At 35.9% G+C, this 72,089-nt stretch overlaps 3 protein-coding genes across 4 annotated transcripts; 1 reads left to right on the top strand and 2 right to left on the bottom strand.

Annotated features, from left to right (window-relative positions):
* Nucleotides 1–19,451: 19,451 nt before the first annotated feature.
* On the top strand, nucleotides 19,452–31,472 carry LOC112003120 (protein SUPPRESSOR OF PHYA-105 1). The gene is made up of 8 exons (XM_024035297.2): nucleotides 19,452–19,982; nucleotides 20,764–22,312; nucleotides 23,034–23,191; nucleotides 24,271–25,123; nucleotides 28,170–28,316; nucleotides 28,890–29,207; nucleotides 29,683–29,742; nucleotides 30,368–31,472. Exons 2-8 carry the CDS (start codon nucleotides 20,798–20,800, stop codon nucleotides 30,557–30,559), a joined length of 3,243 nt encoding a protein of 1,080 aa, XP_023891065.1. The 5' UTR covers nucleotides 19,452–19,982; nucleotides 20,764–20,797; the 3' UTR covers nucleotides 30,560–31,472.
* Nucleotides 31,473–31,553: 81 nt separating this feature from the next.
* On the bottom strand, nucleotides 31,554–36,312 carry LOC112003111 (uncharacterized). Of its 2 annotated transcripts, none has more exons than XM_024035284.2 (3): nucleotides 35,962–36,312; nucleotides 33,875–35,792; nucleotides 31,554–31,969 (listed from the first exon to the last, which is right to left on the bottom strand). In XM_024035284.2, the coding sequence occupies exons 2-3, from the start codon at nucleotides 35,778–35,780 to the stop codon at nucleotides 31,812–31,814; spliced, it is 2,064 nt and encodes a 687-aa protein (XP_023891052.1). In that variant the 5' UTR covers nucleotides 35,781–35,792; nucleotides 35,962–36,312; the 3' UTR covers nucleotides 31,554–31,811. The 2 variants fall into 2 exon arrangements, with proteins under 2 accessions (XP_023891052.1, XP_065624568.1); XM_065768496.1 differs by having other exon boundaries at nucleotides 33,875–35,783.
* A 24,801-nt stretch (nucleotides 36,313–61,113) lies between these two features.
* Nucleotides 61,114–61,879, bottom strand: LOC136065380 (ATP synthase subunit a). Its single transcript, XM_065768498.1, is given in 3 exon segments — nucleotides 61,114–61,382; nucleotides 61,385–61,468; nucleotides 61,471–61,879. Coding segments are annotated over 3 exon segments (762 nt in total).
* Between the last annotated feature and the right edge of the window lie 10,210 nt (nucleotides 61,880–72,089).

The raw sequence follows: 72,089 nt of genomic DNA, 5'->3' as shown, positions 1-72,089 counted from the left end.
TATAAATTTAGGGTTAAAACAAAAATTTATAATATACTCCATTTGCCTACTACCTCACATTTGGCTCCCCAAAATCTGTAATGACCCATGTGCCCAGAGGTATCGGATTTTTTTTGTAATTCTATTTTTATTAATTTGTTTACTTTCCCTTTTCCTACTTAAAAATGAAAAAGTGATTTTTTTTTTCATCAAAAAAAAAAAGTGATTTAACAATGGTTCATTAAGAGGATGTTTTTAAGTCATTTGTTAATAGGTCATTTTAAAAAAAAAATTAATATCACTTTTATGAAAAAATATAAAAAGTTGTCATAAAATCAATTACTTTTTTTTTTCTAATAAAAAATTTCTAAATTTTTTTTTTCTAAATTAATACTCTTAGAGCATCAGTTAATTTATCCCTTTAACAATTAAAGACATCCAATAAAACAAGACGAGAAGTTTTATTGTTTATTGTTAATCCTAGGTCATATGCTATTATATTTATAAAATACATCTTATTTAAACCTCAAAATCTTGGTCTAGTGATTTACAAGACTCATATATGAGGTCTTGAGTTCATCTCCTATTGAGCCTTAAGAGCCTTATAACTCAACAAGTTGGCAATTCTTGATGTCTCCAATGGAGACATTTAGGGTTGTGGTAGCGTTTTTTTTTTGTTCACCAATATGATATTCGGGAAGTCAAGATTGAGACTTGACTTTGGGCTTAAAATATGGCCCAAAGGCTATTGGTAAAGTGTGAAAGACCCATTTTGCTCAAGGTACGAGTTGCATCCAACAAAGATTATAATAAAGCCCCAAAAATCCCCTCTGCAAAGATAAGTTAGCACAAAGGATGACCCACCACAATAAATGCTTAAATAATAGTTTAGCAGTAAACAGGAGAAACTTCCAGCGATAGATGTTTGAAAAATTGACAAATGTATCCACATGGTAAAAAATTATGCATTTCTTCCATAGTCGGTTAATATAAAAGTGGGCCCATTCAAGTAGGAAATGATCTAGCAGTGAATATGACAGACCTCTAGTTGTAACGTTTGATTAGTTAATAAATATGTTTACATGATAAAAATCATATATTCCTCTTTTTCCCTTTTCTTTTAAGTTTTATTTATTTGCTTACTTCTTTGTAGTTTAGGTTTATTGATTTAGTAGTTTAGTAGCATGCTAAGTTAGTTTAGATGCAGTTTATTTGCTTGTTTCATGTTGGATTCTAGGTTGGGTTGTGTACATAAGTTCTCCCTTGCATACATGGCTCCACGAGCCTATGTACGCATGCTTTTGTATGCACACACAAGCTTAACCCAAAACCCAGATTTGTTTTCTTTTTGCTTTCTTGATTTTTAATTGGTATAGAATGCATGTTTTAGTTTCTGTTTGTGTTAGCTAACATATGCCTAGGTCATTGGTTAGTAGATAGCATGTTTAGATGTTTGATTTTTTTAGATTTAGTGATTAGGGTTTAAATGCCTTCGAACAAGAACACGTTCATCACATGATCATGCATATGTGGATAGATGTGGGCATGTATGGATGTATCATGTATGAGATTTATGTTAGGTTGAGATCACATATTGAGTGTGTAGGGGCCTTTTTGTTATGCGTTGGGCTGGGCTGCCTCCCACGATAGTAGGCCCAAGTATCTGAGTAAGGGAGTTGAGACCAGTCCAACTGCAACTCAATTTAGTCCGGCTTGTGCGCAAACTTTGAGTCTAAGTCCAAGGGAAAATGTAGCAAAGTGGGCTTATCCTCTGTTTCTACCGCAGGATTGACTTTTCTGCTGTGCAGCAAGACTTTTTGCCTTGTAGTAAAACCGTTTGCCGTGCAATAAAACTTTCTGCTATGCAGTGAAGCTGTCTACTGTGAAATAAAGCTTTTTGCTATGCAGTAAAGCTTCCTGCCGTAAAGCCTTCTGCTGTGCAATAAAGCTGTCTACTGTGCATTAAAGTTTTTTGCTGTGCTTTAAAGCTGCCTACTGTGCTTTAAAAGCCTTTTGCCCTGTGAATGACTACTCTTTATTTTTACTGCAGAAATACTTTTCCACTTCCTGCACATAAACAAATCTAAAACCCAAAGAAAATGTCCATCAAACAAATGTTAGTTTAAATGGGTTAGCATATTCTCAAACATGTACACATATTCATAAATAAAGATATATGTATATATATATATACTTATGGCAGGATAATGATTAGTTTGTGTCAAAAGTAAAATACGTAATAACAAATAAAGAAGAAAGCTTCGACAGAAAAGGTTTAGCTAGTAAAATAGCTAACATGGTAAATATGATGAAAAGGTGCTCAGTAGAATAACTAGTACAACAAGAAAAGACACCACAACAGGACAACTAATACGACAGACGTGATAAAAACGTGCTACAGCAGGATGACTAAATACAACAGTCATAAGTTATAATGAGAGAAATCAAATATATTTATAATCAAAATTAAGTATTGAATCTGCCTATGCAATAAGTAAACCAAGAACGAACACAAACTCCAACTTAAACAACCTTATCATAGGCTCTTACCATAAAAGTTGTACATTTTAGAAAATAAGTCTAAATGGCTACTAGCTATTACTTTTGGAGACTTCAAAGAGTGGGTTTTCTAAGAGGGAGGGAAAATATGGTCTATTGATGCATGCCCCTATTCCTACCACGTTTTCTCTCTTCTTTTTACCACTTTCTTTCTCCCCATTCTTTTTACTCTTAGTTTCTTACTACTCTCTCGCCGTGGGTTGTTTTTCTCACTTGGGTCTTTTCCCTTTTTCTGGGTTCCTCTCTTTGGGTATTTACTACTCTCTTACCATGGGTTTCCTTCCTTAGGTGTTTTTCCCATTCGGTCTCCCCACAGATCCCCTTTCATCCATGGCTAGCTCCTCCTTTTATAGTGAGATAATTCAATGGGATTTCTCCCTTTTACCCCTAGGGCTTCACCAACTGTTTTTGGTTTGTTGTGGAGATCCTTTCAAGACTACCCACCAACCCATTGGTTGCCCCGACCACTGCCATTGCTTCAGTACCTGTTTGCCGCACATTACTCATTTCATGAAAAATTTTCCTTTTGTTTGTTCTTGTTATATACCTCTAACTTTGGGCTATCTTACTACCTAGCTCTATGGCATCCATCAGATGGTCTCAATCATCTATTACTTCTTTTGGGTAAAATACCATCCCAGCAGGATATATTCCCAAAAAAAGTTATGGCAGGAAACCAAATATAAACCCCCTTTTCCCCCCACCACCAAACCACGCCCTCTGAATCCTTTTGACCATGGGCCCACCTCCCTTGTATTGGTTGGGTACAGGTTGGTGATGCTTCGGCCTTTTTGTTTTTGTCTTCTTTCATTCTTACACTGTGTCTGTCGTAGCAAATTAGTTCTGTTTTGTTCTGCTGCATGTCTTTGTCTTATATCTTCATGCATTTCCTGCTGTGTTTGTCATTTCCTTTAATTTTGCTTTTCTTTCCTTCACGTGTTTCCTGCTACTGACACTTCTTGCCATTCCTTGTTTCTTTTTATCGTGCTTCTTCATATCAGTTTTCACGCCTATCTTTTTTATACAAAAGGATTTGGACCTTTGTGAGCCAAATAATGTTGATTGGATCAAAAGGGTCTTGGGCCCAATTTATCTTCATCTACCGAAGTCATTCTGCCAGTGAACTGTATTCTGTGGTAAAGTTGTATTCTGTGGTAGATTAGTATTCTGCTGCAGATTTGCGTTTTGCTATAGATGGCTTGCACTTGCACTTCTTTCTTTGGACCTTTCTTACTCTTCGGTCTTCTTGGTGGGTCTTTAGGCCTTCCTTCTCATTGGGCTTTCTTTGTCATGGGCCTTTGGGTACAGATTTGCAAAAATGGGCATCAACAGAGTGTAATATAATCAAAGTGTGTGTGTGTGTGTGTGTGTGTGTGTGTGTAGCCTATTAAAGGACTCCTTAACATAATTAGGATATGGAACATAATGAGTGAAGGTCGACTCACACGTTGGACATAGTTAGATTTCTAACACCTTCCTATTCTTGTAACTCAACTCAAGGCCTAGAGTATGGATATAAAGGCTCTCTACAAGGGGCCCAAAGTTGGTTTTTGGACCTAAACCAGATGGCAATTCTCAAACTCTCTGCCTTTGATCAATTTAGCTAAGGCACACTCCCTAAAGCACGCAATATGCAAAGCAAAAGGATGATCCACAACCAAGCCATGCACTCATAGTGTGTTTTGTTGCTTGTTTAGGATAGCCCATTAGGGGATTCATTAATACACTTAGGCTATGGAACACAATGAGTGGAGCTTGCCCCATAAGCCGAGCAATTCTGGGTGTCTAACACCTTCCTAAGTTATACTCTAACTTTGGATCTAGAATCTAGTGCATAGGCCTCTCTGCAAGAGATTGGAGTTGGTTCTTGGACCTAAACTAGATGGTGATTCCCAACCCCCCACCTTTTGGCCCACTCGATGTGGTGTACTCCTAATGGCAACACCCATGTCTAAGGCGATGAGCCCACAATAGTGAAAACCCAAAAATAATATCTAAGCCAACTTTCTTACCTCAAAAAGAAGAAACAAAATATGTAACTAAGTCAAAATAAAAGTGTTCTTTGAAGGGTCAAATTTCATTATAATAAAAAGATATTGCGACTTTTGGGTAGCCTCCCTTTCATGAATTTCATTATGGATTTATTCCAAAGCTCATAACAACAACCAAGAGATATTTTTCTATGAAATATAATTTATGCCAATCAAAAGTCACCATTTTTAAAATAGTTATCTATTTAATAAAAATTTTATTTTGGAAAATGTTGTACACCCTAAAATTTTACCTAGCTTAGGCAATTAATATTGTGAATTATTGTGATCCTAGTTAAATGACATTACTTAAATTTGAAGCTACCTAACAAAATAAATTCTCATGCTACCAAAAATTGTACCTCTTAAAATACACTTATTTGAGCAAAAATATTTTAATTATGAATCAATTTGCAGACTAATTTATATATTTTAAAATTTTTATGGTCTGTAAATTATATAAGGGTATTTGGGTTTAAGTTCAAATTATTGCTCTAAATTTAACTTCTAAATAAGACTATTTCTTGAAAGGAAGAAATTTAATGGCTAGAAAATTTATGAGAAACATTCTAGTTGTAATTATAGATTTGGTTATCCTTTTATATATATATATATATATACACATAAAACCAAAGCCTCTGAAACTCCACAATTTTCCACGTCAACATTTAATTTTTCTTTTCTATTTTTTAAATTTGATTTAAAAATAAATCTCATTTTTTCCCCACCAAATACACGTTACAAAGCCCGATACCTCTTTAAAACCAAAAAACCAAAAAATCTCTTTTCTCTTCTCACACGCTAACATCTCCTTCCCCTAAACCTAAAACTCACCATTTCCTTCCTCCAAAATCAAAACCCAAAACTCAAATTCTCCCACCGTCGCCGCCACTGCCACAAATTGCCGCCACCACGGATCACCGCCATTGCATCTTTTGGTTTTCCTCTCTATATTATGTGACTCATTCTCTGTCTATTATTATTTTCAATTGAAAATCAAACTCCATACCCAAAGCCTAGGTACACTTGCTTTCCTCTTTCTCTTTTTTCTGAATTTAAGTTTTTCAATTGGAACCAAACGGAGGAAAGGCAGCCTACTGAATGATGCAAATAGAGGAAATGTTTCTCTCTCTCTCTCTCTCTCTCTCTCTCCTATTTTATTTTATTTTTTAAATTTAGAAATATGATATAGGCTTTGGTATTGTAGTCAGATTTGTTTTGATTTAGGAAGAATATGTGCTTGACATTGATTTGTAAAGCCTTTGCTTTTTTTAATTAGGTTTATTTTAGGTAGGGTACCAATGGTCGTTTTTCTTTGATTATTTAAATTCCTTAGTTTAAAATAGGTGAAAAACACCTTTTAGTCTCTACATTTTCAGGTGATTCTCATTTTAGTCCCTACATTTTATTTTTACTGCTTTTAGTCCCTATCCTGAAAAATGCTTCTTATTTTGGTCCTTGCCGTTACATCAGAAGCAGAGAAAGTTGACGTGGCAAATGGTTGGAATAAATAATACTAAATTAATATCCACATGGCCTAAATTAATAATAAAAAAATGTTTTTTGGCATTAAAAAATGCCACATCAGCATCTAAATTAAAAAAAAATTAATTTATTAATTTTAACTAAATAAAAAAAAATTAAAAATAGAATTAAAAACTAAAAATCATATGAATTGAGATCTAAGTGTGTCTTGAACAAGAATACAAACTCAAATCCAAGAACACAAACCCAAAAATTAAAAAAAAAAAAAAAAAAAAAAAAAAAATAAAAAAAAAAAGAACTCAAAGCATTAGTTCAAACCCACTCCGATCTCCGCCGATCCAAACCGATGCACACATCACAGCACACACGCAACTTCAGTCACGCTTAGATCAACCCAGAAACCCACCACCCAAAAAATACCAAATTAGAACAATCACTTACCCAAACCACAACTTACCGATTTGTTTTTCGTTTCACTCAATGGTGATATCTCACAATCCACACTGATCTAAGCTTCATGCCGATCTAAGAGTGAGGACCAGTTGGTTCTCCAAAAAAAAAAAATCTAAGCTCTGATCTGAGAATGAGGAAGGATAGAGAGACTGAGATCTACGAATTCGATGATCCAAACCCATAAATTGATGCATTAGCTATGGGTTCCAAAGGGTTTTTCAGTTTGGGTTTTTGTTTTACGCTAATGAGTGTTTTTTCAAGAGTGTTAGGGGAGATGATTTTTGGGGACTAACATTTTTGAGAGATGAGTTTTTGGGGAAGGAGAGTTTTTTTATTATCTGATTCTAGTTTTAGTTAATAGAAGAAGTGTCAGGTGGATAAATAGTGAAAAATACCTTCTTCTTTTTTTCTTTTTTTTCTTTTTTCTTTTTAATATCTAGGTTTGTGTTCTTGGATTTGAGTTTGTGTTTTTGTTGTTCTTATTCAAAACACACTTAGATCTCAATTAATATGATTTTTAGTTTTTAATTATGTTTTTAATTTTTTTTTATTTAGTTAAAATTAATAATTTTTTTTTTAATTTAGATGTTGACGTGGCATTTTTAATGCCAATTTTTTTTTATTATTAATTTAGGCTACATGGATATTAATTTAGTATTATTTATTCCTGTCGTTTGCCACGTCAACTTTCTCCGTTTCTAATGTAACGACAGAGACCAAAACAAGAAGTGTTTTTCAGGATAGAGACTAAAAGCGGTAAAAATAAAATGTAGGGACTAAAATGGGAATCACCTAAAAATGTAAGGACAAAAAGGTGCTTTTCGCCTTTAAATTATTTAACAAATTTACCATCTTTGGCTCATATATTTGTTTCACGTTGACCTATGGTTCTTTGTAGTTCAATTCTCAGTTGCTTATTTTGGATTCTCAATTGTTATTTAGGTTTTTTGCATTAGAATCAGTAAGTAGAAGTATTTCTTTGGTGTGTTTGTAAACTTGTAATGTAAGCCTACTGTGAGAATTTGATTGGGCTTTTGATTTTGTTGGGTTCATTTGATTGATAATATTGGTGGATATATGCCAATATTTTGCATCATATTTCTACTTTTTAGTGGGAAAAATATTATCTTCAGGTGCTTTTAAGATTTATATTATGTTGGTTGCTATATTAAGTTGGTCTGATTTTTTATAATAAATCATATTGACAGTGGTAGTTACATGTGTTTTATGCAGTTTAGCTTCTCGAAAGTATGTTTTTGTAGTTGCAATTTCAACAAAATTATTAATTTTTAGTTCCAATTTTGTTTCAGGCCTTTTGTTCTATTATAGTTTTCAACGATTTAATTCTGATTTATTTATTTTGTATGTGTAATGAATATGTGTTGTGTAGAGAGAGTTGGAGAGAGAGATCTACGGGAGGCCCTTCACTACTATCAAACTGGTCCCCTCTAATACTAATGAAGAGATTACTATATTAATTGCTAATCTGATACAACCGGATGAAGCATGGAGTCAAATATTATGTATATGAGATTGTTATGATAGTGGACAGATTCTTTTTCTTCTCTTTTAATTTTATACTCTTGCACAGATTGTTTGTTCATCTCTTTTTCATTTTGACTATTTTTTTTTATCTGAATGCAACCAAATGACCAATCTTTGGAACTCTGGCATATTTTTTTATATATGTTTTATTTAATTATTAGGTGTCTATGCGTTGGCAGGAATTGGAGCATGACTATGAGAAGAAGAATGAAAGCCACTTTAATTTGCATATTTTATCATTTTAATAAGAACCAAAAAGTCACAATGAATCTAAGAGGAGATATGCAAAACTTGAAATCTTTGACTTTCAATTCTTTTATTTGTTTGTATATTATATTACTAAACATGTACCAAACATTGATTTTGTTATCATGCGATTGTTCATAATTGTTTGCTTATTCTATTGAACTCTTTTTTTTGTAAAAAAAAAAAAAAAAGGCATTTGGTATTAGATGCCGACTAGTAAAAATAAGCTGAGTGGATGTGTTTTGTTTGATTAAATGATGGAGATTGCTAACAAATTGTTTCTTATGATTTAGTGTTTATTTGTGGCTTACACATTACAATTAGGTGTTGAATTTTGAAAATTTGATTGGTTTTAATAGTTGAAGGACGGGAGAGAGGAAAGTGCTAAACAAATACTACTCACTTGTCTTCAACCCAAAGGCTTTTGAGGGGTCAAGCACACATGATGCTCCCCATAATTAAATGTTATTGGTGAAAATTATTTAGGTGTTCGAAGGTTCTGATTCTACTTCAAATGTATAGATGTTTTGCTAAGCTTTACTATCAAGACTAATCCACAAAATTTCAAATGTATTGTTAAGTTTGGTGCTACCAGAATTTTTGAACCTGTGTGAAAAGGATGAGGTAAAATAAAATAAATAAAAATAAAAGTCTTGCAACCTTTTGTACATATAACATGGTTTTTGACTAAATATTTTGATTATTCTTTTCATTCATTAGGCAGCAGAGACAATAACCATAAAAGAGAAGTTGTAGAGATTGGAAGATGCAATGAAATCTTTAGACAACAAAAACCTTGGATTTGAAAAGAAAAATGGACATCATTACTACACTGGATGGAATGAAATCTATGAAGGTATTATTTGCTTTACCAATTCTATTTTTATTTATTAGGGTAGGCTATCCTCTCACAGTGCCACAAATGGAATCTTTAAGTCCCAAATAGCCTCTATAAATTTTAAGATCACATGATGATAGATCAAAGTAAAAGGCCATGAAGGTTGTCTCTGACCTTTCGGGTAAGGTTTTTATTTTTTGGGATGCTCTTCAAAGCATATACTAGGTTATGTGATAGCAATGTTGCTTTTAAAATTTCCTTCTGTTAAGGACATATTTTGTATAATTGGCTAATCCTTTGACAAAATGCACTTTACTTGTAATTGGGTAGATCTAAGTTGTGTTTAATACTTGAAGAAACATGTTGTTCAAGTCTAGTATTAAAGCTATGAAGATTGGACCAAGAAACAAGTGAAGAAAAGGTGTTCATTAAAGCTGGACAGATAGCTCGACACCTGCGAACAGATAGCTCGACACCTCCCGACAACTGGCTATCTATCGAGCTTTTTAAGGTGTTTTCTTATCGCAATCTCGACACCTTCTCGACAGCTGGTGGATCGATCGAGAAATCTTCTGTCTTCTCGATAGCTCCTCGATAGCTTCTCGGTAGATAGCTATCTATCGAGGTTTAAAGCTCGACACCTCCTCTACACCTCCCGATCGATCGATCGAGGTTACGGGAAATCAGAGTTTTTAGATTTGATTTTTGGGTCAGGCTTTTGTATTTGTGTAGGGTTTCTTTTCTCACAACCCTAGACCTATATAAGGCTTATTTTAAAGACCATCACATAAGAAAATACAAAGAGAACATATGCAAAAGGTGACCGATGCCTTATTCTCTCTAAAAGAAACTACTGCGTCTTTGCGCCTTAGGGTTTTGTAACCAAGTGCTTCTTGATCTTCATTGTTGATGAAGTGAAGAACTTTGCAGCCAACATTTTTCTTCCTTAAGTTGGTGAGTAAGTCACGTATTAGGACTCGTGCAAAGGAGTTAGTCACGTATTAGGATTCGTGCAACATTAAAGGGTGGCATTCATATATTGAAGAGTTCAGAGGTTTTGAAGCGGTAGAAGGTTTTTATTGTGAGTTCATCCACGAGGATTGTAGAGTTTAGGGATAAAGGTTTTGTACTAGATCTGAAACTTCTCTTTACTATAATGGATTGCTTTTCGGGAAAGTTTCCCCCTGGTTTTTTACTGTAAAACTGGTTGGTTTCATTGGTTTTCCTGGGTCATCATATCTTGTCTTATTTATTATTTCCGCTGCATGATTTTGACATGATATTGATGTTTGTTTGCTTTAACAAATTTGATTCATAATAAATCTAATTAACAATTTGGGTTTAAAACTTGTTAATTCTATCAACCAGGGTCTAAATTTCCTAACAAGTAGTATTAGAGTGGGTTCACTCTAATTGGATTAATTTCCTGAGTGTGATCATTGACCCCCGTTGTCATGGATCATGGACAGTCTCTTTTGATTCCTCCTTTATTTGATGAAACTAATTATGCGGACTAGAAAGTTCGTATAAAAGTATTTTTGCAGGCTCTAGGTGAAAAGGTATGGCAAGCTGTTGAAGTCGGCTGGATTAAGCCAAAGGAAGCGTCAGTGGATTGGGATGATGCAACAATCATAGCGGCAAATTTCGTCAATAGGGTCTTGAATGCTTTGTTTTGTGGGGTGACCAATGAGGAATTCAAGAAAATATCATCCACAGAAGTTGCCAAGGAAGCTTGGACTATTCTTGAGACCATCTATGAAGGTACCAAGGCAGTAAAGACTGTGAAGTTTCAACAACTCATTAGTAGTTTTGAAGAAATAAGGATGGAGGAGGATGAGACCTTTGATGAGTTTTATGCTAAACTCAAGGATATTGTGAATTCTGCTTTCAACCTTAGAGAATGTATTGCAGAATCCAAAATTTTTAAGAAAATGTTTAGGTCCTTACTTGAAAGATTCTATGCCAAGATCACTGTCATTGAAAAAGCAAAAGACATTGATCAAATTCCTTTGACTGAACTTGTAGGGAACTTTCAAACCAATGAGATGGGATTAGGTTTACTGAGAAAAGGTGGAAAGAGTAAAAACTTGGCTCTCAAGGGTATAGAGGAAGAGACTGAGGACTCTGAAGATGAAGATCAAAGTGAAGATGAGGATGATGATCTAACCTTCATAACTGATGAGATTATCAAGCTCCTTCAGTTTAGGAAAAAGGATAAGGGCAAACCTCCTAGGAAACCTAAATCCTCTAGGAAGGGCAAGAATGAGAAACCCCTCATCAAATGCCATGAGTGCAAAGGTTTTGGTCATATAAGGATAGAGTGTCCAAACTACCTCATGAAGGAAAAGACCAAAGAGTCAGAAGATAAAGGGTTGGTTGCAACTTGGAGTGACATTGAGGATGACTCTTCTGATGAATTTGTGGATGAATGTCTTCACGTTATAGCCTTTGCTGCCACAACCGATAAGGTGATTGTGGAGAGTGCTAGTGACAGTGAGGATTCTTCTGATGATGAAGTACCTAAGAAGATGACCCTTCAAGAAGCTTATGATAAGCTATGCACTAAATTCATAAAATCTGAAAAGACTTCTCATCTTTGTAGAAAAGAGCTGAATGAGGTAAAAACTGAAAAAGCTGATCTGTCAGTCAAACTGGATGAGACTACAAGATTAGTTGAGACTCTTATTGTGGAGAACGCCTCATTAGAAGAGAAGGTCAAGAATCTTGAGGTTGAGCTTAGTCAAGCTAGAACTCAAATAGAAAGGATGTCTAGTGCAAAGCTTGATGAGGTATTAAGTGCTCAAAAACCTAGTTCTGACAAGACTGGCTTAGGATATGCTGTTTCCTCTAACCCCTCCTCTTCCACGGCTTCTAGATCAAGGACTGTCTTTGTGCCACAATCTGAGAAAGGTAATAAAGGTATGAAATTTAAAACTGATTTGTCTAATTCTAAATCCTTTGTTAGACCTCATGTTTGTCACCATTATGGTGTTTTTGGACACATTCTTCCTAATTACTTTAAGTTGTATCTTCATAAGCAATTGTCCAAACGGTCACAAGTTTCCTCTTAAGGACCTACACCTTTGTTTGGAGAGTTATTAAAAGTCTTGAACTTTTTAACTCAACTTTAGGAGAATTTTAATTCTTCTATGTCCTTTAGTCGACATACTAGGACACGTGCTTTTTCATCTTCACGGCCAAAAACTCGTGCTGTGTGGGTGGTAAAGGAGCCTAAGACTTAATTGTCTTTTCTATTTATCATTTACTTTAATTCTTTCTATCTAAAGTAGGACTCTCTTTATTTGATTTCTTATCTATTTTTGGAATCATGCTTTCATGCATCTGCACCCTTCTATCATGTCTTCATGCATTTGCATCTTTCTTTCTGCTTTCATGTTATTTGTCTATTTTTGTTTGGTTGTTTAGTTTTATTTTATTTTGTTTTCAAAATAAAAATAAAAAGGAAAAATCAGAAAAATACAAAAACAGTGTGTGTTTTGTGTACTTTGGTACTTGTGTACCTTGGATGGCCATTAAAATAGAGTTTTCTAAACTTTGTATCTCTTGTAGTTTAGAAGAGCATCTCTATGCACAATTAAGCAAGTGAGCTTTGTGGATCTTGTTTGTGATGAGTAAGATTAAGTTATCTCTTAAACTTAACACTCATATCACTCTTTTTGACGGGTAGGACTAGAAAATCCTAAGAGAAAGACATAAATAACCATCTCACCACTATTACCCACCAATCATAATATGACACCTGCATGCTTCGGCATAACAAAAGTGCAGTGTCAAAGACATTCGTATGCTTTGACATAGCAAAAGTGCGATGTCAAATGCTTAATATCTTGGGTATTTCTTTTCTCTCTTTGTAAGCCCATGCATGATATGTTAAAATAAAAGAAAATATGCAAAGAAAAATAAAAAGCAAAAAGATCAAAAGTGCTTTAAATATGGTTGCAAGCGTGTATTCTAGGAGATGTGGGAGTTATAGGATGTACCTCGAAGGTGATAGTCCCCATCAAATAGTTATGATTGTATGTGAGTTAAAGTTGTTTTCTCATATCTCTGATCGTCATAACATGTATATACTATGCAATCTTGCGATATTTTTCACATACAACACGCAATATTCTTTGCTACTCTTGATACATGTGCAGGTACAATGTGATTTGGCCATCAAAAGGGTTTACATGTGCTAATGTATGCTCACTAAACTGTCTTAACTTGTTTTTGAAATATAAAATTGGTTAGACTTGTTTAGTGTGTGTGTTTTGCATATTTCTATTATTTTGTCATCCATAGCATCTTGTTTTATTACATTCATGCATTTTTATGGATTCCTTGTGCCCCTTTGATCATCCTTGATCATCTTTATGTTTCTCGGGTGAAGCCTTCTAGTTTCTTGTACCCTTTGTCAATCATGACAAAAAGGGGGAGAAATTGTGATGTGATTTTTTTTTTAAGATTCTACATGTTAGGGAGAGAAATACATTCATTTGTAAGGGGGATATATGTTTCATCTTGTTAGGGGGAGTGCTTACTTCCTTGTTCTTGTACCTTGGGTCTTGTGACTATTGTTTACATATATTGTACTTATTTTTGTTATATGATATGATGATGTATGTTCTTCTTCACCTATCTCTACATGTGTTGTTTCTTTTCTAACTCCATACATATGTTTCTTTACTTGTATGCAATCTATTATTTCTATTTTACACAAAGATACCCTTAATGAGTTTTGTTTAAAGTGTTTTAGAAATACAGGTTGTCAAAGTCTACTTGCCATAAACTCTCTTTTTGCAAAGTTTTTCAAGAGTTTGTGTTAAGATAGATTTTATTGTATTTAACAAGTGAATATGAGTTGAGTGATTTATGACTTCTCTCATATGTTCATTTGTTTGTTGTGGTTTTGTCACGGATTGCCAAATGGGGAGATTGTGAAGGATATATTTTGTATAATTGGCTAATCCTTTAACAAAACACACTTTACTTGTAATTGGATAGATCTAGGTTGTGTTTAATACTTGAAGAAACATGTTGTTCAAGTCTAGTATTAAAGTTATGAAGATTGGACCAAGAAACAAGTGAAGAAAAGGTGTTCATTAAACCTGGACAGATAGCTCGACACCTGCGGACAGATAGCTCGACAGCTGCTCGACACCTCCCGACAGCTGGCTATCTATCGAGCTTTTTAAGGTGTTTTCTTATCACAATCTCGACACCTTCTTGATAGCTGGTGGATCGATCGAGAAATCTTTTGTCTTCTCGATAGCTCCTCGAAAGCTTCTCGACAAATAGCTATCTATCGAGGTTTAAAGCTCGACACCTCCCGATCGATCGAGGTTACGAGAAATCAGAATTTTCAAATTTGATTTTTGGGCCAGGCTTTTGTATTTGTGTAGGATTTCTTTTCTCACAACCCTAGACCTATATAAGGCATATTTTAAAGGTCGTCATATAAGAAAATGCAAGGAGAACATATACAAAAGGTGACCGATGGCTTATTCTCTCTAAAAGAAGCTACTGTGTCTTTACGCATTAGGGTTTTGTAACCAAGTGCTTCTTGATCTTCATTGTTGATAAAGTGAAGAACTTTGCAGCCAACATTCTTCTTCCTTAAATTGGTGAGTGAGTCACGTATTGGGATACGTGCAAAGAAGTTAGTCACGTATTGGGATCCATGCAACATTGAAAGGTGGCGTTCATATATTGAAGAGTTCAAAGGTTCTGAAGCGGTAGAAAGTTTCTACTGTGAGTTCATCTATGGGGATTGTAGAGTCTAGGGATAAAGGTTTTGTATTAGATCTAAAACTTCTCTTTACTATAGTGAATTGCTTTTCGAGAAGGTTTCCCCCCTGGTTTTTTACTGTGAAACTGGTTGGTTTCATTGGTTTTCCTGGGTCATCATATCTTGTCTTATTTATTATTTTCGCTGCATGATTTTGACATGATATTGATGTTTGTTTGTTTTAACAAATTTGATTCATAATAAATTTAATTAACAACTTGGGTTTAAAACTTATTAATTCTATCAACCGGGGTCTAAATTTCCCAACACTTTCAAATTCACTCACTTTCTTAAAGTAATTTCTATTTTCTTCAGTTTATAATATCTGGGTCTTTATTTTTTGTTCAGCTTTTATGTGTGCAGTTCTTTTTCTTGTATTTCATGGACTTAATTGGCAGAAAAGGTACCCCACATGGTACTATTCTTTCTTATCAATTTTCAGCTTCAATCTTCTTGCGTTTAATCCTTATTCAAATATGTTAAAACTTTTAAGATTTTTTTTAAAAAAATTAGTGGTAGTTGAGACTTGAGTGAGGATCTTGCAAAATATGCAAAAGTGTTAGTAATAGAGGCTGATGGATTGTTAGGTTTCTAAATTCTCAAAGTTTTTTTTTTTTTTAATCATCACACCCACATCATATGTAATTTAGAAGATATTACCTTATAATAATAATAGAAAATTAAAAAAAAAAAAAAGTTATTTGGAAGATGTTGAAGCACTTGGGCAAAGTAGGTAAATGAGATCTATTAAGTATTTTATCTTCCTAATTCCTATTTAATGATTAATTGTAAGCATATAAAACAGGCAGTCATGAAGTTTTCAATTGCAATAGTGAAACTTGGGATAGTATTTAACATTTTATGGCTTTTACAGAAATTATGTACTTGAAGTAGGGGAATGAATTTTGTTGCCAATTTGTGATGGGTGTGATCCCTCATCCCTCAATTTTTAGCAAAGACAACATTTCTGGTGGCTGGGATGTAAAAGTTTAATTCATGCCTTTTCCTTTCATTTTTTACAATTTTGTGGAAATTTAAAAGGTTGTTTGGGTGTTACAATGAAGAAGAAAGTTCTTGGGAATGATGAGTTTTTGTTGAAATTTGATGAGACGAAGGGTAGAGGGAGTTTTAACAGATTGGAGAGTTTGATGGAGTAAGAGGATGGTAGTTTAGGTAGTGCCTCTGAGATTGAATGGGAGAGTAATGGAATTGAAGTTGAATAGAACGAAGGAGAATCTTTTTTATGGTATGGCAGTGGTATCTTTGCATCATCACAATTTGGCATGTTCCAACTTCTATGATTGGTGAAAGCATGTATTAGTGACTATTTCTTCACTGTATTGGCATGCTTGACACAGCAATACGTGATGGAAATGTATGGTGCTAAGGACAACCCCAGAGCCATGCTTCCTATTTTGAACTCATGATAGATGCTTCCAAGACACCTGTACCAATTAGGCTTGAGCTTGGTGGAGGAATGCATTTATTGTGTATGAAGATATGTATGTGGATCATGTATGATTACTTCTGAAATTTGATGTTTAGCTGGCTTTAAGTCTGTTTGTCGTGTTTTCTCTTATATCTATCAGTTGTTCGCAGAAACGAATAGCATGGTAGAAACATAATTAGTGTGCTTTTGTTTAGCTTATAAAGAAATACAAGTAGGTTTTTTTTTTTTTTTTTTTTTTTTCTCAAGATATGTATATTTTCGTTAAAAATGACCTGCCTTTTTAATTTAAATCAAAATAGTGCCAACGATAATCTTAATTACCTAAAAACCAGCTTATCCCTTCCCCCATGTATGTCTCCCCTCTATTCTCTCAATCATTCTAACTCCTTCACGGGTTCTCTTTTCTCTTCAGCTGCTTCTGCGTTGTTTGCCATCATCGTTGTCGATTTCACTTGCCAAGTCATTCTCTGTTACCCTTTTACTGACTTTGTGTTATAAATTTGGGCTTTTTGCATGGTGGGTTACACATTATTAGAAATCTAAATTTTAGAACTTATTTTGACTGAAGGATTTGTTGCTGCTACTGTTTATGTTTCTGGGTTGTGGATTTATTTGGGTTTTTGGCTACTTTTGAGACATGTCCATTTGGGTTTTGGTTATTATTGCTTTATATCTGTAGACACAGATATCATTGGAATCAGANCAAGTTCATACCCATAGGTTAAAACTATCTCATAAAAAAAATGGAGGTGTCTATTCTTGTGATTCACAAAGTAGAAAAACTAATCCTCTCATATTGGCAACAATGGTTGAGAATTTTCGGACTCTGTTGATGTTTTGGCCCATAGTTCATCATGGTTGAAGAAGACAAAAAGACAAGTGGTCCATCAACCACATTTGCATTGATATTTGTAATCCATGAATGTAATTGGGATTTGAATAAATTCCACATGATTGATTTTGATTCTAAGGGTTTTCTTTGTGAATGACTTCATCTCATGAGAGTTCAGGGTTTTATTAGGTAAGAATCTTAAAAACTTGAACAACTGGTGTTCATTAATCTCATATGTATAACTTGCTTTTAATTGGTGCAGCTAGAAGTGTTTTAATTTAGAGCCCATTTGGATAGGCTATTCACAAAGCCTTAACGCATGTTTTAGTCAAAATGTGATTTTGTAAACCGTTTTGTTCCAAAAATTTAGCATGTTCGCGTTTTTAAAACCTAAATTTTTCATGTTTTAGAAACACTACTTCTCTTTACTTTTTCAGAAATGCATTCTAAGTTACCGCTAATTTTTTCCTCTGAAAATCAAAATAGTGCCAACGATAATCTTAATTACCTAAAAACCAGCTTATCCCTTCCCCCATGTATGTCTCCCCCTCTATTCTCTCAATCATTCTAACTCCTTCACGGGTTCTCTTTTCTCTTCAGCTGCTTCTGCGTTGTTTGCCATCATCGTTGTCGATTTCACTTGCCAAGTCATTCTCTGTTACCCTTTTACTGACTTTGTGTTATAAATTTGGGCTTTTTGCATGGTGGGTTACACATTATTAGAAATCTAAATTTTAGAACTTATTTTGACTGAAGGATTTGTTGCTGCTACTGTTTATGTTTCTGGGTTGTGGATTTATTTGGGTTTTTGGCTACTTTTGAGACATGTCCATTTGGGTTTTGGTTATTATTGCTTTATATCTGTAGACACAGATATCATTGGAATCAGAACCCTTTTTTTTTTTTTTTTTTTGGTGGGATTGGGAATAAATGGATAAAGGATTTATTTTACCAAATGCTTATTTGTGGTTTCTAAAATCGTGTTTTCAAAACGTTGTATTTCAAAACACACTTTTTAAAACACCCTATCCAAATGGACTCTTAATTTTTAATGCATCTTGGAGAAGAAATTAGAGTTCCATTATGGGTTGGATTCAATACCCAATAAATAAATAAATAAATAATTCAGCACTCGAGCACATAAAAAAGAGGTTGAATAACTGGAACTCGGATTTTTTTCTTCTTCTATAATTCATGGTGTCAATTGACAGATTTATTCTTGGTGGAAGTGTCAATCTAAGCATTCTAATTTTCAATCTACTAATTTAGGCAGTATAACTGTATGTTGATACAAAATTTTTCATATATCTTTGGGCCATCAAATAAGGCCCAACGTCAAGCAAACTAAGCCCTAAATGAGACGGCACCTGGACCTATGTCCTAGTTGGAATGACCAAATAGAGAAAAAAGCTTAAGGAAGGATTTTACTTTCTTGCTTTGCCCAGTGGTTTCTTGCAGTGCATAATGAGCTTGGTATGAGAATAAATGGGCCCATGGATGGGCGAAAACCCCTCTATGAGGGAATGATAAAAAATAGGCCCAAACCCTTTGTAAAGGAAACTAGAACCTTCCATGGGCACTACCGAGAGAGAGAGACAGAGACAGAGACAGAGACAGAGAGAGAGAGAGATCCAAGAAACCATTGGGCAAAGCAGGAAAAGGCATGAGTCTTGCTCACCCACATCCCAGAAGTGCAAAGGGAGCAAGACTTGTTGCTATTGAAACTCGGGAGGTGCGGTTTGATGGAAGGAACAAAAACCCTAATTTACGTTGGTTTGATGCTATGCTTGCTCTTATTTGTGTTGGTAATATACTAATTACTCAATATAAAACAAATAAAAGTCCAACATGTGGGTCCAACCTTATTTAAGTGGGTTGGATCGGGTTAGATTTTTTTCAACCAAACCATGGTAGGTCAAATTGAAAAAATCCTTCAACCTGACCCATACACTCCCTTACTTCTTTTTCACTAGAGGAAAAAAAAGTACAACAATACAAACATCTTCATATGAATAACGAAAAGAATAAAGTTATGTCTACGTTATTTTCACAATATAAAGTCGATAATAATTAAAGGTAGGTTAAAAAATATAATGTTATTGATAAATCGAAAGAAAAATCAACAACTTATTATCCAAAATTTATTGTAAAATAATTATGAAAATATCAAAGGTGAAGCAGCATGAGATGCCATATAAAAAATGCGTCTGTCTAGTTGATATAAAAGCGGAACTCGCCTTGAAAAGGCCCTATCACGGGAAGTATTATTGTCCGGGGAGGAAAGATTAAGAAGCAATGGCATAAACAGTAAATAAAGGGCCGACTGAGTGCTATTTAATAAATCGCTACCACCCATTAACAGTAAACTTGTTATCCAACGTGTGGACTGTAAGGCGAAGACGAATTAGCTGAGAAAAAACATATATGGGGTCTTTCATTTGTAGCCTCAGAATCAGATCCAACACAAGTCTCTCTGGGCATAGCTGTTCTAATTTACTTTTAACTTACTATAATAAAAAAATGGTACGAAGTAATATTTGTTCAAAATATATGGACCATACGTAAATCCCTTGTCCTTTGTTTGTTTTTTTATTTTTTATTTTTTAAGTATCACACAAAAAATAAAAATCTAAAGATACCGATAAGACTCTTTTTACTTTTGTTGCAACAAACAACATTCTTTCACTTGTTTATGTGTTGGAAGATATTTTTCTATTTCAGGCAAGTTTGTCTTTGGTTCCCTCACTCTCTCTCAGCTGCTGCTTTCTTTAATGGTATTGCATTTACTTTTTTGAATTTCATTGAGTTTAATTCATTGGTCTATGTGTGCTTTTTTTTTTTTTTTTTCAAATGTTGTTCTTTTACACTTTTTGGTTACAGAAAATGGAAGTAAGGATTCATTTTCTGCACTTAAAATTGAAGCATTCATGTTGGATGGATGCTCTTTTATAGTAATGATGATGTTGGTTATGTGGTTTGTATTTTTTTCTAATTTGAAGTTCAAGGAATGGTTGTAGTGGAATTTAAAAAAAAAAAAAAAAAAATAAGGATATGTAGTTGAATTGCTTTCTCTCATGCTTTGAAGAGCAAATTCAAAGTGGGGTTTAATTGGGTTGCTTAATATCAAAAAGAAATGTTTGTTCTTTAAGAGGAGTGTGATTACTAATTCATGTATTATCAGTTATGGACATTTCTATGCCATTCCAAAAGCATAATGTGCTTTTGATGTAATGGGTCTGCTTAAATTGGAAAAATTCCACTTTCACGGTAAATAAATACAACTTATGCTTCTCTCTCTCTCCATTAGTTGAAAATTTTTAATTCTTTATTTCATTTTGTGTTGATATTGATTCAACTGATTTAGAATTCAGCCCTCTTCCCTTTTAGGTTATTCTTTTTTGGAGCTGATGTTATTGTTGTTTTTGTTCTTTTTTTGGATGTCATCCTAAATTCCAGCCACGAATTCATCTTTTCCCCCCCTTTTTCTAATTCTTGTATTTCAGCCATGAATTCATCTTTCCCCCCCTTTTTCTAATGTAATTTTCATTTGAGTAGGTCATTTGCACAATAAATCATTCATATTGATTAAATGGTGTGTTCCGACGGTATGAAACGAGCTGCAGAGGAAATGGCTGTAAATGATGCAGTAGGAAATGAAGAACTTAAAAGAAAAGATTTTGATCCTTCCCTGAAACCAGAGGGTCAAAATTTCTCGAGATCACCAGTGACCTGCTTATCTGTGAGGGGTGAATGGCTGGAGAGATCAGAAAATGATTGTTTGGCTGCCATGGAGGGGAAGGATTTAAATAGATGCATAGCTTCTTTAGATGGTTCTGAGCCTCTGACTACTAGTTCTGCAATTGATACAGGGCTTGTTGTGGAAGAGTTAACAGTGGGAAATTATAGGAACCAAAATTTAGATTTAGTTAGTAGCCCCAACAAAGCTAAGCAGGGCCAGTGGCAATATCTATATCAGTTAGCGAGTGGGTCTAGAAGTAAGGGTTCACAGGGCAATTTGGCTTCTACTGGCAAGGATCAAATATTGTTGAGAGTCAGAGAAGAGTTAGTAACTATGAATTCTGACCCGAGGAGTCTGAAGCTTTTGTCAAGCAAGTTACTTGATCCTGCACCAAAGGGAGTTTTTGCATATATGAGGGCTAGTGAAGACAAGATTATCTCAAGCAATTCACTATCTACTACTCCTGCTCGATTGAAAACCTTGTCAACATCTAGCTTTTCTCAGCTATTTGTGAAGAAATCCTTGGCAGGAAAGGGATCTATCTGTGGAGCCCAAGAGGCTTGCAGTGGGTTTGGTGGTGCAATTGGGGACCAGAATGATGAAAAGCTGCACGATGTAACTAAGGTAGCTTCTAGTGCTTTATTAAAATTAAGTGCCAATAATGGTCAGTCTTCCACACATAGAATTGATAGGTCTGGTCCTGAACTGTTCAATGATGGGATCAGCCTAAGGGAATGGCTTAAACCTGGGCATAGTAAACTAAACAAAGCTGAAAGTGTGCTTATATTCAGGCAGATTGTGGAGTTAGTGGATTTCGCACACTCTCAAGGAGTTGTCTTAAATGACTTACGGCCATCTTGTTTCTTTTTACTGCAATCAAGTAGAGTTAAATACACTGGTTCCTCAACAGCCGTGAGAGAATTAGAGGGTGTGATGTGTCAAGAATCATTTCGGAAAAGGCCATTGGGACAAGATGAGCATGCCTACCTTAGTTTGGGTGCAAAGCAGCGAAGAATATGTGAGGAAATGAATTCTATTAAACAACAGCCTTACTTCATGACTAATGGTGGCTTAAGTACTAAATCAATGAAAGAGACTGAAATTTCAATCACTGGTCCAGAAGATTCAGGACACACTGAACTTCAGTCTCAAAACAATTCCAGCTGCCAAAATAAATCACTGGCTACACAGCAGACTATTCCTGTAACTGTTCACAGGTGCCAAAATAAATCACTGGCAGCACAACAGTACGTTTCTGCAACTGTTCAGTCAGAAGAGAAGTGGTATACTAGTCCAGAGGATCTCAATGAGAGAGGTTGCACATTTTCATCAAACATCTATGGTCTTGGTGTTCTTTTTTTTGAGGTGAGAATTTTATTTTTTTAATTGGTTTTTGTAGTTATGTGTTTGTTGAAAGACAAGATTAAAATCCTAGAGTATTCTTATTGCTTCTTTGTTAAGTTATTTTTACATCAAACCTGATGCTTAAGCCAAGTATGTTAAATATAAACTCGCTTTGCTGTGTATGAAAACCATTATATAAATTAAAATTGATATGAGATTTTGGTTATGAGGACCTTTTAAGACTGAATTTTTCTGGTATATGGCATCTGTACAGTGATATTATTATGTACCCCTACCAAGATATACCTATTTGTATCTTGGTATGGTGTAAGACATATTCATTCATGGGGCCTGTGGAAGGGGTGGATTGGGAGCACCTGCTGAATATTTGAAGCCACATTTCATCTGCAGTAGCAGTGATATCAGTCAAATGTAAATGAGTTAAATCTTGAAGTAGCCCGATGAAGTAAAATATCTCATCGATATGATTGATTAGTGCACTTGGGGAGAGGCATTTCTAGCTTGAGTATGAATGCAATATAAATTTCTATGAATAGATTTGGCACAAGAAATGAAAATGCATCAATCTTCATTCACTCAGTTGCTTCATATTCCTATTGATTAGTTCTTTATTTTTCTTTTTGGTACTTGGTTCTCTTAAATTTTAATTTTTCTCTTAAGATTCCATCCTAAAAATTGAATTGAAATACTATTTTAATACTAATGCAGCTTTTTATATCAGTTGCTCTGCATTTTTGAATCATGCGAGGCACATTCTGCAGTGATGTTGGATTTGCGCCATCGGATTCTTCCACCAAATTTTCTCTCAGAAAATCCAAAGGAGGCGGGCTTTTGTCTTTGGCTTCTTCATCCTGAACCTTCATCTCGTCCACCAACTAGGTATCATTATATGCAGCATTTCAGTTATTTTACCTTCTACCATTACATTTCAAACTTCTCTAAACATTTTGTTAAATGTAGAGGTTGTAATCATTGAAGTATGAATATTTCAATACATTGGTACCACATTAAATATCAGAGATATGCACCAGAAGTTACAATTTTTGCTAAACACCCCCCCTCCCCTCACAGTTGGTGCCCCCCATTTTTTTGTGTTTGTCTTTGAGGTGTGTTTAGCAACCTATCCTAATTCTAGATTAAAAGTATCTAGGTCTTGCTAGTCATTAATATTTTAGTAACTCAAGCTACCAGTATGCAGTTTAATTGCACTTCTGCCAACTAATGATGAAGCCGAAGCATCTTGAGTCCTTAACCTCTTATGTTCATATGCAGTTCAGATATATTGTGTTAATTTTACATTTAGCTTCATTTAATATTATGAACAGCAACGATCCTCTAATGGGAGACCTTCAAATGCTCAGCGAAAGTGGTTGAGGGGTTCAACTTGTAATCCAAATAGTTATTCATATTCTTAAATGCAGAATATTCCTACTCAAACCTATATAGTGTATATGACTGAAAATATCAGAGCTGTTGTGTCGGGTTACAGCATGATGAAGAACAAATGCCCTGAATTTGTAGACAAGTGCTAGGTCCCACCTGGAAAATCTTCATGATAATAGATGTAGAATGGATTCAAGAAAAATAGCTCAGGGGTAGGATAATGTTCAGTGGCTGTTCTAGCCAGGTGAATCTATAGACCCTTATGAGGAAATGTTTATCAGTCGCTGAACCTTCCATTGAAGGCTTCTGACATTTTTTGACTGGAAAACATGTTATTTGACCATTTATCTGTTAATTTTACTTTCCCCTGCACTTCTTGAAAATATAATATTACAAGCTGTAACTGTGTTTGATTAATTTTGTTAAATTTTGGATATCAACTGCTGCAATGTATTTGATTTGATGATAAATCCTGCTATTTCTTGGTCCATTACATAGTTTTAATGTGGCGGATTTAGAAGTTTTTTTTTTTTTTTTTAATTTTTAATTTTTAATTTTTATTTTCTGTGCCACAGGGAAATACTCCAGTCTGAACTGTTATTTGGATCCCAAGAATTGCATTCTGGGGATGATTTCTCAGTATCTGGTTCTGTTGATGATGGTGAATCAGAGCCATTACTTCATTTCCTAATTTCATTGAAAGAACAGAAACAGAATCATGCCTCCAAGTTAGCTGAAGATATAGAATGCTTAGAAGAAGATATTAAATTGGCTGAGAGAAGGCACTTAATAGGGACATCCACAGCTTTTTCTTGGGGACAGGAAGAAATTCCTAATGTAGGGAAATCGGGTTTCCATCTTCTAGATTCTATAAATTCAGATGCCTCACCAAGATCATTTTCAGCTTCAAAATTAAATGAAGAAAGATTGATGAGAAATATTGGTCAGCTAGAGAATGCTTACTTCTCCATGAGATCCCAAATCCAGCTTAGAGAAAATGCCATTGCAGAACGCTCTGATAAAGAGGTGCTAAATAACCGAGAAAGATGGACACATGTAAAAAATGAACATGAAAAACCAAGCAGAAATCAGAAAAGCGTTGATCGGCTTGGAGCCTTTTTTGAAGGTTTATGCAAGTTTTGTCACTATAGCAAGTTTGAAGTCTGTGGGACATTAAGAAATGGAGATCTTCTCAACACTGCAAATGTGACTTGCTCTTTAAGTTTTGACCGCGATGAGGACTACCTTGCAGCAGCCGGAGTATCAAAGAAAATCAAAATTTTTGAGTTTTCTGCTCTTTTAGATGACTCTGTAGATATCCATTATCCCATTGTTGAGATGTCAAATAAATCAAAGCTTAGCTGTGTTTGCTGGAACAACTACATCAAGAACTATCTGGCTTCAACAGATTATGATGGTGTGGTTCAGGTGTGTATTCCTTACACATAATGTTTTTACTTGTTATATATGTTTATTCTGTTTTCACTTTTCACCTGTGAGATAGGTGTTATATAATAATTATAAAATGGAAGTGTTTGACTTTTTGTATAGGTCTTCATATTCTGCCATATAGGCTTTTGATAGTTTAAATTTTTTCACATCGACATTGCACTATATATTATTTTTATTTGGTTGTTAATTGTCAGAGTTATAAAGTGTTTTAAATTATTATATTTCGTTAAAAAAAAAAAGAAAAAAAAAAGAAAAAAAAAAAACTGAATTATAACCCATTGTTCTGTTGGACAAAGAACCCAAACACTAAATGAATTCTAATTAAATTATATTTGGTCTTCTCAAATAAATTCTAATTAAATTACATCTGATCTTTATATTAGGCTCTCTATCCTAACTAGTGTAGTACATTACACAAGCCCTAAACCTAGTGTATTCCGGAAACCTAAACTTAGTGTAGTACAATAGTGAATTGGGCTTGAGCCCAATTGGGATTTAAACCTAATATTCTAAGTCTCTCCTTAAACTCTAAAATGGATTTCAAGGGACTAGCTTGAGTTTGGATACTATATCCCAAAACCATCCCAGTGGATGAGATTTGGTGAAGATTCATCCAGTTGATTATGATAAGCAATGGAGCGAAACTTTAAGATATCCTAAAGTAGATGATGATGGACAAAATCTGTGGGGTGGTTGGCACACAAAATCTATGTCGGGAGCTTATGGTGTGTGTTTGTGGAAGTGCATTAGAAGTGGCTGGTTGATTTTTTCCGAGTGCCTTCGATATGATGTGGGTGATAGTACTCGTGTGAAGTTTTGGGATGATGTGTGGTGTAGGGATCGTCCTCTTAAGGAGGAGTTCCTAGACTTATATAATATTAGTAGGACAAGGGAGGCGTTGGTCTCTGAGGTTATGTGCTTCGCAAATGGGAGAGTTTCTTGGGACATTCAGTTCCATCACATAGTGAACGATCAAGAGTCACTTTCTTTGGATTCGTTTTTGGTCTTGATTTATTCCGCAAAGGTCCGGGGTGTTGGTCCTGACAAACTTTGTTGGAAGCCTGCCTGCAACCAAGGTTTCAAGGTGAGTGGATATTATCATTTTCTACCCCCCATCTACGGTATTTCCCTTTCCTTGGAAAATGGTGTGGCAATCAAAGGTTTCTCCTCGGGTTGCCTTTTTCTCTTGGACTGCGGCTTTAGGCAAGATTTTAACTATTGATAATCTATGGAAGAGACACTTTGTTGTTCTTGATTGGTGCTTTATGTGCAAAGGGTGTGGGGAATCTGTAGATCATCTCCTCCTTCACTGTCCTTTTTCTTTTGAAATGTGGAGTATGATTTTCTGCTTGTTTGGTATTTGTTGGGTGATGCCGCAAAGGGTAGCGGATTTGTTGGATTGCTGGTCTTGCAACTTCAAGCAACATCGTAATTTAGTTATTTGGAGGATTATGCCGCACTGTTTGATGTGGTGTATCTGGTGGGAACGAAATTCGAGAAGCTTTGAGGATCGTGAGCGGTCCATTCTTGAGTTTAAGTCTTTTTTGTTTTCTACTCTTCTCGAATGGTGTTTGGTTTTATCTTCTTTTTCTTGTATTTCCCTTTCTGGGTTGCTTGATCATTGTACTTTGTTTTCTTGATGTTCTTGCCTCTTTCGTACATTTCCTATGTACGGGGCTGTGTTTTTTCAATATATTTTTAAGTTACTTATCAAAAAAAAAGAGAGGCAATGTAGTGAAGCTGTAATGTTAGACAATGACAAATGAAGTAGTAGTCAATCTAAATATGTTTGGTTCACTCATGGAAGAATATCATTGGCGCTATATGTATTGCATTACTGTTACCATAGTTGGTAGGAGTGGGAGAAGATGAACAGACACTTCTATCTTGTAGAAGCCAGTATAACCATAGAAGTTCAGATGTAGTATCAAAAAAATGCCCTATATTCTGCTTCAGTGCTAGACTAAGCGACCATAATCCGCTTTTTTGCTATACCATGAGATAATAGAATCACCAAGTAGGAAGCCAGAAAGACCATAGAAGAGTGCCTGTTTGTAAAGTCTCCTACCCATTCTGCCTCAGTGTAAGTGTGAATCATGAGAGGTGACTGGGAGGAGAAGTAAGTTAATGGAATATAATGACCTTGAGATATTGGAGAATGTGAAGAACTGTTGCATAGTGAGCGGATCAAGGTGCCATCATAAATTGGTTGACTATATGAACTGCATGTGAGTTATCAGGATGTGTCACTTTAAGCTACAAAAGACTCCTGACCATCAGCAGAAGGTAACATCTTCAAGCGGTTCACCATCACGAGTAGAGTCGTTTGTTATGCTTTAGAAGTGTGTTATCATTTTTCTATGAATGGTGATCTGATTGTGGAAGTATGTATGAAGCCTCAAGTCAAAATAATGAGAAAACTGTACATTGAACTGTGTAAAACAACTGTCCAATAGTAGTCATTGTATAGGCTCTCAATCCTTATAAGGATACTGTTGAAAGAAAACTTAAACCAAGTGTAGTAAAGAAACCTTGGAGCCCTGTAATAGAGTAGCCATATTAAAGAAGATCACCTTATCATAATTTCCCTGATGCTTTTTGTGACTACCTGCAGTCAGAGAATGTCTCTAAAAGTGTACCTAAGTTCAATATGATGTTGGAGCAGGTCTGTATCCATAACTTTACTGAGTGACGCACTGCATTAGTACGTTTGATTAAAATGGGTACTAGCCTACTGGCATTTGGCTGTAGTTCTTTTATATTAGGAAATATATGCATGATGATTGATGAGGAACTCAATTCCAAAACTATTTATTGCCATCTGTTTCCTTTTGAAAGATGCTTCACTTAGGGAAATATTGATTCTTGTCTTTTATTTCGTGTCATTGAGTTTTTATTTTTTATTTTTTATTTTTTATCAGTTTTATTTTTATCCTTGACCTTTTATTTGAGTTTAATAATATTCTTTAACAACTACTATTGGTGATTTTCTTCTAATCTAATGGGCATGGATGGAATCCAGATGTGGGATGCAGGCACTGGTCAAGGATTCTCTCAATACATGGAACACCAAAAGAGGGCTTGGTCTGTTGACTTTTCTCAATCCGACCCCACAAAGTTTGCAAGTGGAAGTGATGACTGTTCTGTGAAACTGTGGAGCATTAATGAGGCACGCTCTCTCGTGTCATCTAATAATGGCTTAGCTTGCTTGATATTAGTATTTCCATGAATTAAAATTTACAATTGCTGATTATTTATCCTTCTTGAGAATACTCAAAAGTGAAAGAGGGTAGGGGGGAAAGAGAACCCCAAGCACCATGCATAGGAGTTGTGTTACACACAGAAACACACATACATCCATAGCCACCTATTTATGTATGATTGGGCAAGAAATAAGTTTTTTCTCTCCTCATTGCCTTCTACAAGCATTTTTACATATGGGGCTATTCATCACAATTTGTTAGACCCACATAGGATATATATTTTTGGTCTAATTTGTCAACTGGAGTAACCACTCAATGGAACCTTTTTTGATGATTATGTACTTCCTTTCAAATCAGTGTTGATCATAGGTATCAAGTATGATTAAGTGCCAAATTTGAGGTTCGCTTACTGACCTCAAGGTCCTAGTTATTCTATCATTTGAACTCATACTATTGCTTAAAAGTACTGTAATAATCTTTATGAGAGAATTTGTTATACAAAGTTAGGGGGAGTGGTTCTAATGTGATTATTTGTGCAGAAAGATTCTATTGTCACCATTTGGAACCCGGCCAACGTCTGCTGCGTTCAGTTCTCGGCTTACTCTACTCATCTATTGGCTTTTGGATCTGCTGATTACAAGATTTACTGCTATGATCTTCGGCATACAAGAATCCCTTGGTGCACATTAGCTGATCATGGGAAAGCTGTCAGCTATGTTAAATTTTTAGATTCAGAAACCCTTGTTTCTGCATCTACTGACAATACTTTGAAGCTTTGGGATCTAAGTAAAACTAGCTCAACTGGGTTGTCCTCCACTGCTTGTAGCTTAACCTTTGTTGGTCATACTAATGAGAAGGTTGGTTTCTCTATATGATAATATTGTAATCTCTGTGTGTGTGTGTATAAAATAAAACTTAAAGGTGTGCATCTTCCATATTATTCATGAATTAATTGAGTAGTCTTTCTTTATACTTGAAAGAGGAATTGAAGTACTTGTTTTGGCCAAAAAGTACATTTCGTTTTTGACAAGTAAGTAATTGATTCATACTTTTCACCTTGTCTCTTATGTAAAAGGCCCTTGATAAATTAAATGGCCCAAATATTGTAGTGACTCGCCCTTTTATGTGAAAATGAGTGAGGCCTTATCAATCTGGATGGGATGGCACCATCATAGATTATTTATTAGACACAATCACACACACAAGTGCGCACACATGAACACGAATGTGTATGTATCTGTATCAGTATAGGTGGTCTGTGTATGTTATATCTCTTTTTGAGCATTCACTATATAATTATTATTTCTAACTCCTTGTCTACTGCTTGCTCAGAATTTTGTCGGTTTGTCTGTTTTGGATGGATACATAGTATGTGGCTCAGAAACTAATGAGGTAAAATTGTTTGATGTCAAAATTCACTTTGATAATGTTAATTTTATTATGGGACTTTATGTGGCGTAAGCACTCTTATATTGGAATGATTATAAAAAAGTGGTAGAGCATGTTGCCTCATTGCAGAAAATTCTGATCTTGTATTCATCATAAACTAAGAACTATCGAAATCCCTCGTCTTTTGGGAGTTTGGCATTCTAACATCTTAAATTATTACTTGTGAGAATGGATGCATTTATTACCATTAAAATTGCAGCACTTGATTGCAGTTTTTTTTTTTTTTAAATAGAAATCTAAAAATCTGTTTGGTTTGACAGGCTACCTCTTTCCTAGGATCCTTTCTCTTAAGGGAATTATGAAACTGCTTCTATGATGTGGGCTAGGTGCCAGCATTTAATTTATTAAATATTATCCAAGTATAACATCTAGAATACTGATCACAAGCAGATGATACACGCCCCATCAAGCAACACTAATGGGCTTTCCTATTAGAGATGTCATTCCTTTGTGAATAGCCAGAAGATACATAGATCCTTCATTACCTTTTTTGTTTTTATTTTCTTTTGCAAGAATCAAGGCCTTATGTTCAACTTCTAACTGCAATTATTTCCCCTTTGTTTTTCAGGTATACAGCTATTATAGATCTCTGCCAATGCCAATCAATTCTTACAAATTTGGATCAACTGATCCTGTTTCTGGAAATGATACTGGTGATGATAAGGGACAGTTTGTTTCTAGTGTCTGTTGGGGGAAAAAGTCCAACGTGGTTGTTGCTGCTAACTCAAGTGGAAGCATGAAACTATTGCAGATGGTGTGAGAAACATTGTTCTCTCTATGTTTGTAATAGCAATCAGCTCTGTTCCTCAAACATATCACCTTAGCTTGCTAGTGACAACAATTAATCTATAGTCCTCTCTGGTTGGAAATGAGTTGGACCAGAAATTTGCTCTGGTTGAAGGCTAAGAGAGGGAACACAGTTGTTACGGAGCCTTCTAAGTTGCTTTTTGTAGTTGTCTTGCATCCACATGGCATTGCACAGGACAGAGAAATCCATTAACCTGCTGATTCTGGCTGTTGCCCTTTGATGAGAACTCCACGTTACACCCTTACTGTTGAGATCAGAGATTAGCGGAAGTTGACAAGATATGGGCATAGCTGGTACAAAACCAGGGTTTGAGTTGCACTACCTCAAAAAATTAGAAGCTAAGTGAATAAAGATCATAGTACTCTTCAATGAATGATTCCAATCATTTTTACCAGAGATCTTTTAGACAAGTTAACAAGGTTCGCTGGAGTTGGAGAAGATTCATGAGCTGTGGTATCAATAATTTTTTGAGTGGCGTATATCCTGCACAAGCAGCTACCTTGCGAACAAACCAGTAGCAGAAAAGGAATGTAAATTAACTTTAATTATTAAGAAGGGTTTAGGTTATACCATGATTGCTACTCAGAACTGTATATTTATGTGGCTATGCAGTCTTCCGATTAAAATTTTCAAGGAGTGAGATATGTTTTACCAGGGTGGCCTCTCCTGATAAAGGAAGTTTTTTATACCATATCCATTTTAATTAGCTCCGCATTAACTTGTGATTTAGCCAAGTATTGTATGATATGATACATGCTTACCAAAAATGTGACATCTATTTACATGTCAATGCAGATATGTTCAGATGTAACTTTGCTCATTCTTTTGGGCATGTTTTCTGCTTAACAGCAGTTCAATGACTTAATCCCCACATTGTAGTTTCTTTTACTTTTTGTGTCGGACTCTCTCTCTCTCTCTCTCTCTCCAATGAATAAAAAAACCGAAATAAAAATAAAATCCTTTTCACACAACATAAAGAATAATACAGATGAAATGAGTTGCTGCAGGGCATACTGAACTGTACATCTTTTCAAAATCTAATATTATAATCTGAGCAAAAATGCCCTACTCTATGGCCAAACATTTCTGATCTAACAATTCGCTATTTTATTTTTTTGGCTGAGAATCAAACAATTAACGTGATGTCTAGAAGTTAAAAGAGTGAAGCTGTTTGCTGAGGCAAATGGTTTGGTAAGATTTAAGACTATGGGAGTTCGGAATCTGAGGCGGCATGACCAGATGATGATCTACGCATTCTTGGACTCATCATTGTTGGACTAATCACCATCAGATGGCCCTCTGAACTCATTCTCATACTAGGGGAAAGTTGTGGAGGCCTTACTGATCGTCCTTTTGGTGTTCCTGTATAACAAAATCCACATGAAAATGGATTAGAGCATCTTTATCAGTTGTGGCATAATTTATGCCATTTTACCACATTAAAGACTTACTTTATTATTTTACCACATCATTTTACAATATACCATTTATCAGATGTTCTATACTTCAATTCTATACATTAAAATAATATTTACTACACATTAAAATAATATAAACTACACAATAAAATAATATATTTAACACAATAAAAAACATCTACAACACTACTACTGCCGCTGCTGCCACTGCCACCGCTGCCGCCACTGCCACCGTGGCAGCCACAATCCATTGTAAAACCACCACTAGAACCACCGTCATCAACAATCCACCCCAAAACCCATTAAAAACAGAGCAACACCCACTAGCACAGCAACTCAAACCCAGAAAACACAATCAAAACCCAGGCAACCCAAACACACGAAACTCAGGCAACCCAAACCCAAGCAACCCAGGCAACCCAAACCTACTAACACCGGCAACCCACAATCAAGATCTCACCTCACCTCAACGTCGATGCCCACGATCGTGACGAACTCTCCGATCTCACCTCAACGTTGATGCCCACGTCGATTTCGATTGGCGATGACGATGACGATGCCCGGAGAGATCGGCGATGACGATGCAAAATGAAACCGGTGAGACGACGATGATGGATCGGCGATGATGATCGGCGATGACGGCGATGACGATCGACGATGACAGATCAAGATCAACAAAACAGAGGTGAGAGGGAATGGTGAGAGAGAACGGTGAGAGAGAATAGAGGTGAGAGGGAACGGTGAGAGTGAAGAGAAAAGAATAATCTGAGGAGAGAGGAGAGAGAGAAAACAGAATAAAAAAACAATAAAAATTATGCCACATGTGAACAGTACCGTTGCAAATTTGCAACGGTACTGTTCACATGTGGCAAATTTTATGGGATTTAGCACATCTGATAAAAGGAGATTTTGGTGTTTGGTGTGGTAAATGTGCCAAATATTTGGCATTTGGCACATTTACCACATCTGATGGTGATGCTCTAATGTTTTCAAAAGAATGTATCCAGTGCCAGAATAAGTTAATGTCTGAAGCATCTGAAACTCAATCTCAGATTGCAAAAACTACTGGAATGTGATTGATTAGTGTCATAGCAAAGTAATAAACAGGACCAAGAACACTGAAACAGTAAAATAGTTTAAGCATGTGAGTAAATTTTGACTGCCACATAAACTTCAGTATACATTCTATGCATAATTCTAGAATATCTTTGATAGAATTGCATTCTTTGAATCTTTCTCCTTCTTTTCTTTGTGTTCAATAAAGTGATGATAGGAGAACATGTAAACAAAGTGACTCCTCTGATCAAAAGTCTTTCTGTACCAGTATGCTAGAGAGCAGAACATTTTATTTTTATTTTTTAAATTACATAGACTATTATGTTCGTACTTCCCAGACCTTTTACAAGGAAAATCTATCACAAAACCAATTTAGAAGCAGTACAAGTTGTTTCCACTTTTTCTTTTTCTTTTTTTTGCAAATGTAGTTGTTGCAGAGTTTTGAACGATTCTAGCTCTTCACAACTGGCATCTGATATGTTGTAATGAAAAACATTTACATGATATTTTCTTACTCAGCTGCAGGATAAAGTCGATAGCCAGCATATTTATTGTCTGTCTAAATTAGTTGGCACTGTTTTGCATTTTCTCCTATTGTCAAATTCCATATTACATAGATGAAGAACTTGAAATGATGGGCTTAAAAGGTGTATTATTTAAAGAAATAACTGTTCAGAGATTGTTAAATCTGTTGTGATTCCTGGCATTATAAGCATTATACTCTTCCAAATAATTAATATTATTCTAAATTATTCTAGAGAAATAGTTATGAATGAATAAACAAGAAGAGCACCTGCTTGTTTGTTTGCCTTCAAATCTAAAGATTTCCTTGACATTAAGGTTTTCTTGTTATCAGGTGAAGCTAAAGCCTTCCTGTCATTTGCTGGCAAGAATATTGGATCATCCATTATGGTCACATTTTCATCCCCACAAGCTGATGCTCCATCACTTCCTGATTCTGAATTATCTTTTAGGCTTGTATTTGTTTTCTTTTTCTCCTCAATTCTATAAACAAACATCTGAAATGGGATCTGTGTTATAGGCAATGGATCAGAACTCTCCCAGAAAGAGAGTTTCCTCGAAAGCCCTGACTCAATGTCACAGTAATCTACCAATGGCATTGGTGGGTCAGGCTGGCTATTGTAATCTGGATTCAAAGCTAGGAACCGTTTTGTGTAGCGAAGAATCCTACAAATGGATGAGAAGCTTGGCCTTTGATTTGGATCAGTATGCCAACATCTCTTTGTCAAATTGGTCAGATATTTTGGTGCATAGAATGGAAAAAGTGGCCTCTCCCCTGCCCTAATGTTTCGACTCATTTTGTCTCCTTGAAGATGGCTATCCTCAAAAGGAACTTTCCCAGTTAAAAGTTCAAAGCAAACCATTCCAAAACTGTATACATCAGACTTTTCTGTGTACTTGGAATTCTCAGCACTTCCTGTCTGTTCTTGCTCTTCCAGAACTTCAGGCGCGTACCAAATGAATGGGAGAGTTCCAGTTCCACATTGATTTGAAGAGCTCTTTTGGATGCCATTTTTAATATAGGATAGTCCAAACCCTGAAAGCTTAGCATGAAAGAAACCTTCTGTTGAGGTGGCTCTTGCTTTGACAAGAATGTTAGAAGGATTCAAATCTCCATGGTAAATTTTCTTTGAGTGAAGATATTCCATTCCTCTTGCAATTTGAAGCATAAGATCAAGTGCAACAGCAAGAGAAAATGGATTCCGCTTTCTTGGGCCAGATATCTCTTTGATGTAATTGGAGAGGTCTTTGTTCATGAGTTCCATAACCAAAAAACATTCTTTCTTTTCCTCGTCGGTAAAGCCACAAAAATAGTTCATTATATTTGGGTGGGAAAGAGACAATAATGAAGAAATCTCTGGAATATGAGGTTCAATATTCCCGAAAAAGTGTCTTATGGCAAAGCTTTCTCCCAACCATAGGATCTCCTTGTACTGACTGCCACCCCCTAACCGCCGCCTCACCATGTAATCCTTAGACCCTACAAGGATTGAAGTTGGCAAGAGTTTTCCGTTCTGAGGCTCAGATCCATCTAAGTTTCTGAAAAGGAGATTAATGAGTTGCCTGTCATACTTTGTTGCACCCAAAGCTTTCTTTTCCTGGATTTTGTTTAGAAGCATCCATCTATCTTCCTTCCAAACTGTGTCAATTCGATTGCAAAAATCATGAGCAATGAGGTATTGCTTTCCGAATTTCCATTGGAAAAGTTTCAAATCTTTATATTCTCCTTTGTACTTGTTCGAGTGCACAAGTTTCTTCCTTTGAATATCATCCTGATCCCAGCCAGACAACTCTCCTGCAATCTCAATTGCTTCGATGACAATTGGAAAACAGCTAAGCAAGTTGTGGATGTGAAACTCGATGCAGTCAGTGTTCTGATAGAGGGTAATGGCTTTAGCCCACCAATCCTTGGTTTCCAAGCACTGCCTAATATAGGCTTCTCCTTCCTTGAATATCTTTTGGAGTTCCCTCAAAGGCCGCTCAAGGACTTTCCATTTCATGTGCTTTTCTTCAAACCTCAAGTTCTGTCTCATCTCCTCTGCTATTGATTCATATGCGAAACTGAAGATATCAAGCAACAAACTGCACTGCCTCGAGTTGATTTGGATATTGTCTCTGAAAACCATTAGAGTTTTCAAGCTGCCTAGTACCTCCCCAATCTGTCGAAATTGCTCCATCCCCTGATCAAACTACAAAGATTTGATAAAGGGTTTCAAAGTTAACAAAGATTGATCATATATACTCATCAGAAATCCCATGATTTATTCGCACAAGAGAGACCAAAGCAACCAATGAATGTGGAAAAAAAAAAAAAATGAAACCGGACAGAAACGATAATTAAATGGTAATACTACTAACCAGTTTGTATCGTAATGTGCAATGGTAATGGAGATGACAACAATCAAATGTGCAAAATTCTTTCTCGGTGGCAAGCCGAGAAATTTGAGTTCCTTCTAAGAAAAAGTGTAGCTGCGAAGGTATCACCGCCAAAAATGGTTAATCGATGATGACAAAATTCCTCTAAATCCTCAAAAAATTCGAACATAAGTTGGCAAATTCCGTAGAAACTAGAAAGAAATCACCTCGCTGTAATCAAAAAAGAGATTTTGATGAACAAGATTAGGCAAAATCTGAACTGTAGCTATGAAAATTTTCTTAAAACTTATTTCATTGTTAGGAAGTAATGGATGCAATAACACGTGGTGGTGGATAGTCCTATGTTTGTTCCGCGAGATTCGATGTTCTAGTTTGAATATGGTAAAGTGTCGGTCAACTGACCAACCGTTCCAACGGATATTTAATAATTATCTACGCGCCTTTTTTTTTTGTTGAGATAAACGATAGAAATTCTTTCATGTTTAACTGACTGCGCGTTTGGTAAATGTATCTTATCTAATTTCCCACTAAAAACAAAGTTTTCCTCTAGACCGATTTCAAATGTTAGGTAACAATTTCAGAAGTTAGAAAAACTTTCCTCCAAATCAATCTATAGAACTGAAAATATTTATCGGACAACGGTTGAGAAAATATTAAATAACTCTCCCTGGGCTAGCCAATATTAGCACTGAAAGGGTTGACTTACTCTTTAATGTGCTAAACCCTTGTTTACACAAAATGGGTCTTCAAACGTCAAAAATTTCATCCAAAAGACTAAAATGGTCCATTCAACTAACTAGGATTAAAAAGCCCATGTCAAGATCTTAAATTCAAGCAAGAGGGAAGAAAGCCCAAATGACCAAACCCAACCCTCCAAGAAGCCCCCACCCACCCCCCAAAACACAATCAAAGGCAAAAACACCATTTTGGGGTCAGTCAAAATTATTATTATTTTTTTTAATGAACTTTTGAAATTTTATTAACGTAAATGAGTTACATCCAAATGTAAAAATGGAGCAATATGAGATGAAGCATCATCCATCCATACTTAAAAATCTGGTATGCATATAGCATGTTTGGCTAGATTATGTGCTACACTATTACAATTTCTCTTAAAATGAGAATACAACAATCTTCTAAACTTAGTTCCATACACTTTCACATCTTCTATCAGCAGACCCCACGGCAATAGATTCTGTTCATGTGACTTCAACACCTGAATTAAGCTCAAAGCATCACCTTCAAGAACAACATCTTGGAAACCCAAATCATGTGCGAAAATCAAAGCCTTCAGTGTAACCAAGGCTTCCGTGTCTTCAGCCTTATATGCTTGATCAATTTTTTCTGCACAAGAAGCTAAAACAGCACTGTCTGAGTCTCTTATCACTACTCCTACACCAGACAGCCTTGAGACATTGGAATTTGCTCCATCAAAGTTCGCTTTCACGAATCCTATTGGCGGAGCTCTCCACCTATTTCCCCCACTGCCGTTACTCCCCACCTGTACCTCTGAAATGTGTATATTAGCATGGATAGCTCCAGTCTAGTCCATGATTATGCAGCAACCTAATAAAGCAGGCTGGCTTGCACATTCAGACGTGCTTTATTCCTTTGATTCCAAACACTCCATGTCATGAAAGCTAAAAGCTCCAGGGATTTACCTTCCTCTACCATCCATAGCAGCAACTCCTTAACACTTATGAAGTCCACTTCACACCGAAATCCCCATATTCCTTGATCTAACCACACTTCGTCCAGTTCCGGGCACAACCATAATGCGTGTATCGGATCCTTCACTGCGACACTGCCTATTTACATCTCTCACACGTTGGATCCTCTACGATCTTTCTGTGCATCAATGCTTGTTTGGTTGGCAGAGCATTATGGCAGGCCCTCCAAAGAAAACTTTTAATATTTAGAGGGGCATGCATCTGCCATATTTCCTTCCAAAGTTGCTTCTCATAGATTGGGGGGGCTTGCGGATTTGATTCCAGCTCCGCCTCCTCTTTAAGAAATCTGCAACCAAATTTACATGAGTAATTTCCAGATGGAGTATAAGGCCAATATATATTGTCCTCTACTGCATTACGGCTAAGTAGGATTTTCTTAATTAAATCAGCATCCTCGGTCACAAATAACCCATCCACCAACTCTTCATTCCATCTTCTTGTGATTGGATCAAAGATGGTGGCTACAATATGATTTTCAAAGCTCTCCAAGGGGCAAGTTGGCAGTTGAGTTGGGTGTTTTCTTGGCAGCCAACGTTGCAAATGTTTATTTTTCCTCCATTCCCTATCCTTCATAAAGCCCCTCTTTGAATGATGTCTCTACCTCTAAGGATACTCTTCCAAGCATATGACCCCATCCTTGAATCAACAGCCTCCATAATTATTGAATATGGGAAGAAACGAGCTTTAAATACTTTGTAGAAGAGTGAGGTTTTATCATGCAAGAGCTGCCAAGCTTGCTTTGCCAAGAGGGAATCATTGAACATAGCAAGATCTTGAAAGCCCATACCTCCAATAGTCATAGAAAATGTTATTTCCTCCCATTTAACCCAATGGATTTTCCTTCAATCACCCTTTTGGCCCTACCAAAATTTCTTGATTAGAGTCTTAATCTCATTGCACAAACCCAATGGCAATTTAAAACACCCCATTGTGTAAGTAGGGATGGCTTGTATGACTACCTTTAAGAGCACTTCTCTTCCCGCTTGCGAAAGCAATTTAGCTTCCCACCCTTGAAGTTTCCACCATACCTTCTCCTTTATGTATTTAAAACTTTCTTGTTTACCTTTGCCAACTAAAGAGGGCAGCCCAAGGTATTTTTCATAGTGCAAGATTTCGTTGACTCCAATGGCCACCTTGATTCCATGCTTCTCCTCCTCCGGTATAGACTTGCTAAAGAACCTTGGCCCCTACATTTTGGTAGTTGTTAATTTGGTACCTACTATTTTCAACTTACAGTTAATTTAATCCCTGCAATTAACTCACTAACAGAAAATACCTCCATGGCAAACGGTTTGCACAATTGACATGTTTAATTTTAAAAAATTAAATGATATTTGATGTGTCTAAATTTTAATGGTCACATAGTACTTAGGGTCCATTTGGATACAGCTGAAAGCTGAAAACTGAAAACTGAAAATTGAAAACACTGTAGTAAAATAACTTTTAAATGTGTGAATGTACCGTGGGACTCATTTTTAATGAAAAAGTTGCTGAAAAGTGAGATTTGTGGGTCCCGTGAACAGTGCACGAGACCCACTGATATGCTGAAAAGTGGCTGAAAAGTCAAATATTATGGCTGTTGTTCACGAACAATGCATGAACAGTAGCCGTAACAATGAAATTTGTCTCCTGAAATGCGTGCCCAAAAAAAAAAAAAAGAGTAAAACGCTAGAAATGCAGACGTGGGTAGAAATAATTTCTACCCAAACGCACACTTAGATGTCAAAATAAGTCACATCAGTTTTTAAAAATATTTTTATTTTCTTTACTTTCTTTATTTTTTCTTTTAATTTTCTTACAATTCCTAATGCTTTAGAATTTCATTTTATTTTATGTTCTTCATTGTTCTTCTTCCCCAAACCTAGAATTTGCAGTTTGTGCGAATCCTTGTGGGAAACCTTGGTGTGAAGTTTCCCATAGCATCCAAATTCTCCTTCTTTGGAGTCCACTCCTTCACATCTCCATGTTTCTACAAGATTAGTCTCAAGAACTTCCCCACCCAATTCAATACTCAAGAAAACCAAACCCACTTGTAGACACTTCATTTCGTACCTGATTAGCAAACTTTAGTCCCTAGTCCCAATGATGAGCTTGACATGTCTACAAAAGGTAATTGAAGTTATTTCAATAGATTGAAAGTAATCACAATTCAAAAGTGATCAAATAGCTTTGAAAACAATGCTGAAAATGACATTTTCCCACAGTTTTCACCATAACTTTTGATTCAAGTGTGCGTGCACACACCCGAAAGATGCATATACACACTCGTTTTCTAGGTTTTAGAGCTTCAATTTTAGGGGCCCAAAACATCATCCTTGATGTAGGCCAGCCCCTAGACCCTTGAGAATGTCCAAAGACACCTAAAAGGCCCTGAAAACCATAGTTTTAACATAAAAATACAACCTTAAGCCTCCAAACTAAAATCCTGGCTAGAGATAGAGGATTTTTCACCTAAACTCTTCCAAGACTCTTTCTTTCTCTTAACCTTCTGCACATCAAGCATTAAGCACATTTTTTGGTTTTTCAAAAACTTTCTCTACTACTCATTAGGGAAGAAATTACTTTCTAATAAAAATCAAAAATCTTTGTCAAACAATCTTTTCAAGAACATCTTTTTATTTTGAGCTGTGATTACCTATGAACTATTGAATCCTTTGATTTTCTTGATATCTCATTGAATCTTGTTGTGTAGACACTGAAGGGCTGGTTAAATATCAACCAAGTTGTGTTCTATAAGTAAGGTGAGTCTCTCTTCATGGCTCTTCCTTAATTTGGATCCTTTATAACTTGTGTTCTTATTGTTCTTGATTGATTTATATGTTATGCATGCTTGATTTTTATTTGTTGTGTCTCACCTTGTTTTGAATGAAAAGTTGAATAAATTCATTAGAGGTATGTTAGGTTTTGTTTGATTGTTGTTTTGTTGCTTGATTTAAAATTGCATTTCTAGGCGTGTATGCGTGCGCATGATTTATGTATACATACGCATACTTCGTGTATGCACGCACTCATGCTCGTGCCTTGAAATGCAAATTTAGCATTCTTCTTGATTTCGTTTGTTTTTCTTTGTTTTAATCCTTTATTTAGGTCTCATTGAGTCTAGTTTTCACATGTCTAGCATTAGGGTTAGTAGAATAATGTGTTTCACATGCTTGGATTGATAAATTTATAATTAGGGTTTATGTCTTGGTTGAATCACATGAACATTCACGAGAACTTGAACATGCATTGATGTATAGGTATTGAACTGTTATGGTGCAATGAGGTAAGTAAGGTAAGTCATGCATAATTACATGAACATGCATTTGATTTGGATGATGAGCATGATATGGTTGATGAACATGATGCTATGCTTGGATTTTTGGGATATGCTTGATCTTAATGCCTTGTTGATGTATACCATGTGATATACTTGCTGCCCTTACGTATATTTTGCTAGATGAATGGTAGGGTTTTTATGCTATGGACGAGTGTGAGACATTTGCCATGTTTGGATGTTAAATACATGTTAGTGTGTGTGAGTTTAGAATAATATATTAGAGGACCCTTTGATGGGATTAGGATTTAGATCACAATGAGATTGTAATGCCCTAATTTGATTGACTGTGTGATGTGTGTAGGTGTGTGATAAGTCCTACATTGGGTATTTACTAGGAAGATCTGGGTTTTATTAACAACTACAAAGAGCCTCAATTGTGACTAGTCCTTCTGAGGTATAGCGCAAATGTGATTAGCTTTTTTCCTCGGATTGTTACATATGGTACCAGAGCCAGCCCGGTAACTCCGTGTGGGCTCGGAGACACTACCCCACAAAAATGGTCCCTAACGAGGACGTTAGGGATTTAAGTGGGGGAGATTGTGATGCCCCAATTTGATTGATTGTGTGATGTGTGTGGGATGTATGATGAGTCCCACATCGGGTATTTACTGGGTAGATCTGGGCTTTATTAACAACTACAAGGAGCCTCAATTGTGACTAGTCCTTTTGAGGTATAGCGCAGATATAGCTAGCACTTTTCATTGGGTCGTTACATGTAGTATCAGAGCCGGCCTAGTAACCCCGTGTGGACTCGGAGACACTACCCCACAAAAGTGGGCCCTAATAAGGAAGTTAGGGATTTAAGTGGGGGAGATTATGATGCCCCAATTTAATTGATTGTGTGATGTGTGTGGTGTATGATAAGTCCCACATCGGGTATTTACAGGGTAGATCTAGGCTTATTAACAACTACAAGGAGTCTCAATTGTGACTAATTCTTTTGAGGTATAGCACAGATGTAGCTAGCACTTTTCCTTGGGTCATTACATATGGTATCGAGCCAGCCTAGTAACCCCGTGTGGGCTCGGAGACACTACTTCACAAAATAGGCCCTAACGAGGACATTAGGGATTTAAGTGGGGGAGATTGTGATACCCCAATTTGATTGATTGTGTAATGTGTGTAGGTGTGTGATGAATCTCACATCAGGTATTTATTGGGTAGATCTAGACTTTATTAACAACTATAAAGAGCCTCAATTATAACTAGTCCTTTTGAGATATAACACAGATATGGCTAGCACTTTTCCTTGGGTCGTTACATATGAGTGGAGGCTGACCTATGAGTCGGGTGGGGTTGGGTGCCAAACACCTTCCTACTCTATATCTGAACTCTGGACACGTGATCTGGTAAAGATCAGTCATTCCACAAGGGTGCTACATTTATGGTTCCTAGACCTAATCTAGTTGGCAACTCCATTTACATCCTCCGCGATGGTCCACCCTAGGCCAAGGTGTATGATAGGCCAAAAACGTATTGACCACTTGTGATGAATTAATTGATTAATTGGCCAAGTTTAATTAATTAATCAAATTAACATGCAAACACGTGGTGGCACAAACAAATCACCAATTAAACTAAGTATACAATGGAAAATAAATTGATATGGTGATTTGTTTACGAATGGGAAAAACCTACACAGCAAAAATCACACTAGGTGATTTTAAGGTCATCACTCCCAAGAATCCACTATTATCACAACAAGCAATTATAAGTAAAGGAATCACAGTACCTTATACCAACCTACAGTTAAACCCTTATCCCAATACCCAATTGGACTTGTTCTGTAGTGACAATCTCTCCTTGTAATGCACGACTTCTAGTACATGACTAACCAATTGTGTGAATTTCAATATGCAACTTCAATCACCAACTAGAGAAAGTTGTTGGCTACAAAGTTTTTCAGTTCATCACACAATGAAGATCCAGAAGATGCTTGGTCACAAAACCCTACAGTGTACAAACACAACAACTTCTTCACAAGAAAGATGAACTAGGGCAAATTTTGTCTCTGGTCACAATTTGCTTGAACAAACTTTGCTCAACACTTGTGCAACTTGTGTCCACTTTGACGGCCCTTAAAATAATCCTTTTATAAGTATAGGGTTGTGAGAAAATAAAGCTCAAACACATAATCACGAATTGGAATCAAAACAAAACTGAAATTCTATTTTTCATAAAGCTCGACATATACCCTATCTGTCAAGCTGCTGTCAAGCCACGGGGCTAGACAGCTCTTCAAGCTCGATAGATAGCTAGCTGTTGAGCTTGAATGACAGGCACTTTTCAGACTTGAATCTTGGATAGACTTGCATGGCTTCAACACTTGATTTTGAAATAAGGTTTCTTGAAGTATTAAATACATCCTAGATCTACCCAATTATAAGTAAAGTGCCATTTTGTCAAAGAATTAGCCAATTACATAAAATAGTGACATATGTTTCTAACAAGTGAATCACATATGTCCTAATAGTGTACTTCCCACTGATTTGGAGAAACCCAAAGCCCGTCGCAGGTGCTTGCACCCATGGTGGCAACTCCGCTGGGGATAGAGAAGCTTGACTCCAATGTGTTCCATTTTCTAATCTTAACAAAGCCTTTTTCAATATTATTTTGTGCACACTTTCACTTGGTTCTTTTGAACATTTACCATGGTTGGTGATGAGTGTGAAAGTTGAGGCTCTATTTAGGGCCAAGACTTTCCGAAGTTCATCCCACAAACTCCTAATTCGTGCAATTGCTTATGATGAGCTTTGAGTATGTGGGCGCAAAGGAGTAAGCCTTGGCCGAGTGGACCGTGGTGGAGAAAAAATTAGAGTTGCCACCTAGATTAGGTCTAGGAACCATATTGGGTCTTTTGTGCCAATCTCTTACGCACATGGACCTGCATACCAAATTATGGGTTCGGAGTTTGGGTATGGCTTAGGAAGGTGTTGGGCACCCAAGACTACTCAGCTTATGGGTTGGGTGCCATAAGAGAAAACAAATAAAACACGATCAAACATATTATATTAAAAAAGAAAAAGATAATAATTAAATAAAACACACAAGGAAAAAATATCAAATAAACCAAATAAGGAAAAAATACTAAAACAAACATAGAAAATAATTAAACACAATATATTAACCTAAATAGAGTAAAACAGAATCAAAGAACATGTGAAAAATGATTAAATAAATAAAAACAAGATTTTTGCCCTAATCTGCATTCGAGGTGCGTACGCATACTCAACAATGTGTACACATGGTTAAACCACACGCACACATCCTCTAGCATAGATTTGAAAAATCACATTTTTATTGATTTAATTAAACAAAGATATAAACATAGAAACCAAACAATCATTTTAGAAACCCTAAAGATTAAACTAACATAAACGAAACAAAAGCAAAGCAATATAAACAACTAACCATGAACAAACCAAATAAATATGCTAGACTAACATAAAACAAACATTCATGTTAAACTTACATAGAAACTAAAATAATAAAACAAGAACAACAAAACAGATTATAAACAACCTAAAATCATATTAACACATATTGGACATAATTAAAATCAACAAATAAATCAAATAACACAAATAGAAACAAAATCAAGAATTCATGTGAATCATGTTGAACAAAGGAAGAGTTCATGGAAAGAACACTCACCTTGCTTGAGATTATGAGTTTGAGATTATTTAACTGATCCCTCAATGCCTGCAACACAAAGATTATATTGAGGGAATAAGAATAATTGAAGAACACAATAGTTTTTAAGATAATCACAACTCAAGAACAAATTTATAATTGAAAAGGTTTTAGAAAATGATTTGGGAAGATAGTTTCTGCCTAAGAACTAACTAAATAAGGTTTCTAATTTGTAAAAAAAAAAACGTGCTAAGGGGTTGTCCTAGGGTTTTGAAAAGAGAAAATAGGGTTTTAGAGAAGACAGAGGCCAAAAAATAACTCTCTTTAGCTAAGGTTTTGATTAGAGACATAAGATGAGTATTTATAAGTTAAAATTAGGGTTTCGGAGCTTTTTAATGGTCTTGGACATTCCCAAGAGTCTAGGGGCTGGCCCACATCAAAACATGATGTTTTGGGCCTTTAAAATGAAGTCTTAAAACCCAGAACATTGGACTGCTCAGTTGGCCCAACTTCAAATGGCCATAACTTACTTGATATAAGTCCAAAGTAGGCAAAAGTTGTGTTCAAATTGAAACCTAGGATACCTAATTTCCAAAGAAACAAACCTTACTAAAAAAATTTAGGCGGATAAAACGTTATGGTTAAAATAGTGAGCAAATGTCATTTTTCAATATCTATTTTAAAGTGATTTGAGCACTTTTGAGTTGTGATTACTTCCAAACTATTGTGAATTCTTTAACTACCCTTGGTTAACTTATGTCAACCTTATCATTGGGGCCAAGGACCAAAATCTTTTAACAAGTACAAAGTGCAGTGTCTGATATGCATGAAATATATATATAATAAAATACTCTCATATTTGCATTTTTGGCCATACGTTTATGCTATCTTGGGATTAATTATATATTATCTTTATTTAATAGGTGATAAGGGTTTTACATGCAAAGTGGGGCTAAGTCAATTGCTAACCCAACTTGAAGGACTAGGAGGGCATGAAGTAAAGAAAAGAAAAGCAAGACAAAGAAAGAAAAAAGAAGTAGAGCTATGCCAAAAGAAAAGAAATAAATGAAAAAGGAAGTTTGCTTTGGTAGAGACATCTATTTGTGGGCTTAAGGTCTTGAATATCTTTTAGTGGGCTTTCTTCTTACTTAGCAGAAATACAAATTAGAGAAGAAGAGAGACTTTTGGGCCATTCAGGTTTTGCTTGTGAAATCTTGAAGTTAGCATGTAAAGCAAGGCCACTGAGTCCCTTACATGTGCGTGGCTTTTGAATTCCTAATTCTAATTCTATTAGGATTATAGCATAGTCTGTAAGGCGGCTATTTTCATATATAAGCCTCTAGGTCAGTTTGAGAAAGCTAGTGCTAGGGCTGGGATGCAAAACAGAAAATTGGAGCAAGAGGCAGTGCCGCATGTGGCTTCTCTGTAACTTTTTTTCATGATAACATTATGACTATTTCTTTCTCTATTTTATTTGTCTAGTTTAATGTTTAGTATTTTATTCTTGTGTTTTATTTCAATTACCATGAGTAGCTAAATTTATAATTAGAGTTGAGGATGAAACCTTATTAAGGATTATCAGTAATATTTATGTGATTTGATTTTTCCCATAATAGTTGTTCTTTAATGATTTAAATTGTTCTTACTTCATATCAATTGACTAAGATGAGATTCTAGATATGAGCTCAATCATATTTTTTTTTCATGATTTATGATTTATCTTAATTGATTGAATGCTTGGTTTATTTACTTATTTTTTTTAAATTGGATATCTTTTGTGATTTGTTTGTCAATGGATACAATTGATGAATTGATTTTATACTTAAGCAGCAAAGAAGTACATGCTTCAGATATTTAAATAGAAGTTTTGATTATTTGCTTAGTATATTTAATTGCAAACAACCAATTTTTATTAAACTAGATTAGGATCAACTTGGTTAAGATTTGATTAATTTTCCTACGTTCATTCAAGTCCTTGTGGGTTTGACCTCATTTTTGTCAAACTATACTTTGGTACGATTTGTACACTTGCGAGTACTTTAAAATTTCACAACAGTGTCTATAGATGCCCTCTTTTAACTTTGCTTGGACTGTAAGTATATTTAAAAACCTGAAGAGACAACATTTTGCAAGTTAATAAACTTTATGTCCACACACAAACTACAGACAAACATGCAAGCAAACATGCAAACAGGAAATGTACCATAAAAAAATCTGAGATATTTTTGAGTTTTAAGGACTCTACCTAAAGTTAGGGAGACCACTCCAAGGGAGCAATTTACATCCAAAAACAAATAGGCCACCCAAGAATGAGAAATTTGCACCAAAGGGGACCACTCGACCGAGCAATTTATGTCTAAACACAAATAGGCCACTCAAGAATAAGAAATTTATGCCAAGGGAATCACTCAACTGAGCAATTTAAGTCCAAACACAAACAAGCCACTAAAGACTGAGAACTTTACGCCAAAGGGACCACTTGAACGAGCAATTTACGTCCAAACACAAACAGGCTAATAAAAAAATGTGCATTTATGCCAAAGACACAAATAGTCATACATGACTCACACAAACACACAAGGTTTGCAAAAACAAACACACAAGATTCATGCAAACATGCAAGAATACTAAACATAACCACACTTGACTCAAATAAGAAAAAGAACAAACAAACACACAAGACTCACATAAAACATCAAACAAATATGTGATCACAAAAGATAATAAAAAGGATGAACAACGATTTAGGAGGCGCATAAACATAACAAAGCATGCAAACAAACAAAAAGCTAAACAAGATGGGCCTAAGGCCCAAACGGAGTATGAGATGGGCCTAAGGCCCAAGATGAAACAAGGATACAAACAAACACACAAAAATGAAAAACCACGTGAGAAATCTAACATTCAAACAAACACAAAAAACGTAAGAAAAAACAAACAACAAAAGATCACAGACCAGCGCAAAGATTGCAAGCAAACATGAAGACACCAAAGACAAGGACGGACATGACGGCTTCTAAAGAAGTGACAAATGCACAAAGCCACCAAGAATGAAGGATAACAAAGATGACATAAGATACAAAAAACTTGAGGTCAAACAAGCTCTTAGAAAAGATGACACGAAACAGGACCATCCTAAAAGGCATAGTAAAAATAGGAACCGAACACTTGATTCATTATGGATAAAATTTGAGATGATCAATCATTAGGATACATCCTCCTTGTGGGTTCCACCTTGCCCCTAGCTTGACTAATTCACTTTCTTTCCTTTTCTTTTCTCTTTTTTTACCCTAACTTTTGCCTAGGCCGCTATTGCGAGTTTTCAACCTAGCGGGCATTATTTTTACTTTATTATTATTATTTTATTTTTTAAGGCCCTAATTTTTGCCTATATCACCCTTGCGGGTTTTCAACCTAGTAGGTTCTTTCATTTTTACAAGAAACAACCAAATGATAGCAATGCACAAGTGCTACGAATTATCCTCAAAAAAATCTTGTTGATTCAAATTCTCAATACATGAGTTACACAATTTATATGATATGATGTGGTTGCACCTCACAAGGTTGGCTACATACCCAAAAGGGATCAAGCCTAACGTAGTTCACACGAACAACTTCAATTGATCAGAGAGGACTTTTACTTGGCTTACAATGGAGGCTTAGGTTCTTGGCTCACAAAAAAAAGATAGCAAAGGCTCAAACTTACTTTCTTGAGCATTACAATTTGGTCAAGGATTACTTTTCATCACTTTTAAACTTTCAAACTTTCACAATTTTTTTTTTCTGTTCACTTTTGATTCACCATTTTATTCCACTTCTTGCCCATAATGTAGGGGGTAATCCTTGCCACGGTTTTTTTGAAAGAAAAACAATTTTGAAGGCTTAAAAGGGGTGAGCAAAGGGAAACGTGTTTATGATAGCAGAATAATGACCTCTCTTCATCCCAATTTCCATTATTTAGTTATGGGCAAACATGCAACATCACATATTGAGAATCAAATCAACTTGAAACTTTGAGAACTTAGCATAAAACTTAAACCATTGCAAACCACTTTATTGATGAATTAAAAGAGTACATGACCATGTATTTGATGGTACTTGCAATACTCACTTGCATTGTAGTTTGGAGTAAAGGTGTTTGGAGTATACCTTCCAAGATCCAATGACTTGATGAGTCCTTTGGTTGAAAAAGGTTCAAATGCTTGGGAAAAAGTCATTCATAATGGAGTGAACTATCTTCGAACATTAATAGCATTAACTTCACTTGTCTTACCATCGTTGTTATCATTATTACTTGAATTCCCTACCTCAAACTTCTTTTGAGGTTTTGCATCACTCTTCTCAATAAGCCCACTATTAATAGCATCCTCAAAACTTGTATACCAGCATCATACAAATCCACAAAGTCTTCAAATGAATTGGTGCCAGATTCTTTTAAGGAGCAATGATGGGTCACCTACAAAAGACTTATCCTCATGAGAAACATTTCATGAAGATCACCAACAATAAATTTTACATTCAATTCCCTCTTAACCGTGCCTCTAGAATGAGACCACAAAGTTAGAACAAGTCTTAAGAAAGATAAGACCCAAAAGGAAGAAACTTGAAGACACAACTATGAAGACACCAAACTAGAATGAGACCACAAAGTTTAGACAAGTCTTAAGAAAGATAAGATCCAAAAGGAAGAAACTTGAAGACACAACAATGAAGACACCAAAAGATGACAAATCTTGACAAGACATGAGCCTTATGCCCCTAGACAAACTAGAATGGACCTAGGGCCCAAAACAAAGGACAAGATAAGGTAACAACCCTAGATGACATGACATGGGCCTAAGGCCCCAAACAAAAACAAGGAAAGCTCAAAGCCTAGACAAAACCAAGGATGGGCGCAATGCCCCTAGACAAAATAAGAATGAGCCTAAGGCCCAAGACAAGACAAAGAAAAAACACGAATGGGCCTAAGCCCAAGACACGACAAATGATAGGCCTAAGGCCCAAGACGACACGAGAATGGGCTTAATGTCCTTAGACAAAACAAAGGTGGGCCTAAGACCCAAGACAGCACAAGGATAGGCTTAATGCCCCTAGACAAAACAAGGATGTGACTAAGCTCAAGACATGACAAAGGATAGGCCTAAGGCCCAAGATGACAAGACAATGGGCTTATTGCCCCTAGACAAGAAAAAGGTGGGCCTAAGGCCTAAGAGTAGACAAGGATGGGCTTAATGCCCCTAGACAAAACAAGAATAGGCCTAAGGCCCAAGACAAGACAAGACACAGATGGGCCTAAGCCCAAGACAAAACGAAAGAAAGACTCAATACATCGAACAAAAATGGGCTACTAGAATGGGCCAACCTTTGAAAATAAATTCAGTTGACTAGTTTTTTTTTGTGCTATCAAACAATGGAAAATGTGGAAAACTATCTTTACAGAAGGTTTTCCAACAAAACAAACAGAGCGTAAAGAAAAACTCAAAAGATTTTATTTTGAAAGAAACTCTTTTTTTGAAAACATAATTTGATTTATTTATTTATTTACAGAATGCTCACTTTTTGTTTTTTTGAAAAACCTTTTTAGGAAGTTATATAAAAAAAAATCTCACTAAAAACTCACATTTTATTTTTTGAAAAAATTTTATTTTGAAAGCAATTCTTTCTTGAAAAAATATTTACAGATAAACTCACTTTTTTTTTTTTTTTTGGGAATTTATATATATATATAACCAAACTGAAAACTCACTTTTTTTTTTGAAAATTTATTTGTTTTTTTTTTTTTTTTTTTGGGAATTTATATATATATATAACCAAACTGAAAACTCACTTTTTTTTTTGAAAATTTATTTGTTGTTTTTTTTTTGGGTGAAAACTTCACATATTTTTTTTTTGAAAAATTTTATTTAAAAAAGAACTTGAAAACCTTAAAAAAAAAAATTGAAAACATAAAAGACTAAAAAAAGATTGGATCACTTTATTAGCCCAACAAATGATTCAAGCAAAGCACACACATGAACACACAATTAGGAAACCCTACATGGTTGGGTTTTAAACTCATCTACATATGGGTAAGCTCCTTAAATCTAAAGGGACAGATCAATAAGTCACTCACAACTAGGTGGGCCATGATTCCAATCTTGGGCCTAAATGGACCGCAGTGGATTGGTGGCAAACCATTAACATACTCAAAACTCATAATAGGCAATAGCATAGATTTTGAGTTGGTGGCATGAACTTTAGAAAGTCTTGGCCCGAACTGAGCCTCCACTTTCCCACTCATCACCAACCAAGGTTATAAGGGTACAAAGTGTACGTGTGTGAAAAAAAAAAATTGAAATGGGCACAGTTAATAAAATCTTTATTTAATTATGGCCTAACAACACGTCAGAGTTAAACTTTATCTCTATCCTCAGCAGAGTCACCACTATGGTCACAAGGGAGTACGCGTCAGTCGAGTGGATCATGGCAGAGAAAAAATTGGAGTTGCCACCAAGATTAGGTCTAGGAACCATATTGGGCATTTTGGGCCAATCATTTACATACATGGGTCTACATACCAGATTATGGGTCTGGAGTTCAGGTACGGCTTGGGAAGGTGTTAGGTAGGGCTGTCCACGGGTCGGGCCGGGTCAGGTTTGTGCCTAACCCGGACTCGACCCGACTAATTCAGGTGGTTGAAAATTTGACCCAAAACCGACCCGCCTGATCTGGTCGAATTTTCGGTTCGGGTCTCGTCAGTTTTAGGTGGTATCGGTTTGGGTCTTCGGTTTCATCGCCGGGGACCAAATCTGGCCAGATCCGACGAGATCTAGCCGAAATCTGGCCGAATCCGTCAATATCGGACAGAAATCTGGCCGGATCCATCGAGATCTGGCCTAGATTTCGTCGGATAATGGCGAGATCTCGCCGGATCTAACCAGATTTGTCCAAGATTCCTAATATTTCGCTAGAGAAGATGATTGTGTTGGTTCGGGTCGGGTGTCACGGGTTTTGAAACGTAAAACCGGCAACCGACCCACGTGGGGGTCGGGTTAGAGAGTTCGGACCCGCGTCCAACCGTCGGAGACTTCGGATCGGGTGGCGGCGGGTCGGGGTTGGGCGGTTTGGGCGGGTGACTGGGTGGGTTGGACAGCCCTAGTGTTAGGCACCCAAGACCGCTCGGCTTGTGGACCAACCTCTATTATGTATAGCTAGGTCATGTTTAAATAAAAAGTTATTAAAAGAGCCCTAATCCTTAACCTAAACATACATCATACACTTAAGGAAATAACACACCCAACATATTAAATATCACACCATAATATAAGACGAAACAATTAAAACACAATCAAACATATTATATTTGAAAAGAAAAGATATTAATTAAATAGAATACACAAGGAAAAAATATTAAATAAACCAAACATGGCAAAAATACTAAAACAAACATGGAAAATAATTAAACATAATACAATAACCTAAAAAGAGTCAAACATATTCAATGAACATGTGAAAATTGATTAAATAAATAAAAACAAGATTTTTGCCCTGATCTGGGTTCGTGGTGCATATGCATACTTAATTATACGTATGCATGGTCAAACCACGAGCACGCATCCTCTAGCATAGATTCTGAAAACAACATTTTTATTGATTTAATCAAACAAACCAAATAAATATGCTAGACTAACATAAAAACAAATAATCATGTTAAACTTGCCTAGAAACTAAAATAATAAACAAGAACAACAAAACAAATTATAAACAACCTAAAATCATATTAACACATATTAAACATAATCAAAATCAACAAATAAATCAAATAACACAAATAGAGAAACTAAACCAAGAACTCATGTGAATCATGTTAAACAAAAGAGGAGTTCATGGAAAGAACACTCACCTTGCTTGAGATTATTAGTTTGAGATTATTTAACTGGCCCCTCAGTGCCTACAACACAAATATTAGATCAAGGGAACAAGAATAATTGAAGAACATAATAGTTTTTAGGATAATCACAACTCAAGAACAAACTTATAATTGAAAAGGTTTTAGAAAACAATTTGGGAAAATAGTTTTTGCCTTAGAACTAACTAAAGAAAGGTTTTTAATTTGTAAAAAAATGAGCTAAGTAGCTATCCTAGGGTTTTGAAAAGAGAAACTAGGGTTTTAGAGAAGATGGAGGCCAAAAAATAACTCTTTCTTTCTGGAGTTTCGATTGGAGACATAAGATGAGTATTTATAAGTTAAAATTAGGGTTTTTAGGGTTTTTTAATAGTCTTTGGATGTTCTTAGGAGTCTAGGTGCCAGCCCACATCAAATCATGATGTTTTGGGCCCTTAAAATGATGTTTTAAAACCTAAAAAATCAGACTGCACAGCTGGCCCAAATTCAAATGGCCATACCTTGCTCTATATAAGTCCAAAGTAGGCAAAAGTTGTGTTCAAATTAAAGCCCACGGTGTCTACTTTCTAATGAAATAAATCTCACTCCAAATTTCTTTGTACCTAAAAAGTTATGGTCACAACTGTGAGCAAAGGTCATTTTTCAATATCTATCTTAAAGCGATTTAAACACTTTTAAGTTGTGATTACTTCCAATGAAATAAACCCCACTCAAAATTTCTTTTTGCATAGAAAGTTATGGTCACAATTGTGAGTAAAGTTCATTTTTTAATATCTATTTTAAAGCGATTTGCACACTTTTAAGTTGTGATTACTTCCAAACTATTGTAAACTCTTTAATTACCCTTGGTTAACATATGTCAAGCTCATCATTGGGGCCGAGGACCAAAATATATTAATAGGTACAAAATGCGGTGTCTTCAAAGTACATTAATGGTTTGCCACCAATCCATTATGGTCCATTTAGGCCCAAGGTTGGAACAATGGCCCACTTACTTATGAGTGGTCTATTGATCTATCCCTTTTAGCATTAAAGGCCTTACCCACACATAGTGTAACCCTAGATCTAATTCATAGGGAAGCCCAAGCTTATGGAAAAACTATCTTATCCCTACAAGCTTACCCACAAAATATTACAAGAAAAAAGGAGGAGGCTTTTTCTTTTCTTTTCTTTTCTTTTCTTCTTCTTCTTCTTTTTGTGTGTGTGTGTGTGTGTGTGTGTGTGTGTGTGTGTGTGATAGGTTTCCTAAAGAAAGAGGAAAACAAATTTTAGAATTTTCTAGGGATTTTTCCATAATTTTCCACTCTTTTCTCTTTATTTTCCTATTTTTCTCTCACCAGAACTTTCATAAAAACTTCCTATTTTTACCACTAAAAAAAAAAAAAAAAAAAAAAAGGAAGGTATTTAAAGAGATGGTGAAAAAATGGGAGGCTAGGTGTAGTGTATTTGGATACACTACACCTAGCCACCCAAGGTGATGATCAACTAGGTGTAGCGTACCCTGATGCACTACACATAGCCTCCCACTTTTGCCACCTTATTAGACTATTTTGTCTTTTTCCTAGTTTTTGGTCCGATCTTGGTGCAACTGTTTGGAGTCCTTATCAAGCTCTATTTTCTTTGAACTTTATATTTCTGGAAAACTTTAGATGTCTAGTTTCCAATAGTTCTGATCTTGCAAGATTTAGAGCTACGGTAGTCGAGATATCATGTCTGGAAGGAAGGTAATGCAGTTCTGAAAATTCTATGATGTTTTTCCTTAAAAAAAATTTGTTTCTTCCAAACCTTGGCAGATATCATCGAGCCCTTTTTATGAGAGGTAGTCAAGATCTTATTATTCAAGTTGGTTTAGCTAGATCACTCTAGTTCTTGGTCAATCGGTATAGTCTATTGTGTGAAGTTGGCCCAAAAACTATTTGTTGTTGGTTTTGGGGAAAAATATGCCTTATGATACGGTCCTAAATTCAACTTGATCTAATGGTTGGATCAAAAAGTCAACTTTTTGACCATACCCAGTTAGGATTTTGTCCTCAATTGATATCAAAGGGTTTTTAAATGTTGTGACCCTTTGATCCACTATTCCATCAGTTGTATTTATTTTTTTTTACCCTTTTTTGGCTTTTGAACTTGTAATTTTCACATTTTTCAATTCTTTTTTAGATTTTGGCATTTTTTTTGAAGCGTGAATTGAGGTCGGACAAAATACAGTATCAACAAAAGAGGGGGGGGGGGGTAGACTTATAATGGTCTTGGCCAAGCAAGAATATAACTTGGAGGAATTTTGCTAAAACTCGCTCTTTAAATCATTCTTTCTAGTGATCTTGATGTGTTTTGAAGAGTGTCCACGAGGGTATTTTATAGCATCCGATGTGGGACTAGTTTAGCATCCTTTATACTTGGAAAATTTTCATATAAAGCACCATTTGCAAATATAGAGAACCATCGATGCAGGCTCAAAAACGTTTGCATGCACAAAGCCTTGAGGCTTAGTACACAATAATCAAAACTTGCTTGTGTAAGGCTAATAATGTTTTAGATGGTTTTTTTTCTTTTTCTTTTTTTTGGTCCATTTTGAAAATTTATAATTAAATACTTCTTACTTGGCAATAAATTTGTAGAAATTGGTCTTGTTAACACCCCATTTTGCAACCCGCATTTAACCTCACATGGAGGGTAAAAGGGTAATTTTGCCTTGAAAATATGCATCTTGATTTTAGCCATTAGATCCCTAATCTCATTTCACTAAAATGATCTTGATATTGTAACGATCAAATCGACTGGTCATAAGCCTTAATCGGACCATCAGATTGAAAGTTATCATCAAATCAAATTTTAATGGCTGAGATGCACTATCACAAATTTAGTCCAACTATATGTGATTATGAACAATTGATTTCAATTGGTTATAAGTGTAATCAATTTGAGATTAATGACGTGTCATAATTTGATTGGTTAGGACTACATTTTATGGTAAGGTTGCATATACCTAATTAATTAGATAGTTAAACATTAATTATTCAATGAGTAATTTATGCAATTATCTTTTAATTAGAGTAAATTTGAAACCAATTAAGTCTGAAATGGGAGTGATTGGAGTCATTTAATGTTAATTGGGAGCTAATTTGGGACCTATTAATGTTAATTGTGCTGAAACCATTTTCTAACAAATGACCTCTGCTCACCATTTCATCAATATCTCTCAGAATATTGTGAATTTGTGAATGAGATTAATATTCCCAGAAACTAGACATCCGAGCTTCAATTTGAGCACAAGAACGAGACAATTCTGATCAGAATTGAGTCAGATATGATTTTTCGAAGTTGGCTTTACAAGCTGTTACGACAGTTACGGGAAAACCGAATTTTGGCTTACTCCCCACTCCCACCAATCTCTCCATTTAATGCACCAGATTTTTCTCAAGACTAAAATGAGGTCTAGGTTCATAATCCTTGTCAACCCTCATTAAATGACCTTCCATTCATATTCCCTCCACCACTACTATATAAACCCTCCATCTCCTTCATTCTAGAGCACACAAAAACCCCTCTCTTCTCCTCTCTTGAGTTCTAGGGAAGTAGAGTAGTCTTGTCATATCTTGGTCTTCCTGAGACTCAAGGTATTGAGTGAGACTTACTCTCCCTCTCCTAGTTCTTCTTCTTTCCTCCACCCTTAGGACCTCCACCAAGAATCTCCTCCTCCACCGTATGGATCTTGCATGAAGGTATAATCCTTTTCCCTTACTTGTTTTTTTGTGTTGCCATGATGAGAGTTTAAGATTAAAGCCTGATAGTAACTATTTAAATTCCCTCGAATATGTTTGAATGTTCTTAATTGTTCTTATATGTTCTTCACATGTTCTTGGTTGTTCATCACATGTTCATGCATATCACTAGTTTTAATCTTAAATCCACATCAAAAATATGAAAAACATGTTTGTTTAATAATTCTTTCAAATCCTTGAATCTAGGTTATCACCATCCACACACATTCACTAGAATTTATATTCTTCAATCCAAATGTAATGCTCAAGAAATTGAATTAAGGTTTATCACATGCACATACACATCAAATTCAACATGCAAATTGATTGACATATTGGATGATATGATATGAATGTTGGCCACCATAGTCTAGAAGACCGGTTTCACCGGGCAAGGTGGGTGCCTAACACCTTCCCACCTTGTAACATAGCCTCCGAACTTAGATCAAGGATTAGTAGATCAAATGCTTGTCCATGTAATTTTCAATTTCTTGATTGTAACTAGAAAACAAAGCCATGTACTTTATCTTAGATTGTATCTAGGACCAAAGCCATTTAATTTCCTATGTTCAATTTAAATTAAATTTCAAATTAATAAAATGAGGAATTTTTCAATTATGGTTTTCTTATTTTTCCAATAATTAAATAAGTGGCGACTCCATTGTAAAACCCTTAATCTAAAGGGAAAAATATAACTAGTCGAACCTCCATTTTGAGAGGCAATAACACGACTTCACCCATTCACGTGAGTTTGGCCCAACATTCATTAAAACAGGCCGGGGGCGTGGTCTCTCACAGGTCCTCCTTAAGTCTCATAATTTGGGGACGAGAGCTTAAGTCCCAAGGGGTATAAAATAGGGTGTCTATACTATCAATTGATGAAGTTTGAACTAGGGTATCACATAGACATCGTGCACATTCTCATTCTCCAATGATTTTTTTGAAAAGAAAAACCTTAAAACTGTTAAAATTCATGCACACACTAAGGTTCATCAATGGAGTAAACCAATTTGTGGTGAGAGAAAGAAAACATCTAAAATGTGTGTTAAATAGTGTGGTTAATTGCTTTTTTTAGCACCTTTGGTCACATACATAAAGAGCCAGCTTTCTCTATATTCTGACTTGGCAGATGACCTTGAGACTACTTGTTACTTCTTGCATTTTCATGATATCAAGGACTCACCTACGAATACACAGAAGCTAGAAATTGACCTTTTGGAATCCACACAAGTTGCCCAATCTGCATCACAATAACATTTTAATTGCAAGGAAGATTCTGCAGATAGAAAGAGACCTTGACCTGGAGTTTTCTTCAAATACTTGAGAATCTTATAAGCTGCTTGAAGATGAGGCATTTTAGGAGCACTCATAAATTGACTTAGCTTGTGAATAGAATAGCTTATATCTAGCCCTGTAAGAGTCAAATAAAAAAGCTTTCCTATCAATCTCCTATACAAGGAAGGGCCTGACACCTTATCTCCATTATTGCTGCTTAATCTGACTAACTATTCCATGGGGTACATTTGAAGGTTTGCAAGCCAATAAACTTGTGCCTAATAGTAATTCAAGGGTAAGCTTTCCCTAGTACAAAGATAACCCTTTAGTAGTCCTTACCACTTCAAGTCCCAAAAAGAATTTCAAGGTACCAAGGTCCTTGAGTTTGAACTTGTTGTCTAGAAACTGATTGAAGGCATTCATAGCATCGGCATTATTACTTGCTCTCAATATATCATCAACATAAACTAGAAGGATGATGATAGAACCCTTTTTAACTTGAGTAAACACTGAATAGTCTGATTTTGACTGAACAAAGCCATGATCAATGATTGTGGATGAGAGCTTGGCAAACCATTTCCTACTATCCTGTTTAAGTCCATATAAGGACTTTGTAAGCTTGCACACCTCCCCCTTGCTACCAAATCTAGGTGGTGGAATCATGTAGACTTCCTCATCCAAGTCACCATGTAGAAAAGCATTGTTGACATCTAATAGAGTTAGATGCCAACCTTGAATGGCAGACACTGCAAGAAGAGTCCTAACAGTGGTAAACTTGACAACAGGGGAAAAAAACTCATAGAAATCAATACCTTTAGTATAAGTATATCCCTTAGCCACTAATCTAGCTTTATACCTCTCAACAATCCCATCTACGTTAAGCTTTATTTTAAAAACCCATTTACAACCTATGGGAACCTTGCCAAATGGAAGAGTAGTCATAACCCATGTATAATTAGCCTACAATGCCTCAATTTTTGCTTGCATAGCATCCTGCCATCTAGGATCCAAACTGGCTTGAGCATCAGTAGCAAGTACTTTGAGAATAGTTAAGGCTATGGAGAAGGATTTGTGAGAAGAAGAGAGTTTATCATAGGAAAGAGTGGAAAAGAGAGGATATAATATACCTAGGCTAGGAGCAAAGGAGTCATTTGATGAAGTGAGTGAAGCTGGGGCTAAATAGTAATAATCTTTCAAATAAGTGGGAGGTTTATGAACCCTAGAAAACTATCTAAGAGGGACAATTTCAAGAAAATAGGCTCAGGAACAACAAACTTAGGAGTAAGACATAGTGTGGAATCAATAGCAGGATTTGAGTATGAAAACTCAGTAGAAACAAATGAAATAAGAGATGATTGATTTGTGATGCAATGTTGAGGTGGAAAGATAGAATGATTAACAGGAATAAAGGAAGTTGATTTGGAAGTCCAAGATTTAAAAGGGAAGATAGATTCCTTGAAAACAACATCTCTTGACAAGAAACAATTTTTGGTTTCCAAGTCATACAANAAGTCGTGGTTTTTGTATTGAAATAGACGAACCCTGGCCTATTTCGACATTGAGAAAAGGGGTATAGAACCCTAGTAATAACCAGTAATAAGAGGTAGGATAATATGTTCTCGTACTATGACTTAGACCCCCAACCTCCTACCTTCTAGCCCTTCCTAGCATAGTTGAAACCTCACTCGAGCAATAAAGATATTAGAGAGCTGCTTTACCGCAGGCGATTGTGGAAAAGCGCATGAAAGAAGTAACTATGTGAAGACTTGATCACGTAGGTTGCTTGGATTGCAAAAGAAGTCTGGGTTCAGTCAATAAAAAAAAAGCCTGGTAAGAGGAAGAAGTCAATGATGGCATTGTTGATCTTATCCCTTTTCGTCCTAGAGGACATAGTCAACCTCGTACTATAGCTAATAGGAAAGGGCGGAACTTAGCTTAGCACTAAGCAATCTAGGGAAAAGAAAGCTAACTACCACATAAAAACTACCTAGGCTAGGAAGCTATCCTAGTCAGGTCTTCTTCCTTTCAGTTTCTTAGTTAGGAATATTCTTATCCTATAGTAAGAGTGATCAATATCAATGAAGGCTACTTCGAGCGGGCATCAGTCCTATATCTGGAGGGAAAGCATACTTAGATCAGTAGAAGAAGAAAGAGGGGAGTTGGCGAATAACATTTCATTTCCTATTTTACAGGTTCAGTCATTTGCCTTAGCCAAACCTAGGAAAGAGATAGCCTCAGCTCGGCTACTAGAAACAATATTCTAGTAGCTATCAGGTATTGAAGTATAGAAACTACCACATCTAACTAAGAAATGGCGTCTTTTTCTCCTAAAGACCTTTTCCAACTGGAGAGTTGCTTAAAAAATGATCATACTTGAGGAGGATTTTTTGCTTCAAAATACGCGATAGACGCAATACAAGCAGTTCACGACTTGGTTTGCTAGAGATCTTTCTATTTAGTCCCTCCTGCTATGAACCACGTCTTAAGATCTCGACGATACCCCATTCGAGAAGGTCTTGATTCCTTGATCAACTTGACTCAACGATTAATGACTTGACCAAAGATAAAGATAGAGAACAGTGTCAACAAAGAGTTTCAGGGAAGACCAGGCACTTATCCAAATTAGGAAAGTTAAGCGCTACATGAATCCGAGTTAGTGGAAGAGATGCTAAGGATCAAAGACTTTTAGGATATGGAGTGGCTTGTTAGACTACATCCGAGGAGGCATCGGTGAACATGGCTGCCATGTATCTTGATAGTTTAGCAAACAATTCTGGTGGCAAGCCAAAAGATGTAAAGAATGTAGAGCGTGAAGTGAAATTAGATCCATTTTGAGGATGTGTTTTAGGCAGAATTGAGGGTTCTTGCCTGGTTGTGGTCCGACATGTTGATGAGCCTGAAGCAAATAGGCCCCATATGCAAGCATGTGAAGGCCATCTTTCGTAGTTCTCCTTGGACATTTTTGATATGACGGAAGAGGACCGGCTCTTTGATTTCATGAAGGGGCTTCAACCTACACCAAAATGTGCAAGACTTAGGGGTGAAATAGCAGCTAGCTTGCTAGATTGAAAGTACTTACCCAAGGGGGGTCGAGACCAGGCCAAGGGCAAGGGCCTAAAGTATCGAAAAAGGCAAGGACCCAAGAAGAAGCCAAGCCTGAGGCCAAGAAAAGCGAGCTCAAGATCAGGAGTCAAAGCGGACCGAGAAGAAAGAAGAAAGGCTTCATTTGCTCCAAGCCCTTAAAGAAGTTAAGGGTGAAAGCCTTAAAAAAAGAAAGAAAAGGAAGGAGTTCCAATAAGCGGATAAGTATAGTATACCACCTTACTTATTTTTTCTATGAGGGAGAAAGCAAATTGAAGAACCCGTGGATATGAGAAAAACTAAAATTCATTGTTAGCCAAGGAAAATGAATTGTGAGAAAGACAAGATAGACTTTGACCAAACGTGCTCAAAATCTTTTTTTTTTTCTTTTGGGGGAAAGTTCTTGCTCCTTCACCTCGTAAACTCGGTAAAGTGGCTTCGCTTCGCTCCTCACTTTTGTTCAATTATAAAAAAATACCCACTTTGATGGAGATTTGTAGCATCATTCAAGTAAACATAGATTGAGATTGTAGAAACATGAGCTTGTAATAGAGCTACACCTAATTCCAGGCCGGTTAATGCAAGAACTATAAATAAAGGACCAAGATCTCCTACGAAATATAAAAGATTTTTCATACATAGCATAGTCCAAGCAAACCCACTTAATGCATGAAAACAATGAGGGATTAGCTCAAGGAGTACTAAAAAAGGTGCTAACAAAGTGGGACTCCTGTGGGTAATGAGAAGCTTAAAAAATGAAGCCCATTTCTTTGAAATCTTACTATAGTAATGCCAATAAAAATAGAAATGAGAGACCCAAAGTAATGAGAAAATGACTTGTAACTCTGAAGTTATAAGGTATCATACCCGGGGGATTATGAAATAACAAAAAAGTAAAAGTGACAAAGATGCAAAGGAAAAACTTTTGTTTAACATTTTCGAAAAGCTTGCCTATTTGTTCGTTTACCGGGTTTGGCACGAAATCATAAATAAGCTCTACCAAGGATTGCCAAGCATTTGGTACTGAGTTTCCTCCTTCGTTTTTAGTAACCAAATGAACTAGAAGTAGGACCGAATTGAGACTTAGCAGCATAAACAAGGATGGATTTGTGAATGAGAAATACAAGTTTCCTATATTCATAGGAATCAATGGAAGAATGGCAAATTGCTCAAGTGGACTGTTGGGTGTAATCGTAAGAAACACTTTTGATTTCATCCTTGTAGTTCCGCTTCTTGCTCTAAAAATGAAGAAAGACTTTTCGGAAATCGTTGGTTGGGTTGGCCTGACCAAGAAAGAAATGAGACTTGTTGGGTATCTCACTTGGAATGCAAAGCATTCTTTTTGATCTTGTATTAAGGTACACGGAAACCCCACTTTATCTCAATGAAATCAAAGAAAACTACAAGCAACTACATCAAAAACCTCTATTCTTGACAGAACGAGCATTTTCTTGGAACTAATGGATAGGCACTTAGCATTATAACTATATAAAGAAATATAACAAGTGTGCGATATTTATAAACAATTCAACCATGTTAGGTTCTAAAGATTTAGAAATTTATTTATTTAGAACTCTAATGTGTAATGTTGGCAAACCATGATCAAAACAATATGTTTAAGTCTTGTTTAGGCTTGCTCAAAGTTGGGTCTTTCATGTAAAGTTGGAATCGAGAGGCTGCAGATGCATTGGTGCATTTCGGCCTGGCTCGATCGATCAAATCTCGGGCAGAATATTTTTCTGCAGAATATTCTAGCTCAGCCTTAACTTATTAAATGTTTTGGGTTTTTTGTTTTTACCCTAGGTATATAAAGAAAAACCCTAGCCACGTTTTTAGAGTTGCTCCTTGTTGTATTGTTGCTCATACTTTTCTGTTTTGTGTAAATCTCTTGTGAGATCTAGAGGAGTTTTCCTTTACACAAAGCTTAGGGTTTTCTAGGTAGAGATTACTTCAAAACCTTGTTGATCAACTCGGTTGCTGCCATTGGAGTTTAAAGAATAACAAGCGTGGGTGCTTGTAGCTGATTGGAGAATCCAAGAAAAAAGGAGTTCGTGGATTCGGAGATTGCACGTGGTCATGTCAGTAAGTTCTACTGGTGGGTAGCATTAGGAAGTCAAGTAGGGAGCTTGTAAGTCCTTTTGTATGAACTTCGATTCTTTTGCATAGTGGATTCAGGTTTACCTTGAGGATAGCTAGGTCAAATCCTCCCTAGGTTTTTACTGTGTGGTTTCCTAGGTGATCATATCATTGTGTCTTTTATATTTCCGCTGCTTTATATTTTTGATATGATTGTTTGTTTGTGATAATCTAGAATTGCATAAATTGACTAAGTTAATCACTTGGCTAATTAACTAGGTTAATCTAATTGTGTTTTAAGGGGTCTAAATTTCTATCAAGTGGTATCAAAGCGGGTAGCTCTTCTGTTTTAGATCTTTTGATCTAAGAGCTGATCCTTGACCCCTGTTGTCATGGATAATTTGAAGTGTCTTTCTGATCATGTTTCTGCTCATGCTTCTGCTGATTTTATTGATGTCTGTGATGTTTTGAATAAAAAGGACACTATTATTTCTGTTGATTTTTTTGATGCTTTTGAAACTCTTCGTAAGGAATTATCTAAATCTTTGAAAATTGCTAAAAAATTTAAAGAAGAGTTAAAATTGGCTAATCTTGAAAAAGAAGATTTGATTGTGAGATTAGATGAGTCTAATAAAAAGAATGAATTTTTGAAAAATCAAATTTTCTCTCAAGACGAGAAGATGAAAAGCTTGGAACAAGAGTTAGTTGAATCTAAAGCTAAAATTGAAAATTTGACTAGTACCAAGCCTGCTGATGATAACAAAAGTGTTTGTGTTTCTCTTAAGCCTAAAACTGAAAATGTTTATATCCCTCATTTCAAAAAGAATAATAAAGAAAAAGCTTATTTTGCTAGGTTAGACAAAGGTAAAGGTTCTGATGTAGACGTTGACATTTTTAAACTTAAGTCTAAACCTACTGTTAGAGAGCATAAAAAATCTGTTTTTGTGCCTATCTGTCACATTTGTGGTGTTGTTGGTCACATTAGACCAAATTGTTCTTTGTTGACGCAAAAACCAAAATCTGAGACTAGATTTGCTGTTAGGAATACTGATGTTTCTAAATTTGTTCCTGTTTGTCACTTTTGTGGCGTCTCCGGTCACATTCGTCCTAATTGTCATAAGTTGAAATTTAAGCATTCTGTATGTCAATCTAGGATATGTGATGATATTTCTCCTGTCATAAGTCCATATAAATTGTTTCACACTCTTTTGAAAAATATGAGCTCGTTGGCTTGTGAAAGAAATTTGCAGGATTTTAGTCTTTCTCAGAAGATTGGTGTAATTCCTCAAATACACTTTGCTTCTCATGGATTTTCACCTACAAAGCCAAAGACATGTGCTAAATGGGTGAGAAAAGATTCTCTGAGGTGAGTGTTGCTAACTTGTCCCTGATTTAATACTTTTAATTGTTTGTGGACATGTCTTGTTTCTGTTTTTGGTTGTTTTATTTTTTAAGTTTTTGTTTTTATTTAAAAAAAAAGAATCCAAAAACATTGAAAAGTTTCAAAAAGACAAAAATATTTTATTTTGTGTCTTGTTTTATTTTTCTTGAGGATTACATGAGTTATGATATTTCTGTCTTGATTTAGAACATGCTTGACATTGTGGAGAAACTTGAATAGTATGTATTATATAAGTGCTAAGCTATTTCTGATTTTGTGTGAGCATATACTTATTTGTACATGTACTCAAGGGTTAATTAAGAAATTGATATTTCTTGTTTGTGTACCCTCTATAGCTTAGTTAAGCATTGTCATGCATTGCATTTGCATTGTTCATTTAGCATAATATGTGCTTTTTTGTTTTTGGTCATATAGTTTTTAAAACCAAAAAGGTTTTTGTGTTTTGTATTTCACATCTTGGATTTATAATCAAGGATTGGCCATATTATCTTTACATAACAAGTTTATGTACCATGTTTAGCTTTGGTGAGCTTATTTATTATACTTGACTGGTTGAAGGTTTGTAGTGCATATTGTGTGGGAAAGATGTTTATGGTGTTTATCACTTTGTCTTAATCTTGAAGCACATGTTATTTGACTGTCGGACTTGATCCTTTTGAGAAAGGCATAAATAACCATCTCACCACTGTTTACTAGCCAATCATGAACACCTTAGTGCATATCATAAGATTTTGTGCTCGAGAAAGTGTAGCACATGCACAAAAAGAACATAAGGTGTAGCCTCGGTTTAATTGCTTAAATGCTTAAAATTGGTGTGTGCTATTAGGCTTGATGCCAAATCACATAATTAAAATTGGTGTGTATGTTATGAGGCAAAATTCAAGAAACATACATGATTGCAAGCTTTTGTTCTAGGAGATGTGGGAGTTATATGATGTAACTCTTTAGGTGATAGTCTCTTTTAAATTCTATGTGATGAATTTTGTAGACTTTGTGATTGATTTCTATTCACATATCACTTCACATGTATCTCAAGTTTTTGCTAGTTTGCACACACTACACAAGTTACTCTTTGTTAAACACTGTACATGTAATTGTGTGTGTTTTTGGTCTGACCAACCAAGTTTGAAAATACCTTGAGTAATATGCAAAACATTTTGTTTGCTTAAGAACTTAAAGGGAGAGTGGCTAAAACTTTCTTTGGAGAAACTGGGATTAAAAATTTGGGTTTTTGAAAAAGCATTCCATTACATCTCATACTCATGCATTTTGCTTAATGCTTTGAGGATTTATTTTCAAAAACTAGTTTGAGTTTTCCAAAACTGTAATTTTTCTCAAAATACTATGAGTCGCTGTCTGTTTCGATCGATCCAAGCTATTTTTCGATCAATCGAAAATATTTAACATTCTTTTAAAAATCTCGGATTTATTCGATCGATCGAATGTAATTTTCGATCAATCGAAAGTCGCGAATCAGGTTTTTTTAAAACACTATTCTTGACTGATTCAAACACTTTTTCAAAAAGTTTTTCAAACTTTTCTTCTCTCTCCGACTAGGCAAGGCTCTACAGTCAATTTTTTGTCGTTTTCCTCCAAATTTTTTGCAAAGATTCTCTTTCCTTAAGCCGGTAAGTCTCTTTTGCCCTTTCTTTTGAGTTTATTTTCATATTTTCGTGCATTTTACACTCAAATTTTCGGACCTTGCATATTTTGGATTTTTGTTGATTCAAGCACTATTTTGTGCAATTGATCAATGGGTTTTTGTGGGGACATGATATAAACTTGTTCTAAATGGTTTAATTTGATCAATTTTGTAAATTATGGAAAATTGGATTTCTGGGGTTTATATTGAATCCGAATTGGGGATTTTGTTCAATTGGGTTGAAATTGATGAAATTGGCTTGTTGTTTTGATGTAATTAAGCATTATAATCTGTGTTTGTGTCATGTAATGCTTAATTCATCAATCTGTTTCAAAATTTTCAAGTGGTTTTTTCAATTTTTTAGGGTTTTTCCTAGAAACTCTATGCTTAAGCCAATTTTGTGAAATTAAACTTAATTTTAACTTTGCTTACTGTATTAGTATATGCATCACGGCATTGTGGTTGTTCATGCATCATATAGATTTTTGTTCTATCTCTTTTTATACTCACTTGCAGTCTGCCCTTGGTCTTTGTGTTATTTTTTGGTTTTCTTTTTGTATCTTTGTCCTTTCCTTAGCACTATGCCTAGAAAGACTAGGGCTCGTAGGTCTGCCACTTCACCTACTCCTTCCCCTCCTTCCTTTGACCGAGAGAGGTTTCTGAGTGAAAAAACCAAGAAACTTATGAGAAGCTGAACTTTAAGAGAAAGATTTGGTCTGAGCGTTCTGTCATCTTAGATGAGCTTGATCCTGCCATTAGGGCAAACTTTGAGCGACGGGGCTAGTTACCTCTGTTGGATGTTTCTGATCCTCCTCCTCCAGCTACCTTGATTAGAGAGTTCTTCTCGAACATCTCTATCTGTGTTTATGATTCCAACACTTTAGTAATAAGTTGGATACAAGGTGTAGAGTACTCCATTACTCTTACAGTAGTGGCTGATGCTCTTGGGGTACCCTTGGTCCAGCACCCAGTCTATCTTTATGATGAGTCTCCTGTTTTGAGTGATGTCATTTCTTATATCACTGGGTCTTCTTTCTAGTAGGGTTTTAATCCTAGGATCACATCTGCTGAGCTTTCTGAGTTGCACTATATCTTTTTTAGGATAGCGTGTTACTCTATCTGGTCCATTTCTCATCTTTACACCATTCCTCTCGAGTGGTGTGTATTTTTGTATGCTCTTGTCACTGATGCTCCTATCAGTTTTCCTCATTTGTTTCTTCGTTCTTTGAACGAAATTTATAGGAGTTCATCTTCTTCACATGCTCTTGTTCATCCTATTTTCATTCATAGGATTTTGCTTTATCTTGATCTTAGTGGTTTCCCTTCCTCTAAGCCTGTTCATGTAATTGCTCCTATAGATGCGTCTTTTCTTAGGCAGAGGGCTGCTCACCTTTGAGCTGGCTCTAAACACCCTAGGTTTGAGCCTTCTGGTTCCGCACCTCCTCCCTCTTCTTCTATAGGTCCTGCTTGTGAGGCTGTTCTTAATCCTGCTGCTGCTGCTGCTGATGTTCCTCCACCTCCATCGGATGACTTTGATATCCGTCGTACTTTGGAGACTGTCATGACCGTTCAGGTGGCTCATGGTCAGATTTTGGTGGACTTGCATGACGAGATCCGTGCGTTGCGAGCTGATCTGGCACATCTTCGTTCACCCTCTTCACCTCCTTTTGATGATGGATTGTGATTGTACTTTAGCATTCCGTCACAAAAAGGGGGAGTAGACTTTGTAGAGGAGTTTTGTAGTAAGGGGGAGAGTTTTGGTGTTTTGAGGAGTTAGTGGAGATATTAGATTGTATCTAGGCACTTCACTGTGTGTATCATTTTTGGGGATATTCATGTTAGGGGGAGTTACATTGTTTTTTTTTTTTTTTTGATATACATGATATATACATGATTCTTGTGTCTTTGGATTCTCTATTTATTGTTTTATATTTATGAGATTACTCATTGATATATGTTGCTGTGTGAATCACACAAGAATGTTATATCTGTTTATTTACTATTTTCTGCCACACATGCGTTTATGCGTTTGTTGAATATTTCAAGAATATACAGGTTGATTCAATCGAGTTGCTGTCTACACTTGCAACTAATAGATAGTAGTTAGAATTGAATTTTAGTTTTTATGAGTATTATTTATGTAAAGGGCTTTATCTTGTAAACTTTGAGCTTTAGTTTGTGTTTTGTCACGGATTGCCAAATGGGGAGTTTGTTAGGTTCTAAAGATTTAGGAATTTATGTATTTAGAACTCTAATGTGTAATGTTGGCAAACCATGATCAAAACAATATGTTTACGTCTTGTTTAAGCTTGCTTAAAGTTGGGTCTTTCATGTAAAGTTGGAATCGAGAGGCTGCAGATGCATTGGTGCATTTCGGCCTGGTCTGATTAATCGAAAGAAAAACTCGACGATCGAATCTCGGGTAGAATGTTTTTCTGTAGAATATTCCAGCTCAGCCCTAACTCATTAAACGTTTTGGGTTTTCTGCTTTTACCCTAGGTATATAAAGAAAAACCCTAGCCACGTTTTTAGAGTTGCTCCTTGTTGTATTGTTGCTCATACTTTTCTATTTTGTGTAAATCTCTTGTGAGATTTAGAGAGTTTTCCTTTACACAAAGCTTAGGGTTTTCTAGGTAGAGATTACTTCAAAACCTTGATTATCAACTCGGTTGCTGCCATTAGAGCTTAAAATAACAAGCGTGGGTGCTTGTAGCTGATTGGAGAATCCAAAAAAGAAGGAGTTCGTGGATTCGGAGATTGCACGTGGTCATGTCAGTAAGTTCTACTGGTGGGTAGCATTAGGAAGTCAAGTAGGGAGCTTGTAAGTCCTTTTGTATGAACTTTGATTCTTTTGCATAGTGGATTCAGGTTTACCTTGAGGATAGCTAGGTCAAATCCTTCTCAGGTTTTTACCGTGTGGTTTCTTGGGTGATCATATCATTATGTCTTTTATATTTCTTCTGCTTTATATTTTTGATATGATTGTTTGTTTGTGACAACCTAGAATTGCATAAATTGACTAAGTTAATTACTTGGCTAATTAACTAGGTTAATCTAATTGTGTTTTAAGGGGTCTAAATTTCTATCAAACCAAACTCTTTCTTTGCTTCAGATGCTTGCTGGGGAAGGTCATTGTGATGAAGAAAAAGCTTTCCTCTCGCCTTCGGTCACCTTTATGGAACCATGTCCACCCATCGCATTGGCTATCGCTTTCGCTGGAGACTAGTCTATGGAGGCAAATCCTTTGGAGCAGTAGCGAAATTGGTTCAAGCAGCGGATTAGTTCAGTGCCTCGCTATTTGTCTAGATGGAAAAGAGGATCTTGCCAGATCTTGTTGAATCCTTCAAGTAGGGCTCACCGATCCATCTGGGAAATCAATCCCTTTGTTGCTCTCTCCCTTTCTCGAACTTGGGTACTGCTATCCCAAACTCACACGTTCACCATGGGTCTGTGGGCAATCGATCGATTTCTGGGCAATCAATCCTTTCGAGTGGTGGGCACTCGATATTTGATTGTACGACAAGAGATTCAAGACCAGATGATTGATAGATGTACTGGATGAAGGCTCTTTCTTTCCGAATTGAATATAGGGTATCCCCATCTACTAGACCTGTGACTTGATCCCCCTATGGTGCCACATTCCGGGGAGAAAAAGCCACAGGGTTCACGGTTTATTAGCAAGAATGAACCTCTCGATGTGCAGACACACTGTTGGACCCGCTTAATCCATTTTGAGGAGAAGCCCATCTTGGCTAGGGTCTTGAGAAGAAAACTACATTTCAAGTTGTTCAAAGTTTGAAAAATGTCAACTTTAGCACAGGCTAGTGAGACCCGAGAGAGGATTATCGGCGCTGGACAACTCCTTCAGCCACTAAATTGAGATCGTCAAAGGTCTCTGTTAGGGTTGTCGGAGCTAGTGAGGTGCTGTTATAGTTGTCGGTGACAATAGTATCGGTGGGTGGTGGTCGGATGATTAACGACAATGGTGGGTTGGTGGCTTTGATACCATGTTGTTTACAATGAAGGTGTTTAAGGTTTGATAAGTCAACCCTAACACATAAAATATTATTTATATGTAAAGTGCATGATATTACTATTTTGCCCCTATTACTAATAACATGTTCATTTGTACTTTTTTTGGCTTGAGTCGTAGCTCATCATGGAGAGCATAGTAGGCTGGATAAAGGAAGTTCACCCTGGGAGGTAGCAGCAATTGTGTGGGTGATAAATGCAGTTTATGGAGGGAGTAGGAACTGAGGGAAGAATCTTTTGGGAGAGCTTTGGTGGGATCAGATTCTAGTGTACATAAATTCACAAAGGAAACATTAGAAGGTAACAAGAGTGGAATTGTCCCACCCAAGCTAGAGGCATAGCTCTGCGGAGTGCGGACAAAACTTGCTGGTCTGATCATGGAGATGGTTGGAAGTTTTGCTGAGTGGTGATTCTCCGTCCTCTTATAATGCCATGGCCAAAGAGATGAGTGATGACCTTGGAAGGATATAGGTGGATTGCTTTGTGAAGGAAAGTTGCAAGTACCTTAGTTGATAGATTCCACAATGAATGAAGGGTCACTTGATGATGACTTGGGAAAATGTCTGGAAGTCATACCTCTGAATAGAAAAGAAAGTCAGAAGGAAAGGATTCTGATGCTTCTGCACTAATTGCAAGTAAAGAAACCTGCACCCCAATTGCAGTTGCCGTCTCTTCATTGCCATCTGCATGTGAATGAAACAATCTTGTTGAGACATGTGGCACATGTTTTAAGAGGCAAAGGTGCTTATCTGTTATCCATCTTTTGTTTTGGTGATAGTTTCTAAATATTTATGGTAACTGATTTCAATCACTGTGTTTATTGGTATATGCTTGCTATTACTACATGTAAGAGGATAGGATTCTGAATTTCATCTGTCATGTGAGATATTCTTTTTCATAGAACTTTGAAACTTTATTTTTTATATTTTGAGAAGTAGCTTTGAATCTTGTGGAAGTTGTCTGATGCTCACGCCTTCTACCAAATTCCAAAAGTCTTTAGTTTCTTTTAGTTTGCGTTTGGATTGAAATGAAAAATTAAAATTATTTCACTATTCAGCTTATTTTTTCTACTATTCATGGGTCTTATTGCACTTTTTGACACTAGTCATGAGCCTCACTGTACTATTTTAATTAACTTTTAATTTTATCTATAATACTTTTAACAATAATTTTTCAATTTCTACAAAATAAGCAGTATTTAAACACACCCTTCGTATGTAATTGAGCCAATAGATTGGTGAAAATACTCACGGGTGAAAATTTGAGAAGAGGGTTTTCTGGGTTGTATAGTTAGTTTTTTGGGGGTGTGAAAGTTCCTTTGTGGGTATCCTTTTTTGTTTGGATGATGGCTAGGGGGAAGATACTCCCTAGTAAAAATTTGAGGAGAAGGATTTTTTCCTTGTGGATTGGTGTTGTAAGTGCCGATGTAGTGGGGAAACGATGGATCACCTCGGTAGGGGGCTCATTAGTTGTTGAACTTTGCTTTTAGATCATTTAGGTTTCTTGGGTCTTACCAGAAAAGGGTCTTACAAGAAAGAGTGCTAGATTTACTGACTGAGTGGAGGAACTAGTTGGGGAAGTATTCATCTAGTATTTGGAATATGGCACATTTGTGTTTGATGTGGTGTATTTGGAGGGAGCGTAGCATCTTCAAGGATGTGGAGAACTTGGGGGATTAGCTTCTTGACTCGTTTGTAGACATTTTGATTGGTCTCAGGCTTGGGGTCTCACGTCTAGTGAATCCCTCTCCATATTTACAATTTTATTTTATTTTTTTATTTTATTTTTTTTTTTTCTTCGTGATTTTTTCATGAAGTTGTCTTTTTTTTTTTTTTTTTTAAATAAAATTTTTCTTATAAAAATAAATAAATAATTGAAACAACGAACTTTAGCTTGAATGGCACCTTGTGGTTCAATAATACCTAAGGCTATTTTATGCCATTGTATAAAATATATATGTCCTTGTATGATTTTGCTTCTCTTATATCTTGTATATTGTGTAGAGTAGACCATGATTCAACAAAGCAGGAGTTCTGCTCTTGCAACACGAAGTTAAGCCTGGGGTCGAGTGACATGTTCATTAATAAACTCAGTTTATTTTCATTTACAGAATAAAATAGATGGAAAATGTCTATTTAATTTTCATTTTCATTTAGAATTGTAGAAGAAAGGGTTAAGGCATAGAGTTGGGCTAGTTGGCTATGGTATGAGGTTTTATATATATATATATATTTTAATGGTTATTTGTTAGAGAAAATATGTGGGGTTCCAAGG

Source organism: Quercus suber, unplaced genomic scaffold (genome assembly GCF_002906115.3).
Source record: "Quercus suber isolate HL8 unplaced genomic scaffold, Cork oak 2.0 scaffold_950, whole genome shotgun sequence".
In the NCBI taxonomy this organism is placed as follows: domain Eukaryota; kingdom Viridiplantae; phylum Streptophyta; class Magnoliopsida; order Fagales; family Fagaceae; genus Quercus; species Quercus suber.
This window is presented reverse-complemented; position numbering and strand designations above follow the sequence as displayed.

Bases quoted from the DNA above. Each gene is read 5' to 3' on its own strand.
- LOC112003120 (XM_024035297.2), top strand. From the start codon at position 20,798: ATGGTGTGTTCCGACGGTATGAAACGAGCTGCAGAGGAAATGGCTGTA. The intron at 25,124-28,169 runs GTGTGTATTCCT...GATGGAATCCAG, and splicing joins ATTATGATGGTGTGGTTCAG to ATGTGGGATGCAGGCACTGG. The intron at 29,208-29,682 runs GTTGGTTTCTCT...CTGCTTGCTCAG, and splicing joins TTGGTCATACTAATGAGAAG to AATTTTGTCGGTTTGTCTGT.
- LOC112003111 (XM_024035284.2), bottom strand. From the start codon at position 35,780: ATGGAGCAATTTCGACAGATTGGGGAGGTACTAGGCAGCTTGAAAACT. The intron at 31,970-33,874 runs GTGCTCTTCTTG...TTTGTTATACAG, and splicing joins GAAGGCAAACAAACAAGCAG to GAACACCAAAAGGACGATCA.